Here is a 61,481-nt window from a genome sequence, read left to right on the forward strand (position 1 = left end):
AGACCCCATTTAAATTAGTGAATAATTTTGAGAACACATTTATTGAACATTAAAGTGTTTGCATTCATTTTCTTACCAACTTATTAACATTTTTGTAAAAAAAAAAACTCTCACAAATTTATAAGCTTTCATTATAATTTATCTATTCTTTTCAAAGTCTTTTGTGAAGTTTTAATTATTGAGCTGAAATATTAAAAAAAGAGTTTTTTAAGTGTTTTGTAATAACTTACTAGTGTAGCAATTGGTATTGTTGAATCAAGACTATTGTAATCTTGAAAGCTATACTGTGGTAACAAGTATTCATTAAAACTTGTATTTTTAATTGAAAATTCTAAGAGTAATATTGAGAACTTGAAGTAAGCTAAATGGTTGGATTAAATCAAGATAAATCAATTGTGTCAAACTTTTCTTCTTAAACCTCATAAAATTTTCATTTTCTATCTTGCATTCTTAAATGCATTCTCTTTAGTTATGTAAAGTCTAGAAAAAATTTATGAATACCCAATTCATCCTCTTTTAGGTGCCATGCTTTTTCAACAAGGATAAAATAATCAACTCACACAATTTAAAAAAGTTAATTAATATAATAATTATATCTAAAATTAAAAAAATTGAATAAATTATCTCTATAACTAACAAAACAAATTTGACTCAGGAAAATAAATATTAACTTTATAACAGTTAACTTAAAAATATATACTAATAAATATTTTTTAAAATTTATATTTTTACTTAAAAAAAAAAGAACATATATGATAGTTTATCTTATATAAAAAAAATGGAGGGAGTCACTATTTTCCTTATATGTATAAATAATTAAGAACGCCTTACTCCTACAATATAAAACGTTGAGGATTTGGTATTTGGCATGTTTAATGCAGACTTTTATTGAAATTAATTAAAAAAAATCCTTAGCCACCAATGTTTTTAAACATTTACAGTTGTGGATAAGAGTTGACCCAGTCTAACCATTATAAAATTGAGGCTTAAAGGCTCAAGTGCATAAATCCTTTTAACATAACATTAGCACATTTTTTCAAGCTTAATTCTTATTGACAGGCTCAAGGTCGAGCCTAAAAACCCACATAAATTTTTTTTATTTTTTAAATCAAATTTTTTAATTATATTAATAGATATTTATATTACAAAGTATCTTAATTAAATATTTAAAATGAAAATATTCTCTAGTGCTTATTATTATTAATCTTCATTTAAAATAAGGTTGCACAAAGGATCGAACAATATTAGACATTGACTTAACTCAAAGTTTAGTCTCTTTCATAGAAATACTTGGTTAGACAATTTGTTTGATTTGGTTCAAATGTAACCTAAAAATTAATAGGATCAAACTTGGCTTATAGAATTAGGAGACTGATCTTGATGGTCCAAAACTCACTTAGTTTTCTTTTTCTTTTTCCTTTGTGAAAGATAACAATTCATTTTAATATGATAAGCTCAGTTAAGATAATAAAAATACTTATAATCATAATAAATTCACAACAATCTCCAACAACAGCAAGAAAATATTTTAGTTACAATTCAAGTGATTTAAGTTAATAACCTTGACAACAACAACAACAACATTTAACAAAACTTTATCAATATGTCTAATCTATATTATAGCAACAATTTAACATCAAACTAAATTAAAATTATACTAAATAAAAGGGTGAATGAGAAAAAAAAAAGAAAACATTGTGTTCAAACTTCAAATGATTCAAATATGTTAAAAATAATTATAATTATATTAAAATAATTTTATAAGGCTAGACTAGGCTAAGTGATTTGAAAGTTTAGTCTTTTATTTGGTTCAACCAGAGGAGTTAATTTAATCTTTTTGGTCTCTTTGGTCATTCAAACCAAGTTTTTTGCCAAATTATATTTTTCTGAATTGGATTGAGTGGGACAAAATAACTAAACTTTTGCATAACCCTAATTTAAAAATAAAGCATTTAACCCTTAAGAGAGAGGTCTATTAGAAGGAGGCGGTGTTATTTCAAAAATCTCACTAACTTCATATTTATCATCTAAAATAAATATTCAACAAATTATGTTATGGTTATATATTAATTCAAAACTTTGAGTAAATTAGATAAATAATGTAAAAAAGTTATAACAGCTTAAGGGCTAGCCCAAATCCAAACTCATTTTTGTAAAGCTTATAGAAGCAAAGCTAAAGAGCCCTTTTATATTAAGATCTCTAATTTTTTTAAAAACCCAACCTTAAAAAATATAGAATATAAAAGGATAACCCACCAGCTTCGTCCTTATTAATGTCTCTACTAGGGATAAAAATCTTCAATTGAGGATTATATCTTTGTTAAGAAAAAAGAAAATTAATTTAGAAGTCTTTCTAGTTTTCTTCAATTTTTAATTGACTCTTTGTAGTTTATTTTATTTTAACCAAACTCTTATAATTTAATGAATTAAATTTGTTATTCCCTTGCGATTAAAATTCTTGAATTTATTTTGTTAAAAGATTATATAATTTTAGAATTAATTATGTAATTTTTATATCTCAATATATATAAATAATTATTTTATGTTTTTAAATAAATTATATGTATAATTTTTATAAAAAATTAATAAAAATGTAAACATTTTATTAAATCAAATTTTCTTCCTGTTTTTTTACTAAAAGTATTAAATCATTTTTCCTATAAATTTTAAAAGTGTTTTTATTTTAAAAAATATGATCATTTATTAATAATTTCAACCTTAAAATATTAATATATTTAATCTATCAAATTACAAAACTTAATTAAAATAAAATAAATCACGACTTACAAGAACTAAAAGGGTGTGCGGATTAATTTTCATTAAAAAAATATCACTTTTTCCTTCATTCACTTCTCTCATTGTTATCCTACCAGCAACTCTGCAGCATTCTTCTAGGGAATAGTGTTGAAGGCCATGCCGTAGCAGGTAAAATTAATGGAAGAAAATAATGACACGGGAGTCCCTAGCGGGCAAATAATTGTAAGAAAGATTTTTTGGAGGCATTCATATGAAATGAGGATCTTACTGAAGACATCAATGAAAGGTTTAATGGAAGTTCTGGATAACCGCATTTTTTATTTTTTGACATGTAATTGATAAATTTATTTTAAAAATATCTTTAATAAGTAAACCACCAAACTTTCCACTTTTAAATGAGATACCTATTAAATAAAAATAAATTTAGAAAGGTTATGTTAATTTAAAAATAATTCAATTAAAAATGCCTAAAAATTTCCATCAAGGAGTTTTTTTTTTTTTGAGAGTGTCTTTTAAAATAAAACTTACTTCTTCCGTTCAAAAATATAACACATTTTTAATTAAATTTCACCTTTAATAAAGTAGTTACCTACTTTTTAACTATCACTATCTTTTCATATTTACCCCTATTAAACACCTTATAATAAATATAAAGTCACTATTAATAGGGACACTTTTAAAAAAATATAATAATTATATTTCAAAAGACTAAAAATGCCTTACATTTCGAAAGACATTTTTTAATAGAGGGAGTATTAAATTTTCATGAAACTTTCACTTTTAAATGAGATACCTTATTAAATAAAAATAAATTTAAAATTATGATGTTAGTTTAAAAATAATTAACTAATTTATTAAAGATAATTCAATTAAAAATGCTTAAAAATTTTCAGCAAGGGAGTAAGTTTTTTTTAGAGTATATTTTAAAATATTACTCAAGAAATATTCTAATACTAAATTGAGAGAGTATGGTATACTCTCTTAGTCCTATTTCTAAAGCCAAGAAAGTATTTATTTTAATTTTATTTATAAGATACATCAATAATTATTATATTTATATTTATTTTTTTATTCTTATTAAACATGAAAAAGATTATTGAATGTTAAATTATTTGATTTTTAAAGTACGTATACTATATTTAATAAAAATAAAATTTAAAACTTCTTAAATTTTTAGATGAAATTAGTAAAAATTTTAAAAAAATTATGGGATAAAAATGTTAGAAATAACTCAAAATATTATTATTTGCCTCAAAAAATGAGCGAAATACAGTATTGTATAAAAAATCTGACTCAAAACATCCTGCCTCAAATTCTGCGTCAACAATTATCATATCATCTGTGACTCGTATCCAAACCCGTCCGTGTCCACGACATCCATGTACGCCAGAGTCGGACATCATTATCATTATCATTATCATTATCATTATTGTTGTTTTTGCGGTTAGTGCCAGATATTATTTGTTCTCCTTGTTTTACCATTTTCTTTTTCACCTGCTCCATCAGTCCATCCTCATTTAGTGTGTATTGGTTTTTTTTTTTTTTAAGTTAGTTTATGAAAAGTTCATTGAATAAAAATTAATCTGATGAGTGTAATAAAATTTTTATTTAGATATATTTTTTAAAAAATTAATTTGATAAATTAAAATTTTTTTAAATTATAAAGTTATCAATTATGGTCAACTCAACTTTTGAAGGGTCATAGCTTAAATGGGTTGATCCTAATAAATTTAATCATATTTTAGGGCTTTGTTTTATAAGGCCTGGCTTTAACCCTTACAGCTAAAAGGCCTTAGTTTTTTTTTAATTTGAAATTGTAAAAAATACATTTATAATTTTAAAAAAGTTATTACACATAAGATGAAATTTAGAAAAATAAATTTAAATTAATTCACACCAAAAAAATATGAAAAATTTAAAAATTAAAATCTAATATCAAATAGCAATATCAAAATTAACACCAATAAAAATTAAACTTGACTAATATTATCAGCTAAATTTTAACGAATGAATGGTAGAAGGACAAATGAGTCTAAAATATTCATTCCTTTTAGTTACATATTTAATCTTTTTTTAGATTAAATTTTTTGAAAAATAACATAAGAGCTTAAGGGCCAGCCTTTTTAAGCCCAAATTATTATTTTTGGCTCCAAAGTAATGGCTCAACTTTGATTATTTTTTAGCTTAAAAGGGCTGACTCGACATGCTCGATCCTAATTGATAGTTCTATATTATGATAGTGAAATGTGTTTTTAAATGTATAATTATTATAAAAAATATTAATTTATGATTATTTATAATTTTATTATACAAATATAATATATTTGAAATGCTAAAAAATATGATAAAAATTTTAAACAACATAAGATTTGATTTTTTTAAATAATAAAATTAAAAAATAATAAATTTTTGATATGATAAAAATATTATATAATAAATAATACAATATATATTAATATTTAAAATTAACATGATTCAAAATAATATATATATATATATATATATATTTAAAAAAGGTTAACCAACTCCGCAAACTTTTGTTGTTTAATAAAAATTTTAAATAACTTAAAATTTAATATATTAAATAACAAAAGTATAAATTACTCCCTCTGTTAGAAAATATAAAGCATTTGTAATCAAATCTCACTCCCAATAAAGTAGTTATATATTTTTAAACTAATCCTATTTTTTTATATTTACTCCTATTAAAGACCCTATAATAAATATAAAATTATTATTAATAAGGACACTTTTGAAAAAAAAATGTAATGATTACAACTCAAAAGACTAAAAATATTTTATATTTTTTAACATCCAACTCTTCAAAAAATGCCTTACGTTTTTGAATGGAGGGAGTATAAAATTTGACATATTGGACAAAAATTATATAAAATAGTTGAATATACATCAATTTTAAAAATTAAGATAATTGATTATTCAATTTATAATTTTTAAAAACTTGATTTCTAATTATTATTATTATTTAAATGATGATTATATTTTTTAATGAATTAACAATAATTTTTAAATAAAAGAATAATAGATTAAAAGAATAGCATGATTCAATAACATTTCACTTTTCAAATCATTTCTCAAGTTATTTTAGCCAAATCTACTTCCAACAATATTCTAGATCCACTCTCACAATATACTTTTATCCCATAATTTTTTTTGAATAACTTTTAACTTTTGAAAAGTGGAAAAATAGCTTTCCAAACATTAAAATCAGGTTATCCAAACATATCATTATTTTACCTAGAGTTAGGAAAATAGGTGGCTCGACCCTTATGAGGGCTAGGCTCTTAAGCCTGATTCTCCATCTGCAACCCTATTTTTGAGGCCTGGCCCTTATTTGAAGAGCCCAGGTCAGGCCCTCAAGCCTTATTCTAAAAAAATAAAAAATAAAATTAACCACTATAAATTAATTAAAATATTTTAAAATTTAAAAAAATTAAAATCCTCATAATCTTTTAAAAATTAAATAACACACATTTAGAAATTTAAATTAATTATACCATTCATCAATAAAAACTCAAATCATCCTTATCTTCATCATCTACAAATAAAATATTAGAATTCTCAGAAGTAGGTCTACTTGTTGAAGGTACAGGAGATTCAATGTCAATATACTCTTCAACCACTTCTTCCTCACTTATAATAAATATTAACAAAATTATATCATTATTAAATATATATACTCACATATATCACAAGATAAAATCTTTAGACATATCACAAGAACAAGAGACGTAAGGCGAAGGGGCGACGGCGAGGATGTGAGGTTGAGGGAGAAGCAATCACAGGTTCAAGGTGAGGAGTGATCAAGGTTCATGCAAGGTTCAGGAATCAGGATTAGGGAGGGATTTAGGCGACAAGTCCGTGACTTCAAAGTTCAAGTGTGTGTTCAGTGTTCTATTGAAAAAATAATAACAAGACATAAAGGGTCGCTCGGGTTCAAGTCTTTTTTTACAAGACTTATTAGAGCTAGGCCCTCAAACCCAGTTACTTTTAAAAAAATAATTTTTAAAGTTTAAACCCTTATTTAACCAGAGCGTCAAAGCTCGATCCTCATTCTCAACTCTAATTTTACCCCTTCATCATTGTAATAGTGTCTTTTTTTAAATACTTCCTCCTATACCTTTTATGAGAAAGTTTAACCTAATTACACGAATTAAGGCATGTAATTGACCTTTAATAAAAGTTATTTGTTTCAAAAAAAATTAAAGTGACATTTCAAGAATATCTTCAATAAAAGTTAATCTCTAATCCCCAATTTTTTTCTCTTAATATAATCAACAAGAGATAGTTAAATTTTCAAGAGCATATGTAAACATCACTCATTAGTGTTCACTAAATTTTTAAATTAAGGACTAAAGATATGTTTTTTAGAAAGTCTCTTATAATAAGAAAAATATTATATTATTTTTGATTCCAAAGTATAAGTCAAGTTTAGGTGCTGGCTGGTGTATTAATTAGTTTTTTTTCTTCCCTATTCTGCCTTTGATTTCAGATGAGAATTAAATGCACTTATTAGAGATGGTGGTGGAAAAGAATGTAATTTTTTTGACAAATTAAGTACTATAATCCAAAACAAAACTATTTAACGCACAATATAGGGTATTTGTATCTATTTCAAGGTATATCAGTTGAAACTTTAATTTTAAAAAAATTACATATTTTTAATTATACCCTAGTTAAATATCTTATATAAGTATTTTAAGAATAACAATTAAAAGTCTAATACACCATTTTCAAAAAGAGTAATAAATAATGTGGGGATATAGTTGAAAAAAATAATTATAAAAATTATCAAATATCCAATATTTTGGATCAAGTATGATTATAAGAAGAACTCATATATTGGGATTCGGATAGAATATATTTGACACAAAGGGAATATTTCTTTTGTTGGTACATGTGATTTTTTTATTATTTAAAGATGGCTTATATTCTACACTACTGAAAGAGTATATATTATTTGCATATTTAATTTAACTAACTAGATTATATTGAGAGTTATTTATTAAAAAAAAAATCTTGCTACATATTTGGATTTCCCTTTTACAAACTTTTAAGTTAACAAATTAACTTCAATCGAAGTTTGCAAAACAAATCAGACAACTTGCACTAATTCAAATGATAAAAATGGGATTAGATATAGGTAGCCCTCCTATTTCCACATAACAAACAAAAATAAGTCTCACTCTTCTTGACTTATTTATGGTAATTTATATATATTTAATGTATACAATTGTTTTGATTATTTTTATTAATATTTTCAGAAGAACTACTTGTCACTTTGCTAGCTTCACATCATCATTTAGTTGAAATTAACCCCCCTCCAAAAAAAAAAAAACATATAACCTATCGTCCCACTCAACTAGAGTAAATTAGACTGAATTAATAATCTAACTTTACACTGACCATTAATAAAGTACTAACATTATCTCTATAAATATAGCACTACAGCTAAGTCTTGTTTGTTCTTCATACGAAGCCTTTGACTGTGATTGGCCTGTCGCAGATCCTGGAAGCTGTGAATTAATGACATTATGTAAAGCGTGCCACAAACTTAAGGTGGATACCATATAAGCAACTTCATTTTATATGGAAGTTGGTTCATTTATGCTCTACCATGTGGAGACATCCTTCGACACCTCATCTCAATGTGAATTCATATTGTATTTTTTTTTTTGCTCAAATTTAGAATCGTTGAATCATATTTTTAATAAATGTATTAATTGAACTTATATCATTCTGGTTTGATACTCTGTCAATTCAATTCTCGCAATTGGGGAGAATAGGATTTTGATGGAACCTTGTTGTTCAACACATAAAACTACAGAAATAGCAATAATAAATTAGCCCAACAGATGAAGGGAAATGCTTAGGTTTGATATTGATGATTCCAAAAGATTAAATCAGTGTTACAAAGACACTTCATTGATTCAGAACAAACCATATTCCCTACAACAACCAAAATATTCAAATGGAACAATAACACTGTAATGCTATTAATCATGCTCTCTAGTTTTTAAGAGCTAGTCTCTCTTCTCATTCTCAATACAAAATAAGACTTACCTCTTTCAAAGACACTAACAATTATTATAATCTCAAAAGTATCTTGCACAGTCTTTAATATTATTTTCTGTCAAGACAAACCTAAAATTCCCCCAAGCCAACACTGCGTCTGTATAGCTTTCTTCTTAAGAGTAAGAATAGGAAAGTCAACATTTAACCCCTCCTAAAGGTGCTGTGCCTTTTTCTTGTATTTTTCTATTTCTCTTCTTATAGGTTTGTAGCTTCTTATTTCTCCCCTTTGTTCGTGAAGCAAAAAGATTCCATGAGATTTCTAGCTGGATCATATCTACCTCCTCACATTTATATTCTGATAGCTTTGATGATTTTCTATTAAGTATCACGCTGCACCATTTGATTTGTACAAAAAGGAACACTGCTTTTTTTTCATGGTAAGATTCAATAGCCAAATGAATTTATTGAGGAATTTCATGATCACTGTCATTATGTTTTGGAGGTATGTCAATGGCCTCATACTCATATGGGTACCGATAATCACATCACCCGCATTGAACATACCAACATTTTTCTGTTTCACTTTAATGGCATATATATATATATATATATGTTTGAAGAAATTTAAATGTGGACCAAGTATATTCTGTCTTTGTCTCTTTACACTAAACTCAGTTCACATGCACAACTTTCTTCGGAAAAGATCTTTGACCATGACCACTGATCCAAGTTCTTTCTTTCAACTTGCTTTGGTTTAGAGTTGCTTTACGATGGATCAAGAATTTTTTGCTTGCCGATACCCTTCATACATCTAGAATCTCTATTCTTTGTCAACAAGAAAATTTTCCATTACCTTTATTCTAAATATCACTTAGCAGGCTCTATACAGGATGTTCATAAAATAGCAAATCATTTCTCTTTTGTAACCTTTAGTAATGCTCAAGAATAGTTCTTTCTTAAATTCCCCCCCTACCTTGACCCTTGATAAACTTTATGTATTATAACTTTTACATTTTAATTAATTGATCTTTTATTTATTAAAAAAAAAAAACTGGAGGTGGATATTGAGTTCCAATCACTTTGTGCAAATAGATCTTATTGTATCACCAAGTTTCAAGTAATATCAAAGTCATGTTCGTATATTCGATTCAACATATATAATTCGCAGTAGGTATGCACGCAGTAAGATGAATTGTTTATGTGATCAATTTTTTGTCTTGGCATTAATGCAAGATCCAACAAAAGATCAGAGTCAAATCTAAGCCAGAGTTACACTCTTACTAATAGTTATAATTTTTTATCTAATGGTAAGCATTACATCAAAAATCGAGTCCATTAACGAATTAACAATTCCAACACAATTTATTAAGTCAACAAGTATAGAATTCTATCCATGTACCAACACAAAGCAATGCCATAGGAAGCAGAGCAGGTAATTGACTTTTTTCTTTTTTCTTTTACCCATTATTATGATGTTACCCCGAGTGTTATGTTTCATCATCAGCTGAAAATCAACAATAAAACGGTCCTCAGGCCAAAAGCTCAAAACGCTAAAGAAAACTTGCTCTAATATTGCATAGTCATTAGCATGTAAAACATACTGTAAAATTTGTTCTTGAAATTGTTCAGACACAATGTAAATAGTAATAATTTTTGTATATACAAGCAAAAACTATGTAACAGCCCCCCACGGCTGGTGGAATATATAGCCTCAACTTTCAAAGTAGAGGTTTCTCTGGATTTTTTTTTTTTTACCATCTTCTGAATTTTGAATGAAGGCATGGAAATATGTTTTTATATAAATCTCAAGCTGCTGGCATAAGAAATGCATACATCAAGAGCAAACAATGGCAGCTTTTTTTCATGGATAAAAAACCTTTTTTTTTTTTACAAGAATTGAAATTAAGATATGTTATCATAGTGAAAAATCAATGGAACAAATTAATATTTACAAAGCAGATGATACATTTGAGTCGGCAAGTCTTACAATTTAAGATATGTATTAGGGTCATTAGCTGATAAAACAACCTGTGAAATCTGTTTTGGAAATTTTAGAGATACAATATGAATATATTATATAGAGGCAAAATATTAATTGCTAATAGTATTCCTTGCGGGATAGTTTGATGTGAAGTAAGGGTTCTATAGAAATGTCATAAAAAACATTTCACTCGTCTGGTGTATATGACTAACAATCTGCCGCATCAAGTATTTATATGATGGAGATAGAAGTTTTTTTCCGTTATATGATAGCATTTTTTCATGACAGGGAAAAAAAGGTAGCAGTGTTTTTATTTTTAAGTCTTGCATCTGTAATCATTAGCCAGTAAAACAACCTGTGAAATTTGTCGTTGAAATTTTAGAGACATGGTATAAATATGTACATTTAAACAAGCAGACTATTATTGCTAATTTTACTAGTATAATACCTGGAGGGATAGTGTGAGGAATATGAAGGGTTCTGTAGAAATGTTTCAATACTTCTGCCGGATTAGGTTCAAGTCTCCCCTTCTTCTCTCTTTCTGGGCAAGCATATTTCTTCTCAAATAATTTATCTTCTTATAATTTTCTTATCAGTCATTAAACTTGACATGATCTTAAATTCTTAATGGATTGCTTAGGGCAAACTATCTGCATTTTAGTAGAATTGGACACCAGAAGATTTATTGAATTTTCATGAGGCTAAAGTAGTACCATGCACATCAAATTGTTGTTATATTTATGGATAGAAACCTTGCCCTCGCATTGTGATGGACACTGGATATATTTTCTTACTTTAGAAACTGACATGTGAAAGATTTAAAACTCAATAATAAACAAAAGCTCAACATTTCTATTTCTATTTATCCTGCAGTAAGAATTGGGTTGGGGAGAGTTGCATCACTGATCAGTTGACACTGGTAAGACTAAAGCATGCAGCAGCATTCTTCAATTCATTCTCAGCAACATGTTCAGCGCATTTTGGCGTATCTTTAAGCGATTCTTCAGAACTGTAGGCAGATATGCACAGAATCAAATGAGATCATTACTTTGTTTCAGAATTTGTTTTATCACAATATGCAAAAGGCATCATTACATTAGTCAGATGTTTAAGAAAATTATCTTTATGTGTTTATACCTTGACTCGTAAGCCTCCTTAGAATAAACGTAAGATTGTCTATCATCAATAGTATCAAAAAACGGATGCATCTCATCATAATCTTCGGCTACTTCTCCTTGTTGAATGACTAGTGGCTGCTGTGACGCATCCAACTGAGACTGTTGTTGTATTGCCATGGAGCTGCTATTGTTATCCTCATATGGATGCTCAGCCCACAAATGATTTGGGACACTACCCTTGGTATCAATGTAAAGGGAATTATTGTAAGCCTCATTATTGCTATGCGAGAAAGAATGTTGCAGCTGCTGAGACGTGGGCAAAGACGCAGCCACTATATTGCTGTAATCTTGTGGATGAGGAATTTGATCAAACAGTTGGAGGCGATTAGAACAAGGCGCCATGCCCAACTCTAGTTGAGAATGAGAAGCCACATGATCCTCTGGTAGATGATCAAGATGATTCTGGAAATGCTGCCTGCAAATCTCAAGCTGCTGATGAACAACATGAAGCTCCTCTTCCATCTGCCATATCTGGTAACGGAGCCTGCAAATTTCCTCCCAGCAGCCATGAACAGGGTACTTATCCCTAATATTTGCCTGGCAAATGATGGAATCCATGGCCACTTTCTTCTGGGCAGGATCCAATTTCTTCAACGTCTTTTTAATATTGCTCACTCCAAATAGCTTGTGCACATTCTGAAACACCTTGGGTTGGTCTGCTGGGAAATAGGGAGCGAGGAGGCATTCAGACGTGCACTTTCTTCTCTGGTATTTGCAAGCTGCACAAGCCTGGGCTGTGCCACCCTTAACGGTCATATTTCCACCACATTCAAATGTGTCAATTTCAAATTCTCAATGAATCTCTCTGATTGATGAAGCAGCCCCAGAATAAAGAAAGCAGATATTTGGGTAAGATGGGAGGAAGAGGAAGGAAAAGGAGGGAGTAAGAAAGGAAGAATTTTGATGTGAAAGAGAAGCTGGTGGTAATATGCGGATCTGTTGGGTGTGGAAAAGACTCAGTAAAAGACCAAAAAGAAGAGGGAGAGCGAAATGCTTGGGGATAGTCCTATTCATGGCCGCTTTATACTGTGGCCTCTTTTTATGCAACGTGGTTACATCTCATTGCTATGGAAATCTTCTGACATGTTAGTGCCTGTTCCTTCCACTCGTGCAAAACTCGGCAACATTTTTCTTTCCAAGCTTTCTTTTTTTAAAAAACAAAATTTAAACCAATTATATTTTAATAACAGGTAAAACACACACACACACACACACAAATCCTGTCTCATCCACATAGAATAATCTGGGTTTGATTCATAGCCTGGGTTTGTTTTACTGTTACTTAAAATTACCAAATCAGCGAATATATCCAACACCAACAGTTATGCATGCATCTATCTACATGCAATAGTTCTTCCACACTACACGTCCCGGGCAACATATCATGAAAGAAATGCAACTGAGGGAAATTGAAGCATTCAATACCTACGATTTTATTTTTCTTTCATTTCGATTGTCATTTTGGATGAATCAAAGACCTTAAGAGGTTTCCATCTTTAGAACAAATGGAGTTCAAATGTGTGGTTACAAATGCATCAACTTTACGATGGGAAGCAGATGCATGGATGTGGACTAAAACAATTACAATACATGCATACCTACATGCATGTATGTATTTATGCATCCAGAACAGATATTTAACCTAACATTGAGTAAACCGGTTACAGGCCAGCCCGCAAGCTAAGCTTCGCAAGTTGACATTTTTGCAGGTTAGGTTGGGCCAACCCACTAGATAAAATGAGTTAAGAAACTCAATCCAATTCATTTTCTAATAAGCAAACTAACCTGCGGGCTAACCTGCAAAAATTTATTAAATTTTTTTAACAATTTAAAATTTATATAATATAAATATATTTATTTATTTCACATTTCAAAGCAAATTAGCAATTAAAGAACTTTTAAATAAATAAAATAAACATAGAATTCAACCAAAAAAATTTATTTTGTTAAATTTTTACTAGTAATCATCTTTTCGCCTAGGTGTGTTATTTTTCTCACTGAGAAAGAAAATTTGAATATAAAACTATATTATTTTTTTCAATGAATTCATATTTATGATTTTAATTAATAGATCTTATGATATTAACAAATAATATATATTTAAAATATTTCTATGAAAACTAGTAAATCATCAACTTACAAACTATAACAAAAATTTTATTTACAAATTGTAAAAATAATTTACACTATATTTCAAATGAAAAAAAAACATATTTGAAATTCATAAAGTATATATTTAAAAAATATTATCATTATTGTAAATTTATAAAAAGATATAATGTGATTTAAAAATAAAAATTATTTTAAAAAAATTATTTCAATTAACAAAAATTAATTATAAAAAAATTAATTAATACTCACTCTATTTTAAATTATAAAATATTTTTAGACGAAATCTTACATACCAATAAATCTCATTAAATACACTTAACATCCTTATATTTTTAAAATAAAAATATAAACTTTTCAAAATACTCATCATTTAATATATCAAAAAGAGAAAGAATGGAAATTAATTATAGGAGAAAAAGAATAGTATTGAAATTAGTACATTTAATGAAATATTAATCTATATAAAGTGTCTTATATTTTAAGATTAAAAAATTCCTTCAAAATTGTCCTATAATTTGGGATAGAGGTAGTAAAACTTAATAATGTTTAGATTATATTTTTTTGAAATTAATTTTGACAATTAAATATGTTTGGATAATTTTTCTAAATTAATTATAAAGTGAGAGAAAAATGAAAAATATTCAAATGTTAAGAATTAATTCTCAAATTAAGAAAAAAATAGTTTCTCTAAAATGAAATTTCACAAGCCAAATAGAGTTTCGTAAAATTAAGAGTGTTTAAATAAATATTTACTAGAAATGGGAATTCAAGTGAGCCCAACCTTTAAGGACTCAAACCTTAAAGCCTGGTTATTTAAAATTTAATATGATTTTAAGGCCAAGCCCTTATTTAAAGGGCTTAGGAATAGACCTGTAAGTTTATTTTCAAAAAAAATTTAATATTTTAATTTAAATAAAATATTTTAAAATTTAACATAAAATAAATTAAAATCTTACATAAAATTCAATAAATATTTAAAAGTTTAAATTTAAGATGAAGATTAAAATTTTTATTAATATAAATCTAAATCATTCTCTTCATCGTCTAAAAATAGAATATTAGATCCCTCATATACAAGTCTGCTTATTAAAGATGAAGATGGAGGTTCAATGTTAATTATCTTTGCAAATTTTTCTTCATCACCTACAATAAATATTAATTTAATTGTGTTATTATCAATCAAATATATATATTATATTCCTCATATATTGGGCATGAGCCATGAGGAAGAGATAAGAAACAAGAGGCATGAAGTTGGGTGGTTGACTGGCCGAGGGCATGAAGGAAAGAGGAGCAAGAGGCTATTGCTTAATTTGAGTTTTTTAATCTTTAGAAAGTCAAGTGAGTTTAGGATTTAGCAGGGTCCTTTCTTCAAACTCTAGCATTCCAAAAAAATTTAAAATAATTGATAATAAAATAATAAGGTTTGAATGACTGCTCAAACTCGAACCTTGTAAACCAAGCCTTCAAACTTGATTATTTAAAAAAAAGTAATTTTTAAAGTTTGAATCTTTATTTAAATAGAGCTTTTAAGTTTAACCTTTATTATTGACTTTAATTTTCACAAAATTAAAATTTTGACCCCAAAATTGATTCCTAATGAGAATCCAAAAAAAACCCACAATAGTGACAAATTTGGGCCAAGACCCCATTTTCTTCCTAAAAGGAACAATCATTTTTTAATTGTTAGTATAAAAACTTTAGCTCATAAGTTGGATTTCAAATGTTTACCTGATCAATATAGATGTCATAATTTAAAAAACACCTGCAAGAGTACCTATAAGTTCCCTATCAATAAAATATTTGTATAAATGAGATTCAAATCTGAATGTTGTGTAGGGTATGAATCACATCCTTAATTCCATACTAAATGGATCGCCTTAAAATGGATGATAAAAAGTAAAACTAACGTCAAATTTAAATATGTAAGGAAACCGCTCTTTATTCGGGGAGGGGGTCTGTCCATCCCTCGAAAGATTTAGCCCACCTTAACTGTGAGCAATAATAGTGTAGCCAATATTAGGCATAAAAGTGTAGTAAATGGGATATGAAGATAATGGGCAACATATAGTCATATGCCCCGTTATAATTAGTAAATTCGTTAGCACGAGAGGAGAGAGAGATGCCATTATTTTCATGCAACACAACAAAAATTTCTTGATCTAATAAAATAGGAAAGATTGTAACGTCTGAACAAATAAGAATTTGCCACATTATGAAAATATTGAATCAGAAAGATTTTCTTAAAAAAAAAAAACCTTGTATACTTAACCTTAATTATTTTACCTTAAATACTTAAGCTGTTTATTTTCAATTAAATTAAAACATATATCATTTATAAATTATATTTTCTATCACAAATTCTTATTAATACATTAAAATATACAATTTAATTGAATAGCAATATATTAAATACATAAAACTAAGTATTTAAATTTTGTCCTTTACTTTTTACTATCTAAAATTCATAAGCTTTCAAAACAATCTATTAACGAAATTGCCTCGAAATTTTATTGAACCAGCCCTTCCTATTCGATACAAAATTTCGTGATAAAATAATTTATATACCCCAAACACAACCTTTTTTACAAAACATCTCTAGTTCTCCGAATTCTCATATCATATATAGGCATACTCCCCGCGTGAACATTACGGACGAACTTAGATAAATGCAGACTAACTCCATACTCACTCGGCCAACAAAATTTATAAGCTTAAGGATCAGATGATAGTTTCTATTTCTAGAACAGGTACTACAGCAAATGCATCCTTTCCACATAAGAATGGACCAACCACTTACTAAGAGGCTCCCCACAACCCACAAAACACCCTGAATTTCCTTTTTCGATGAAGAATGGAAAGCTAAATATATGCAATAGTTCTTGCACTGCCTGTCTCACCAGAGAAGATCCAGTGACTCGGCTCCTGCGACCCCATCCGGTGACAATGTCAATCCGGCTAGGACTAGTCCCGTACGTCAGCATCTGTCGCCGAAACGAAGCAAGTGTCCTGGACAATGCTGTCACAGCAGTTCCATCAGACATGACATGGAGATTTATAAGCCAGTAACAAGAACTTTTCTCCTTGACAGCGTCTGGGTACACATTCTTCTGTGCAGCCACCTCCCAAATGGAACCAGCCTCCTCTTTAAGCCCGGACTTGTGAAGAAAATTCACCACTGCATCTACAAGTCCCCTTTTGCTCTCTCTATCCTCAGCATGCACCAGATCCAAGAATTTGCTAGCATGATCCCGTACATTTTGACCGTCAGGTCCTGCTGCTGGCATGGACAGTAAGAATGCATGCGCAGGATGGCCAGTAACTGCCAAAAGCTCACAACGAAACCCCATATCATATGATGAACGTGCTTCTGTGCAACAACTGAGGAGCAGGGTATATGTCTGTAAAGAGGGCCGTAGGCCGCGGGCAACCATGCTTTGCAGAAGATTATATGCATCTGGTAACCGATGCACCCTCAGGAATGCACTGAGAAGGGAATTACAAGTCGGTACATTTGGCTGCAAACCTGCATTCACCATCTCCTGATACCACGCCCAAGCCTTCTCAACATTACCAGCCTTTCCCCACAAATCTACTAAAAGACCATAAACAGGCTCATCTGGCACCCAATTTTTCCATTTCATCTCAGCAAAAATCACTTCAGCATCCTCTAGATATCCACAGTGGCCAAGCGCCTCCATGACTATGCTGTAAGTCACTTTATCAGGTTCATATCCTGCATTTTTCATGTCATGAAATAATTGTAATGCTATCTGATAGTTCCTAGCTTTAGCTTGCAAAGCAATCATTATATTGTAGGTTACCAGATTAGGAACACAACCCTGATCAACCATCTCACAAAATAGTCTATGGGCAGCAGTTAAATTGCCTGATTTCCCAAGGCAATTAATCATGACACTATAAGTAAAGGTGTCAGGTGAAAGACCAACTTGTTGCATCCTTTCATACATGGCCATGGCAACTTCAAGATATCCTGCTTTTGCATGGATATCAATAAGCGTGCAGTAAGTGACACGGTCAGGTTCACATTTCTCCTCCTGCATTTGATTGAACACATTGAGTGCTTCCTTCAAGCAGTTTGCACGACCATAGTTGTGTATCATTCGATTATAAGTTACAACATTGGGCTTGCATCCATCACTGACCATCTGTTCTAGTAATCTGTTTATCATGCCAAACTGTCTAGCTCGGCCTAGGATGCCAACCATAGTGGTATAAGTATGATCATCATGCTTGAACCCTGGTTGTCTCTTTAACCAATAAAAAAAGCCAAGAGCAACAGAGTAGTCTTGAAGTTGCTTCAGGATTTGGTTGGCTTGATATGCATCCAATGAACAATTTATGTTACATAGAGCCTTCTCTGTAGCAGGACTCCACTTTAGCTTCTGCAGTATATCTAAAACCACTTCTACAACACGTCCTGTGTATGCAAAATGCCGACTTGTTTGACCAATTCCAGCTGGCATTCTCAAATTCTCAGGGTGTCTGTTGAAACCTTTACTGATGGATTGTCCAGTCTGTGGATCTGACGTTTGTGTGTTGGAAACAGAACTTTTCACGAGTCGATTTGGAAGCATTCTTGTTCTCTGCGGTACATCTCCCTGGTCATGACTATATACAGCAGGTTTTGAAGCCACAGCTGATTTCCGTGTCCCTGAAGAAGGAAAACGCTTTATGCCTTTAGATAAATTTGATTTATCACCATGCCCCTTTGAACCATGATGATTACTTGTACGGCTTGACCCTAAATCAGAAGAAACAGAAGGCTTCGGATAAGCACTAGAAAAGGCCTCCCTTTTAATGTGTTTCCCATTTGAAGATCTGATGTCAGGTAGGCTCCTGTTGGTATCGACCATACAGTTTTTAGAGTTGTTTAATATTCCTGTCCCATGACTCCCATCCAATAAAGGAAGTCTATAATTAGCTATGTCAGAAAGAAAGTTAACAGCAGCAATGCCTGCCCTGAAAACCTGGTCAGCATTAAAAGACGATGTGTGTGCAGCATGTGCCTGAACACCATCAATGCCACATACATATGTTACGGAATCTGATTTCTGTGATGGGCTTGGAATGGAAACAGGTTTTTGTATGCAACCTGGTTGATGAACACCCTCAACACCATGAGAACCTAAACCATTTACTGAGTCTCCTGAAACCAATGTTCTTCCTACTCCAGACACCGTTTTGGGTACCAAGGCGGATGGCTTCTGTGCAAGTAAACCTTCATTTTTTGTCTGCTGTCTTCTTGACACGAATGTTTCATCCTCTGAGCAGGTGCTAGTACTTCCATCAGCAGCACTGCAACGTGAACCACCTATAAGAAAACTCCGAGCACCACTTGAAAGGGTGCTGATCTGCTTTGCCCGCAACATACTCTGCAAATGAAGTTGAATAGCTCGTAGTTATGAAACAAACTGAAAATGAAGTCAGCAATTCAGCAAGCCAACAACTATAGCATAAGCAGAAAGAGGAAAATTTATCATAAACAGAAGCAAGGAAACAACATATTAACCACTTCCAAGTGCCACTTGCCTACCACTAAAATTTTGAACCTGAATTCTTTCCATTAGACAGTTGTAGTTGTATATAAGGACAAAGTACAGAATGTAGGCACAAACACCGCCTGAGGCCTGGCCAACCTAATACAAACTGTTAGAATCTGTAAATTATATTTACACTTACTGTACAAACAAAACCAGCTGCATTAAAGTAGAAACTAAGGATATGGTTGGTTGAAGTGAATATAGGGTATTCATACAATGTCCACGTTTGACTCTCCATTTTCAACATACTCATTTTCACTCCGTCAAATCATGCCCTGTATACAACCAAAATAATAAGCAGATTTAAGGACAGTGGTGTCACAGTCCCATATTTCAAACACAAGGACGAGCAACAACGGAGCAGAAAGGCCATTTGGCAATGGTTATAATCATTTCAGTCGCAAACCAGTTATTTAATAGCACTTGTAAGGGAATAGTTTCCTAGGCTTTAGGTTCGGCTAATTCAAACCCAGTGCAAAACAAACACACTCTGTTTCACGGCTTCATAGCTCCTCTCCCCTGCAGGGTCCCTTTGATTCGCTTTGCTCACTGTCCTTTATAGTCCAAACTAGATCTAGGAAACTAGTACTTACCGTCTGTTAGTGTTGACAGACAGATTATTATGCCTGGTCCCAGAATTTTATCGTTAGAAACAAGAGCGCGAAAATAAAAAGTAAAAACAGAGAGAAAAACATAGCGACCAAAATAGAAAGCAAGAAAAATTCCAAGAAGCACGACCTATTTAGCATTTACCGTCTAGAGCACCTAAATTACAAAAATATCATAGAATTGCTAGAGTCCCGTATGATATGAAAATTCTTTGACAGCCAAAGAACCAATAAACTGTCGACTAACCCACCAAAGCAATGTAGCTGCTAAAGTAAGAAATGACCAGTAAACATGAAAAGCATTGAGAGAGTTACCTAAATGGGTGATCAGCAGGTTTCTGGGAATATAGCCGAGCAGACAGCGCTAGCAGTGAGAAAGGCGGGGGAGAGAGAGGAAGAAAGTGGAAAGGTTGGACGGCGAAAGTCCGCCGTCGAGAATGTGAGGGTTTCTCCAAGCAACTGGGGAACGCGGCTGTGAGGTGAGAGGTGAGGTGAGCCCTGAGATCACTGGCCTCCGCTTTCAACATTCATTTTTGTAATCAATGATACGTCGTTTTTCTTCTGTACACGTGGCAACTCCTCATGACTCGCACGTGACTTCCACGAAGATCTCGTTGGAACCAATTCCTCCTCTTGTTTTGCCCCTTTGCAGTTTGCAGCCAGCCAGACCGCCACGCGTAGACACACATGTTCACAAACACATTTGTTTTCCTTTTTTTTTTTTTCCTTTGCTTTTCTTTTCTTTCTTTTTTTTTTTTTACCGAAACAAAATAAACTATTTATGATGGGTAGTATTTCAAATTTGGGGGGACTAAAACTGGGCGCATAGTTAATACGCTTTTGTTGAGGCGTGAATTGGAAAAGGGGGGAGGATATTTATATTTGAAGCAGAATAATGGCTATATATTTTTGGAAAAGAAATGAAAGGCATAATTATGAGTGTAACTATTCAGAGAATTATCTGGTCAAAATAAACTATTCAGAGATTTATGATTAGAAATCGTCATCTAAAAACGACGCCTTAGGTTTAGGAGTACCTGTGAGTGTGAACCAGAAAAATCAGCTTGGCTTGTTGCTCAAGGAAAGGCGCTTTGTTTTTTTCTTCACTTCATATTTTTCTTATTATTTTATTTATTCTGCAACCCTGGTCTTTTAAAATAATAGAATATATACACGAACATGAATCTGTAAAACAAAAACAATAAACATCTTCACCTTTTTTTTCGTCTGCAAAATATCCTTGCCTTATTTGGGAATGGAAATCAGTATTATTTAAAGAGCAAAATGAGTTGCTATATCTGAAATATAGCATTAAACCTTTATTTGAGTAAATAATATATATGACGCAAATGCTGCCAGAAAAAATCCCGGTAGTTGCTCCCCCAATTGATGGGGACTATTTTTCAGTGAAATTTACAATAGGATTAGAAGTATAATTTTTGTTCCCTAATTTATTTTTCATGTCAGCCATTTCGAAATTTATCCACGAAAGTTGACCTTTCTTTGAAAAATAAAAACTTTTCTTTGGTGGGACTAAGTTTCTCCACTGCAACAAAAACCTCATAAAATAATAGAAGATAAATGGTAACTTTACTCTATATATTATGAGGATTGGAAATCGAGTTCCTAACCATTTGTGTCATTGTGACAAAAGATACTGTTAAAAGACCATATCACATAATCTCGGCCATTGATTCAAAAGATTGCATAAAAAATTTAAAAATATGTTCAGCCAAAAAAATAAATATATTATTTCAAGTCAAATCATTAAATTAGAAATGTGATGGCTAATAAAGGAAGAAGATGGTCACGGTATAGTGCGGGCCACATTCTAATGGGCCCTAGCAATATTTCTAATAGGCCATTGTTATGGCCCAGAGAAACAATATAGCCCACACTAGGATGATTTTAGAAAAAAGAAATGGCCGATGTGGAGGCTGACAGGCTCTTTCCAGGAGATTTTAGAAACAGGCATAGAATAATGGCCTGTCACCCCAAAAAACGAATGACTTTCGGACAAATATTGCTTCTTTAGTTTTCTTATTTTTTATTTTTTTTTTCCTCGGTGTGTGTCTGTGCGGGCGCATATTGAATAATGAATATCACTGCATGGAGTTTGTCGTATAAATGTTATTTAATATATGATTTAATTGTTGGACCTACTTTATTGGAAATAAGAAAGTTATTATTATTAATACCACGGGAACCTGTTTCTCCATCGTTGGGATATGACTATTTCTCCATAATTATGTTGATGAATTTGAAAATTTGTTCTTGCATTGGGTTTGTTCCATTCCATCATGTCAAATAAAGTTAACGTTGATTTTTATTTAGTCTAAAATATATATTTAATTTTTTTAATTTTATGCTATTTTTTTAATCCCTTAATAAAGTATCTTTTTAATTCTTTTGTCCTAATACTTTTAATTTTATTTTAATAAATTTATACATTAAATTTTAAATATTAGCAAAACATTTTTAAATATTAATATATTAAATTTATTTATTTATTAAATAATAATGATTTACACAAAAAATAATCATTTGAAACTAATAATGTTAGGATTAAAGGATTAAAAAATATTTTATAAAATTAAGAAATTTAATTAAAAATTTATATAAAGTTTGATGATTAAAAATATCTTTTAACCTTTTTATTTATTTACTACTTTCCATTTTTTAAATAAAATATTAATAGAAGATGTTTCACAAAAACAAAGGCTTATCCTAATTATAAGATGTCAAGCGAAAAGATGAAATGATCTTCCAAATAAATTATTTAACTCAAGAAAAAATTTCAATAAATAACAATGTATGATTGGAAAGTTAAGAAATTTTTTAACAATTAATATGCAATATCTCAAGTACTTTAAATTGGACCAGTGAGTTTCACTAGCATTCCAATTATAGTAATTATTAGATTTTATTAACACTAAAATTATTAAGATATTTTTTTTCAACAAAAATTTAAAACAATCCTAATAATGATCATGACATCTCTCATATACACAGTCTAGTGCAAAATTTTGAAATCTGACACTTTTTAGATACTACATGACAAAATTTCTTACCATTAGTCGATTAAATCAAGGATTTTTAACGTATCACGTTGGATACTCCTTGAGTAATTGAATCTATGCGACTTCCTACATAAAAATACCTGTTCAAGTGGGGCCTTGCTTTTCGTTGCAAAGCAACAATGGAACACAATGATGGCGGGAACATGAGGCTTTCGCGGTGGGTGAGTGATCCATAATAATAATAATAATAATAATAATAATAATAATAATAAAGGCGTAACTATAAAGGCAATGCAAATATATGAATCACTCCATAAATATTACAGAAAGATGCTCCACCGCCCCCTCGAATTAGGCTTTTCAATCATTATTCTGGCTTCCTTTTTGGCCATACCAAACTAACATTAACAATCGCATTTTAAAAGCTTGTAACTTGCTTGTTGAATTTCAGACAAGTGATCTCCATTTAACAATTTTTCATACAAATCAGAAAGTCGTCAGCAATAATTTCTGGAACCGCAACTTGCGATTCCTATAATATTGGGGGAAAAAAGTATTATATATTGTGATAACTTGCACCTAATGAAACACATTTCCAGCCAAACTTGCTTAATTATTAATTATTAATTATTGTCTTTATTTTAATGAGCCCATGATTGCTGTGGACATTATGCATGGCCAAGCCAAATCTGAAAATCATCGAAGAAAGTGAAATTACTGCGTGTTTAATTCCACATTTAAAAATTTCACGGTTTTATTAATTCTCAATGTAAAACTAATTAAACATATATACGCTAAATCAAGAGTACGATATCCATGATTATCCCTCGTGTTTGGCAAGAGAGTGGCCCAATGATGTCTAGCGCTGTGATATCTGTTGCTTTTAATTTACCCAAACGTGGGAGCCCCCACTTTAATTATTAATTAATATTCTTAAAACAAATTTCGGTTGCATTCATTTTTTGTTTTAATTTCTGTACATTTTAAAAAATAGTTTGGACTTGGTCAAAAGTGTATAACGAGGAATTAGATGCTCTGGTTGTGAAAGGCATGCAGAATTGCAGATAGTGCCGCAGTGGTTTAAATCCATGCAAACACTAAAAAATAAAAAATAGAAAATAAAAGGCCAACGCCCTGAATATTGCATACATCAATGATGATCAAGAGAAAAGGGCGTGCAATTTTTTTTTTTTTTTGCTAAACTGATTGTTTTTATTGCACAAAGTAAAGAGGTCTAAATTTTAATCATCGCTCATGCTGATCTGCTTTATCAGCTAGCTGTTAGATTCATATATGTTCATCGTATAAATTGATGCCTAGCCAAAATGGGGTTGAATTCAACAAATCAAGATTTGAATTTCCTCTAAACAAAAATATCTATAATAAATATTAGGTTGTGTTTTGAATAGAATTACTTTTAATAGGATAACATAGTTGGCTAATAAAAAATTGATGCTCTTCTTGAATTTTAACATGATTTAAATTTATTTTATTTTATGTCAAGCTGGATTTCGTTCAATTTATCCATGATTTTGATATACGCATATATTTATAATTAACAATTCTAGAATAATAATTGAAAAGGACTTGACAAGTTTAAGTATAAGACGACTAAATTGTCCTTTTTAAAAAAATTGAGGTGAAATGTAGGACAAAGAGACAAGACAAAAATACTTTAATAAAATGTTTAGATTAATAAAAATTTAATTTAAAATCAAATTTTTTATTTAGATATATTAAAATTTATAAATTTAAATTTAATTTAAATCTAAATCTATTTTAAATTATAATTTTTTTATAATTTTAAACTCTCTCTATATCTTAATTATTTGCAATTCTTATTATGAATACTTCAAACATTTTATTCTTTTTGCCTTTTTACTATTGATATATACATATAATTTTCATATTTTTCCATCTCTTGTCAATTAAAAAATAAAAATAATCTTACTGTTTTTAATTTTTTAATTTTTTATTTTAAATCTTAATTCACATATCTTTTTTTATTAGAAAAATTTCAAATTATCTACACATATGATTTTAAATATATGAATTTTAAATGTAAAATTTTGAAATACAAAATTTTAAATTTAAAATCAAAATCCATCAAGTTAAAAGCTACCTAAAAAAATTGCATCAATTCTATTGTCTTTATAAAAGAATTCAATTCAAAAAAAAAATTCTTAAACTTGGATTCTTAAAAATCACAACTCAAATCTACCAAACAAGCCTCGTGAAAGAATCCATTTTCATTTTTGATTCTTTCTTCAAAACTCTTGTATGCCGAACAGGATCATGTGTTGCTGTTAATTCTTATCCTTTCAGTTCTCAAATAAGTACTTAAGATTTTTTTTAATATTATAAAAAAATCACTCCCCATTGTTGCAGTCAATTTATATTATAAAAATGTATAATTATTTGGTACGAATTGGCACAAGTTAGCGTCACTCCCTATCACTCTCATGTCAATTTGGAAGGTCATTGCCGTTGCTTAGCTTCCGTTACAGACTGAAGGGTGAGTTTGGAGAGAAATAAGAGCTCAAACACTTCGTCGCTATCTTTCCGGCGGGGGAAAAGGCTTTATATATAAAATTAAAATAAATAAAAATAACAAAACAAAAAACTGAAAAGAAAAGGAAAAGGGGGCATCATTTTTGTTGACCTTAGCATGCAGGAATCTCATTTTCCCCCCACAGTGGGCCCTCCTTTCTTCTTTCGGCCTCGTTTTTTACAAAAAAGTATTTGTAAATTGAACTACTTTTGGACTTTTACTTTCTTTTTAGATTTATAAAATGTCGCATTTAAGGGCTTAATTTTGATTGTTTTAATAATAATACATTATCTTGTCTTAAGCATGGTATTGTCGAAATAATTTAAAAAATATTTTTATTAATTAATTTCATGTCGCCTGATCATAGCATATACTAGTATATTTAAAAAGTGTGAGAGTGAATGATGCAGAAATTTGCTAAAAAATGATAAATTAGAAAGGTGACAAATTAGAAAGCTGCTTTCGTTATTTATAAATTATAAATAATTCTGCTTTCCTCATATCTTAAGCGAGATACAAAGCCTACATTTTATAAATATTGTTCCTTAGAAAAACTGAATTTTTGTTTTTCAAAATAATTAAAACTTTTAATATTTAAATTACTGAGATTTAAATTTTATCTTGCTCAATTAAATTAACTCAGCAAAATAAAAAAGTAATCTCAAATTAATATGCATGCCAATTATGACACCATCAAGCCCATGTTAGTTTCTCATTCCTTGGTGAACTTTGGGTTGAGATCCACTCTAATAATTGACCCTGTTATCATTTTTTTAATATAAAAAAATCTGGTTTAAACTTTTAGGAGTAGCAAATCATTACTCCTGCTATGTTTTTTAATCATTGATATGAGTATGACTGCACTACAATCCATGATATCGGCCTCATTACGTTTAATTTAAAATTCAATTCACCCACTATTAACTAACTAAAATAATCTTAAAATAGGTCAAACTACATTATCTTGAGCGAATTATAAATAATATGAACACATAACCAATGGATCAGCGAGAGAAATTTTAATATTCACTTATTCATTATTTTGTTAGAGAAAAATAGAGATACATACATTGATTAAAAAAAAACTAACATGTGCGCGCGCTCATGTGCGTGTGGCTATATGCATATACGTATTTGTTGTGCCCAACCACGCAGCAAAATAAAGCGTTCCCCAGGTTCTACCTGGAGCCCCGGACATCGGAGCAAGAGTAATAGGACATGATTGGCCACGATTAAGGTGTACTATATGTTAAAAGACTTCAGATTTTTAAATTATTTTAAATTATTATAAACTTCAAATTTTAAATTAAGAATAGAGTACAACTTCTTATCATAGAGTCCTATGAAATAAGTTTCAATTTAAATTAATTGAATTTAAGTTTTTTTTATTTTGATTTTAATTTTTAAAATTGGATACGTTCAAATTCTAAAATAAATATGAAATAAACAAACATGGAATAAATGTAGACAAAACAAACAACATGTAGTGGTAGTTCTTCCTTACTCTACCTGTGAAAAAATGTTTTTAATATAGGGTAAAAGAGTAAGTTGATTTTTAAACTATAAGTTCAAAAATGTTTGAGATTCTAATCTTATTTTTTGTATAATATTTTTTTCTCAATTTTTTGAAAACAGTTATTTTAATAAAAATTAATTTTGATCATTAATTGATTAAAAAATAAAAAATAACCTAAAAGTTATTATAAAAGTAGCCAATAAAATTTTTTAATCATTTTATATAATTTTTTGGTCTTTTATGATAATTTTTAGTTTTTTTATAAATTTTGAAGTCATTTTCTCATTAATTAATGATTAAAATTAATTTTTATTGATGCTAAGGTCAGATTGTATTATTTTTAGAAGTTAAAGAAAAGTATTATATAAAAAAAAATTTAGGATTCAGACATTAATGAATCAATAATTTAAAAACTAATTTATTTTTTTATCCAATAACCTAATGTAATTTAGAAGTTTGATTTTCCGTATGTACTACACAACCGTGTGGCGAAAAGTCAAAATATTCCTGACGTAAAACCTCAAGCGTTGAACAACTTCAACAGCCGGTGAGGAAAGAGAAAGGGGGGGGGGGGAAGACGGCAAGGCTATAGTGAAAAATAATGAAAAGGGAACTGATTCACGTTAGCAACCAAAAAACTCATACTCAGGAGGGAGATATTTGAGGATTGTAATTTACCAATCGTCTTGTTGAGTAGTTTCCTGATTTTTGTAGCCGTTGCCCTCTTCCAAGGCTTGGTCAAATATGACAGTCCAGTTTTTTACTCTACATGATTTTTATAATGTAGTTAATAATTGGAGATAGGGTGATAAAGTCTTCATAAGAAACGAAGACGAGGACCTTGATCCAAGAAGGGGTATTTTTCCTCTGTTTGGTAGCAAAGAATTGGAGGGAGGGGAGTAAAATTGAAAGTAGAACCATAAATTTATATGTTAACTTCCATTAAATTTGATAGAATTGGGCTCCTTGGATAAACCCATGGAACTACTTCCTACCTCATTTTTGCCCTTGTTTTGTTATATTTACCCTCAACCTCCCCACTCTCCTGTCATGCCCAAGCTCTCATTCCAGATGCCTCCCTTTTCTTCAGGAACACTGATGACTCCCACCTCTGCTCCTGCTCCTAGTCCTAGTCCTTTGGTCCATTCTCTGCAATACCTTCATCTTCGATTTCTTTGTGTCTGATTCCCTTCATCTAGGCTTGATGTTCAAGGAGGAGGACACGTGGAGAGCAGTGGTTGGACAGAAGCTTTCTTCAATATCCTTCTTCAATCTCTCCACCCTTTTACTTCTTCCATATGCTTCACTTCTTCAATTTGTGATTTTCTGGCCTTCAATTTCTTATTTGGAGTTGTACATTTTTTTGTGATTGATTGCTTTTGAGTTTTTGATTGATTTATTTTCTAGGCAATTTCTAACAGTGGTAGTTGTCAAATGAAAATTGTAGCTTGCTGCTCTAATGCTTGAATTTCTTTTATTTAGGGATATTTTAGTCTTCTTAAAATATAAAAAATATTAAATAAATTTTGTTAATTCAATTTTATCTGTATCTCAAACATACTTTTAAATTTCATTTCACTTCTATTCCTCCTTCTCTTTCTATTTGAACTTCCACTAAAATCATTTCACTTTATCAAATGAGGCATTGGCATTTAAATTGTTTGACTCAACTTATTCAAAGAGTTGAATCAATTTATCTTAAAATTGTAAGTTTGAGTTTTGAGACATGCACTCATATTTGATAGAAATGTCAAAGGTATCCTCAAAATACCCACAAAGTCATCGTTAATAATAAGTAATAATGATCTTAGACAATGAGGGTTCAGAATAGTTTGAATGAATGTTGATAATATCTTCATATTTTTTAGGAACCAAAATGATGAATTTTTTTTTAAAAAGAACTTAATCCAATTGAAGTGCAGTTGATGTTAACTTTGGGATGGGAGTGAGAGTTGCAAACAACTACCCTAAAGTTTATGGAGTTTGATGCATTTTAACTTAGAAGTTCCCAAGTTCTGTGGAATTATTCATCTCACTTTTTTTTTTCTTTATTTGAGAGTGAAGCAATCAAAGGAAGTTAATTGATTGGCCGTCAAGTCGTTTTACTGCATCCTCGCCCCCTTTATGAATGAATATCAATATATATTAACAATTATAAAAAAAAATCTCAAAAAAAATTTAATTCTGATCCAAATTTAAATCAAAGCTAATCAAATTATTTAAAAACTGAACCAAATCTATTAGAGAAAAAAAATCTAACAAGTCCCAAACTTTAGCAAATCAATTGGTTTGGTTTGATTTGATTTTTTTAAAAAATCAACCCAAAGAGAATATATGAATCCCTTAGAGTATTTTTTTAGGAATGCTCTTCATATTACACCTTTAATCTTAAAAGATGGTGTATATATATTTATTTATTTAAAAAAGGTTTCCAACTTCTCCACAAAAACAACACATTAAACAAGCATATTATACATGAAGTTCTCAAAAAGTTAATTTCTCCAAAAAAAAAAAACACACACACACACACACACACCTCCCCTCCAAAAGTATGGTTATATGAATCAAGCAACTCCATATTTAATAATTAATCCTTGAATACACACAACCTTTTCCATCCATTTTAAAATAGTCGACATTTAAAATCACATACATTGATGTAAAAATTTATTAAATGCAGCAAACTTTAATGATGGCAAACTAAAATACCCTGATATAAAACTATTATCATATTTGAGCTTCACACATATCATTTTTTTTGTAAAAATAAAAAATGCAACTATTTTACAATAAATTTAAATCTCAGTATGACAACATTTAGAAGGGAGGGAGTAGTAGTACCGGTTCTCACCGCAATCTCTCTGCCCCCCTCGTCGACCAAGTGTTGCTTGACAATTGCATTAAGGATAAAGTTTCATTATCCATTATTCTTTTTGGCCAGCACACTATCCATAAATTAATTGAAGTTATAACTATAATTATAATAATATCAAATGTCAAAGCCCTGCGTAATGATCCAACCCATGAGCTGATTTGGTAAAATAAGTTGCTCTCTGTGATTAACAATATAATGACCACTTAAACACGAAATTTGAATTAAAGTTTATGTAAATGAGCATCTTTTCAAGAATTACTCCAAGTGAATTTAACAATACTTGAAACTCATTCAGTTATATAGCCATGTAAAAAAAATCAAATATTTATAATAGATACTTGTTCCTAAATATTCAATTTTGTAAAAAAAAATTATTTTCAAAACTCAAATTGAAAAATTATTATCAATCATTAATGATAAATACTTGTTCCATTTTTGATTTCCTGTTATTTGAATGGTAAATTTATTTACAGTTATAAATTCATTCAATTGCAAGAATTTTTTCAATTAATTTTGACAATACTTAATTTTGATTCAGTTATATAATCAGATAAAAAAAAGTCAAATATTTATAATAAATACTTTTTCCTAAATATTCAATTTCATAAAAAAATTTATTTCCAAAACTCAAATTCAAAATTATTATTAATCATTAATGATAAATACTTGTTCCACTTTTCATTTCATGTTATTTAAATGGTAAATATCTTTACGTTATAAATTCGTTCTATATATAGGGCGAATACTTGTAACTTGATTGATAAATTTGTGTTATAGTATTAATGATGAATTTAAAGTCCTTCAAAATAATTAATTTTTCAAGTATTAATTTGTAAATTTGTTATTTATCCCATCCATAAAGCACTTAACTATTTTGGCACTTACACATTCACAACAAGTATCCGTATATTCATTACAGCTACAACAATAACGATTATAACTTATTTTCAAAATCTCGCGTTTCCTCTCTCTTCCCCGTCCTCTTTCACACCCCCCCCCCCACGCCCCTCTTCTTATTTTCCCGGAGCACTCACCGGCGGCAACACGACACCTACACTGCAAGTGACCTCTAAACCTTGCTTTGTTGTGAGCTAAAAGCAGAGAGGCTGTTCTGTTGCTGTGAAGCTTCAAGAGAAGCATGGGAAATTGCAACGTTTGCGTGAAAGCAGAAGTGGCAGAAGAACCGTCGAGCAACGACACAAACTACAGGAGGAGGAAGAAATCTAAGGACAGAGGCCAGAATCCATTCGTAGAGGACGCAATTCACTCGCCAGCTCCGATCCGAGTCCTGAAGGACGTGATCCCTCTGAGCCACCGAACTCGAATCAGCGACAAGTACATACTCGGACGCGAGCTGGGTCGCGGCGAGTTCGGGATTACGTACCTTTGCACGGACAGAGAGACGAAGGAAGCACTGGCTTGCAAATCGATTTCGAAACGAAAGCTACGAACAGCGGTGGATATAGAAGACGTGAGGCGCGAGGTTGCTATAATGTCAACGCTTCCTGACCACCCAAACATCGTGAAGCTCAAAGCGACCTACGAGGATAATGAGAATGTACATCTCGTGATGGAGCTCTGTGAGGGCGGTGAGCTCTTTGACCGGATTGTGGCCAGAGGACATTACAGTGAACGAGCCGCTGCAACGGTCGCTAGAACGATAGCTGAAGTCGTGAGGATGTGCCATGCCAACGGAGTCATGCATAGAGATCTCAAGCCTGAGAACTTCCTTTTCGCGAATAAGAAGGAGAATTCGGTCCTTAAGGCCATTGATTTTGGACTCTCTGTGTTTTTCAAGCCTGGTGCGTGGGTCATATATGTTTCTTCGTCATGCTTCCTTTGGTTTTTCCATTAATTTTCGCTCGGACTGTGATTTGAATTCCGTTTTTTCTGTCTCTTTTTCTCCTTTTGGTGTGACGCTATCTAGATTTCTTCCCCTCTTTTAGGAGAAAGATTTTCGGAGATCGTCGGGAGTCCATACTACATGGCGCCGGAGGTTTTGAGGAGAAACTACGGACCGGAGGTTGACATATGGAGCGCCGGCGTCATTCTTTATATATTGTTATGTGGGGTTCCTCCATTTTGGGCAGGTAATGGTTTTGTAATTGATTTTTTTTGAAGTAAGTGATATAATTGGTTACGAGAATTTTTCTGCTTTAGTGAGAGTTGTCGTGTTAATTGCAGAGACCGAACAAGGTGTGGCTCTGGCCATTCTGAGGTGCGTGATTGATTTTAAGAGAGAACCTTGGCCTCAGATATCTGATAGTGCTAAGAGTCTAGTGAGGCAGATGTTGGAGCCAGATCCTAAAAAGCGCTTGACAGCTCAACAGGTGCTCGGTAAGTCGTGTGGTTTTTTCTGGTATGAGAATTGAAAGACTAATGTGGCGATCAACACCTGTGTTTGTAACGAACCGGGATTTTCTTATTTAGTAGGCACAGACCTCTTTGAAACTTGCCATCCCAATATACTAAATAGAGGATCGATTTTGTTTAGCGTTGAAGTTGAGAACAATCAGTATCAGTAAAGCAACTTGCAGTCACTAATCTTAGGAACCACAATAAATGACTTGGGGACATTGGACTCCTCCTTTTGCGTCAGAAGCTTAGTTGTAATACAATTTTCAAAGGGTGGTGGTGGAAAAGTCATAAGCAGGTGTCGTGCACCTTATGGGGTGGATATTCAAAAGAAATCTTAGGATGTGATCAAGAATCCCTGTCTTAAGATGCTCAAATGTTAGCGAAAATTTATTCATGCATGCTATGTACATCGAGGACCATTAACTTCTGGTCATAGTTGGGGTTTACGGAGGTTTATGAGCAGGGTTTTGTCATCATGCATCACAAAAATGACTTTTGTGGAACTAGTATGCCTGGATGGTTGTCTTTTGATAACTAAGTAAGGCCCCGTTATTACTTATTAGCCTTCAAATGATCATATTTAAGCAGTTCACAGCAAGCATGCCATCACATATGACTTTCTTTGTTTAAGAGGAATGTTCTTAGTTTTGCATGTGCCACTTGCCCTAATCCCCCATTTCCTTTAAAACTATGCATATTTTAATTCTTAGGAGGCATACTTCTGCATCACGTCAGCTTAATCAGAAGTGATTCCGAATATTTACTGTCAAGAACCATGTTTGCAGAACATCCCTGGCTACAAAATGCAAAGAAAGCTTCAAATGTTCCCTTGGGAGATATTGTGAGGACAAGGCTTAAGCAGTTCTCCATGATGAATAGATTTAAAAAGAAAGCCCTTTGGGTTAGCACCTACTTTTGATTTCACACAACTACTGATTCTAGTTTTGTCTCTGATGAAATATTGAGGAAGTTAAATAACTGTTGCAGGTAATAGCAGAGTATTTATCCATTGAAGAGGTGGAGATAATCAAAGATATGTTTACATTGATGGATAGTGATGGAGATGGAAAAGTAACATATGAGGAACTGAAGGCCGGGTTGCGAAAGGTTGGTTCACAGCTGGCCGAGCCAGAGATAAAGATGCTGATGGAAGTGGTAAGCTTTCTTGACAAGATACCCATTCATCATAGAAATGCTTCTTCTTATTTCAATTGTTTCATCACCAATGTGTTTGAGTCGTTCTGATAAAGCAGAGAATCCCCTTGGAAGCAGTTTTTTGGACTGCTAGTGCATGATGTCTTTCAAAGAGTCTGCACTGAACAATATTACATGCTTTGTGCACTACTAGCTAATATTTTCTTTCCTTTTAACCTGCTCACATGATTGGCATATGAAATGTAGGTGTCTTGGAAATTTTGGACAACAATGTTCATTGCCACATGTAGTGCATACATCATGCTTACCTTGGATTAATAATGTTTCGAATGTGCTTTTAGATATCTCTCTCTTTAAAGTTCAGTTTCTTAAAAAAAAATAATGATGCAAGGTTCTTTCGGAATGGAATTATCTGAGGCTTAGAGGACATTAGTCTTTTATGCCTTGACAGAGGAACGTGTCACTTTACCGGAAAGGCAGAAATTTGCCACAATTTTTCTCTGAAGCCAATTTAACAACTTCTGCTGAAAATTTCCCTGCTTATATCTGAAGGAGCATAAAATGAGTTGCCATACTTGTTCAAAGCCTAGCCAAGTATATATATATATATATATATATTTTGGGCAGAAAAGTGACAAGTATATTTGATATAATAAAATTTCGTGATTCGTTGATATTTTTTTACCATGGATATGGAATTAATTAGGCTGACGTTGACGGGAACGGAGTACTTGACTATGGAGAATTTGTAGCCGTGACTATTCACCTGCAAAGAATGGAGAATGACGAGCATTTCCGCAAAGCATTCAAGTATTTTGACAAAGATGAGAGTGGGTATATTGAGTTAGGTGAGCTACGAGACGCATTAGCAGATGAATCAGGTGAAACTGAGGCTGATGTCTTGAATGACATCATGCGTGAGGTTGACACTGACAAGGTTTGATTTCCATGCTCCTCTTTCTTTCTTTGCCTCTCCTGATTCTCTTTATTGAGAATCTGGGTAAACTTATTAGAATTGTAAAATATAGCATACAAGTCAAGCACTTGTAGAATGTAAATTTATAAGCATTTCATTGGAAGGTTTTTCACTTAAAAAACTATGCCCAAGGTGTTTATGCATCTACCCATGACCATGCTACTCAATTCCCAAAAGACTTGGGGAATATGACAATTAAAAACCCCATAAAACCATTAATTACAGTTAGAAAATTTGCATAGTTGAAATCTCAATGATGAACCAGGGTCTTTATTTGAAATTTAAAAACATGAGTTTAAAATCAAAAAAATACACTATTAAAATTACTATTATAAATTGAGATTATTGTTAATCTCAGTTGGAAAAACTAAGATCCACACTTGATCCGTAATAATAATTTCAATAGTCTTAACCCATTACATTTGGTATCCTAGTTTTTTCAATTAATATTAACAATAGTCTTAACACATGATAATAATTTTAGTAGTGTCTTTTTTTAAGTAGTTTACCTATATATTGATAAGCATACAAATTCACAAGTAATTGGCTTCATATTTATAAGTGATTTTGGTAGATTTTTAAGTGAATATCATATATTCACAAGTACTTTTCGAAAGTTTCACAAATGAGTTTTAGTTCTATGTTGAAAGACAACTCATTTTTAAGGTGGTTTTTGATTTTCTCAACTAAGCTTAACAATAGTTCTAATTCATAATAATAATTTTAGTAATATTTTTTATATATTTTAAACTCATGTTTTTAATTATAAGTAAGGATTATGGTTTATCATTGGCATTTCAATAATTTAGGATCCCTAATTATGAATAATGGTCTTATAGGGTCATTAATTGTCGTTTTCCCAAAGATTTATGTACCAAACCGATTATAAATAAACAAATAAGTATGAAATTGATATGCTTGTAACCTGCTCATCGATAGGCTAATTGTGCAACATGAATGAAAGGTACAGAGTTTATGAAACATAGGCATAGCAAGCCAAATCATAATCAAATTTTGTGAGCGTATCTGACATGCTCATACATTTGTTGTTTATACAGGATGGCCGCATCAGCTATGAGGAGTTTGTGGCAACGATGAAAACGGGAACTGACTGGAGAAAAGCATCAAGGCAGTATTCAAGGGAGAGATTCAAGAGCCTGAGCCTCAATTTGATGAAGGATGGTTCTCTTCAGCTTCATGATGGATTTAGTGGTCAAGCAGTGGTTGTTTGAGTGAAAAGTTACTGTTCTTTTTCTTTCGCCGACCTTGGTGGTCCCTCGCCACTTTCTATGCTTCAACTTTATGGCTAGCTTGTAAAATTTCTCCGACAAAAAGCAAGGGATTTTAGATTATCTGAGGTGTAAAGCGTGTTTAAAGTAAAGAGGGAGTAAGACGAGGTGAGTTTCCAATGCACTCAAACTTTCTCTGTTACTCTACTTTTTTTCCCCCCGCCGGCGGGGGGGGGGGGGGGGGGGGGGGCTTGTTTCAATGCGCTTCATAGGTTCGACACTTCAGAAAATCCGAACTTGAAAGCAACTAAGCAAGTTCTTTGGGAGGAGCCCATGAATGGTGGGATTGCATGTAAAGGGTTTATATGGCTGGTGACATGCAGGGCCCAAAATTGCCAAATATTCTGTGTATATCTTGTTCTTTCAGTCTATCTTTCGCGTTTGATAATTCCTTTGGTATATGTGTTTTCTTTTTCTTTGTTAGTGTGCGGAAAACCAGAGTGCTCTAATTGTCGATGTCAACAGTCAAATGCTCCTAGAAGTCTTAAAGTTTGACAGAATAATCAGTCTCTCATCCACACGTACTCTTGTCCGGCCCCAATAATTCTCTCTTTTTCCTGTTTTAATATTTTCACTTGTCCAAGGGTAAACAAGTCCGTTGGATTTTTTTTAATAAATAAATGATCAATCTAAATTAGTTAGTAAAAATTGCATCTAATGATCTATGAAGAAAGTTATTCAGAGATAATAATTAATATGAAATGCATTGTTGTTAACATGAATATATACATTTGTTTTTTTCTCAAATAATAACTTATTATTAACCATTGTTTTTTGATGACTTTTTTTTATAAGTTCTTGAATGTGATTTTTCTAATTAAATTAAAACAACAAAAAAACATAGGGCAAGTCCAAAGCTCATAAAGTGAGCCAAAATGAACATGAACAGAGGAAACGGGCTTGTTAATGAAACTGAAGATACAAGTTTTGCACCAAATGCATTATTATTCTCAATCTTATACCATTAAATTATATAAATAATTAAAACTGACAGGTAACATTAAACATGGAGAGAGATATTGAAAGGAGGTATAGAGAGAACCAAGTCTTTCCTTATAAACATCAATTGTATGCATTGAACAAGGAAGGTACAACATGGTGTTTAGCTGTTTATAATGCGTTATTAAGTAAAGTAAAAGGCACTGAAATATCTGGCAAAAAAAAAAAAAAAACGCACTGAAATTGTGAAATTTGAATCTGAGCGGCTGTGCTGGTGGTGAATAAAATATCTTAATAAATAGAATACCAAAAAATATTTAAAATAAATATTTATTCAATTTGAAGTTAGACAAAAGTCTATATACTTTAAAAATAAGATTAAAATGCACAAAATCCTCTTAATTTTGAGATAGTTGTATATAATTATCTTGTTTAAAATTAACTTCCTAACTTTTAATTTTATTTTTCAAAATCCCCTACCATTAACTAATGGTTATGTTATTAATATGGTTATTGCCATATTAGATTAATGCAATACACATGGCATGTGACATAAAAAAATATTTTTATTGTTTTTAACAAGAAATAAAAGAAAAAATATGATTAAAACTAAAATAAAAAAAAAACATACTATCTCTAATTATCAAGGCTTTAAGAGTTTCAATAGCAATCGATACTTTACAAGTAGTTTTTCTTTCTTTCTACTTTTTAAGAAAATCAATACAAATCACTAATATCAATAAATATCTTATTGCATTATTTTTTTTCTTTTCATATGTCACATGTAACTATATTAATAACATAATAGTTAATTAATGGTAAAAAGTTTTGAAAAACAAAATTAAAGATTATGGGATTAATTTTAAATGTTTAAAAGTAATGGACATATATGTAATTGTTTTAAAATTCAGAAAATTTTTATGCATTTTAGCCTGAAAATAAATATAGTATTGATTTCATCCATATTATATTAATTAAATCAATTACCACAATTTCCTTTATTATTAATTTATTATTTATTGATCTGATATCATCTATATTCAATAAAATTTATATCGAGTCATATTATCAATTCATAAATTATATTTTGTGCAATGCCTAAAAATCGGTTTAGTTGATACACAATCAAGATTATTTATTACTCTTTTCTATATACTACATTGGTTCTGAAAATTACTCTCCTTCTTTCAATATAGCCATATGATTGGGAGGATTACACACACATGACTAATCAATTGGGTCAAATCCGAGCATTGCTAGCTTAATTGGAGGCTACTTTTCCAATAGTATCTTAGGAAAAATACAATTATCTATCCTTATAATTTTAACAAATTTTGTTTTTAATTATTATAGCTTTTCTAATTTTTTAGTCTCCATGACTAAAAGTGCTAAAAACAAACTATATGGATTAAAAGTAAAATTTAATAAAATTACAAGAGCCAAAGATTATATTTTGATAATATTTTATTTAAAAGTTGATGCTCAAGTGGTCATAAACCTTCAACTAGGTCTAGGACAATTCCTATTGGTGCTTGGAGGAAATTTGCTACACAAATAACACGAGTGTTACCCGACATTTGCTCGTCATAATTTAATATCTCATCCCTTAACTAAGTGAACGAGTGTTTCATCCTTAGTAATTGAAAAGCAGATTAAGGTGGCACTTTATCCTCAAGCCTTGTTTGATACGAAGGAATGAGATGGTGGGACCAGGATTGGAACTAAATAATCTTACTTTTTTATGTTTGGTATGAAGTAATGCACAATCCAATACCAATATCAATCTCGTCTTTTATGGGATTACTTAATACTACCTCCCCCATGGTATTGCAAAAAAAATCTTGCAATTGATTTTTTCAAGACAAAAATGCCCTCCAACCTTACTAATTATTCATCAATCATGCCCTCTTGCTACGCCATTCCCTCCACCATACTGTGCCTTTCCCTCTACCATATTATGCCTCCATCTTCTTCTTTCTCTAGTTTGACCACCCTCTTAGCCAAATCTTCAAGCCTTATTGAACTCAATTCCCTTATCTTTATCTTCAAACCAAGGTGAGCAGTGTCAACATTGGCTGGAGTTTGAGAGTTGACCAGATCTCACCACCATCTTCCTTAGTTCAAGAGCTCAAATCTAATTTAAGTTTGTTGGGTTCAAGAGTCCAAATCTCATGGTCGCTGAAGAACTAGGTCTACTCCATTGCTTCCAAGTCATCGCATGACTTCTAAGTCATTTTCAAACCTAGGCATGCTTCGTCGCTTCAAAGTAGCTAGACGACTTGCAGCATTTGGTCTGTCAAGATTAATGCCAACGAGATGCAAACAGAGCGAGAGCGGAAGAAGGTGATTGCAATAGGGAGAGGGATGGGCTCGTGACAGAGATAATGGGTTTTCAGGCTACAATTTTTTATTGATTATTAGAGCCTTATAGTCTTTTAATAATTTATATTTAATTATAAAATAAGTATTCCAAACAATTATTAATTCATACCAAACATAATTTTAAAACATCAATCCTACTACCACTACCAATCTCAATTCTACTATCAATCTCAATTTCAATCCCTCTAATTTAAAGTCTTTAAGTTAAACAGAGCCTTAAGTGACTAATATGGTGCGGGAGGTTGACCTCCAACTAACCTTTTGAGAAAGAAAAGATATTAAAAATAAAAAACAACACGAGTGTTGATCATGGGCCTATAAAACCAACAAGCATAAAATGTAGCCCAAAATCCAAAATAAATTGATAAAATAAAAGGTATCCCAAATACGGACCCATTGTGTTGAAGTTTTCCTTCCTGGCCTGCTATTTCACGTCGTAGTAGTTCGTAGCACGTTATTCTCACCCCATATGATTAAGCTCCTCCTTCCATCAGCCTCTCATTTTAACAGTCAGATCCACGGCCTTCACCCCCATCCTTCCTTTCCCTCTTCTAACGGTCCCCTTTTCTTCTGCTCAATCTTCGGCCACCGTCTCCGTCGCCGTATTCTCACTTTGTTTCTGGAGCTTTTGCCCGTTTTTGTACCTCAAGCTTAACCGTTGATATTCTTATAGAGGGAGAGAGAGCGAGATACTCGCTTGTCCATCTCCCTAGGCTCGCAGATGGGCGCCGATTACTATAACATACTGAAAGTGAATCGAAATGCGAGTGAGGACGATTTGAAGAAGGCCTACAAGAGGCTAGCGATGATTTGGCACCCAGACAAAAACCCAGTTAACAAGACGGAAGCTGAGGCCAAATTCAAGCAAATTTCCGAAGCCTATGACGTTTTGAGCGATCCCCAGAAGCGTCAGATCTATGATCTCTATGGCGAGGAGGCTCTCAAGTCCGGTCAATTCCCTCCACCTCCGCAATCCTCCTCTTCCACGTCCTCCTCGGCTTCTCGTGCTTACCAGCATTTCCAAAACCAACAACGCCAGCATACGAAGACGTCTTATCGGTTTAATCCCAGGGACGCCAACGACATTTACGCGGAAATTTTTGGGTCGGAGAATGGTGGTGGTGGTGGAGGTGGGAGAAATGGAGCGCATTGGGATGGCTTTTTCAGAACTTCAAATGGTGCGTTTGGAGGAGCGGGGAGGAAGGCTGCGGCGGTGGAGACTCTTTTGCCGTGTAGCTTGGAAGAGCTCTACAAAGGTGTCAAGAAGAAGATGAAGATCTCAAGGAATGTCTGTGACGCTTTTGGGTATGCAACTTGATATCTGTATTATGAATTTAAGATATCGAATCTCTAATCTACTGACACCCTAACCTAACAGCTGATTGTTGCGCTGCTCCTTCAATCGTCAGGTTCTGTCTCGTTAAGTTGTTTCAAGTTGCTGCGTTGCAATTTTTAGGAATTATTGTGTTCCGTTTTTAACCAATAGATATCTAGATCGAGTTTGGGGGGTTTTCTGCGGACAATGGTTCTCGTTCTTTCAAGCTTCAGCTTGGGGTGACCTATCTGGTTTCGAACTTGCTAGGAACCTTAGGTTCCGATCCGAAAGGCTCAAACTTGATTCTTATAGTCTGGTGATGCTTTTAAATGGAACGACTCCGTCCGTCCCTTACTCTAGCACCCTGATTAGGCAATTCAAATGACTGATGAACAGGGGAATACAAATATTGCTCCTGTGTTCATCAAAGCTGTCAGATGTGCTGATCTCCTTGCTGCCTTGGCTAATAAAATGTTATGTAATGTAAACAGAGGAATCTAGTCTCATCGCGCCAGTAGAGTGTTAACCTTTAAGTGGTATCCTCTGCTTCTGGCTGACCCTTTTCCTCTCCGGTTTGAATTTGCTCGACTTAGGGACAGTTTGTTTAAGATTAAAAAAAAATTGATTTTAGTTAGGCTAAGCATGAGAAAGTTGTTGTGAGTGTGAGAGAGTTGTTTGGAGAATTTAAGCTAAACATATGATGTGTGTTGAAAAAATTCTTATTTTGATAAGCTTTATTTAAAAAAAAAAGAAGAAGTTAAAGATAGATTTTTTCCCCCCAACAAAAGCTTTATGATTAGCTTAGTTTCTCCCAACAACTCTAGTGTTAAACTTAACTAAAATCACTTTATTCTTTGATTATTAACAAACTAGACCTTGAATGTGACTATTTTTGCTCCAAATTTTCGTTGTTACGAAGCAACTTAAAAGGTTGATAATTTTAAAAGTTAAGTTTTGGCCTGACTGAATTTGACTTCTTGCACTAAAGTTGTAGTTGTTTTGAAGCAACTTTAAAATTGATCATTCTTGGGGTCTAGCCCTTAGTTGGCTAGGTTTTATTTATAACCTGCTGAAAATTATTTTTCTTGTCCTCTGACTACACCAAACAATCTCCCAGGTTTATCTTTTTACCTGTTGACTGATAACTAACTCTATTTGAATGTGTAGAAATTTTGGGTTCCTTTCTTCCGAAAAAAAGGCAAGAGAGGATATAAAATGAAAAGAAAAGGAGAAGAAATTTTGGAGTCCTTAATTACTGTTAAATACGGTTCCAGTAACTGTGGAGTTGGTAATGATGGACCTTCCTTGAAGAACAGTTAGTCCATACAAGACTTGCAAAATCACTGCTAATTCACCCGAAATTTTTTAAAATGTTAAAGTACTAGATAATTTAAAGTAACTTGAACGAAAAGGAGAATATAAAATATGTCAATTTTGTTGTGAATTGATGGCATCATGATTTCTTAAAAAAGCAATTTCAAACCTGAGAAATTTTGCCTGGTACGTTAAAGCATTTCTTTTCTTAAAGAGCACATGATTTCATTGAATGCATTTAATTCTGTCTGTGACATGCATAATTAAAAGTAAAGAAAATAGATGGAAAACGATGGGTAGATATAATATTCAACTGTATTGTATCCTAGAACACTGTTATGTACTTTGTTGAAAAATTAAAAAACATGCAGTAGGAGAATTTTTTCTTTTCGTGGCAGGAGAGAGGAATATGTGAAATCCATGACCTTTGTAGTGAAGAATGGAATGGGGTGGTAATTCAACCCTGACACGTTATATCTGACCTCAACCTTTGATTGGTGTTTATTCTGGGCGAGTTATCAGTTTAATGTCATTGACTTGGTGTCCTGCATTCTTAACTCTGGGTTGGACACAGTTGCTACGGTTCCTAGTGCCTCTGTAAAGGCACAATAAAACTTCTGTGAAGATGTGGAATCTTAGGATATAAATATCTAGTTCAAGCAAGTTGAACATGATCTTATTCTTTCCAATAAAATATTATCTCGATTTGTGGTTGAGTTTTACAGTTTTCAAATTTGGAATTAGTGATGTTTTGGTCTTTCTGGTGCTTAACATACTTTCATATTTCAGTGGTATTAATCTTGGTATTAATCTACAGCATGGTGAAATGTTGGGCAATTTATGTTGAGGAAGGCTCTTCTACTCTGGTAACCAACTTGCTTAAGTCGCTTTTCTAGGAGACTAGAACAAAATTAGCATCGATCGTATGCTTCAGTTTTGTGTATATAGAATATTCAACATGTAGAACTACACAATGAACTGGGGAATTAAGGTTCTCTTTGGAGTTTTTTTCCCTTTTTTTTTTTGTGGTTGGTGTGATAATATATACACCATGGCTTCTGATAGTATCCCGGATCTTGGATCAATGATTAAGTTAATAAAAGTAGGAGGCTTCCTATCTATATGTCTAAGTGGCAGTTACGCAGACAGCTTAAATGGTTAAAATACATCCCAGAGACCCTGTCAAGGAGGCATTGATCCAGATGTGCACCATACTCAGAACTGCACTGGCATGGGGATGTGCGGGTTTTCAATTAATAGGAGATAGGGTGAGAAAGATAAGTTATATTTCACATACACACACATACAGAAAATATTTGAGAATAAGATATAAGTAACCCTATGAGCGGTAGTCATTATCTGTCTGGGACAACTCGTGCGACACTGTTGTCCCTAGAGTAGATGCTCTGTAGTTTTTCAGGCTTTGTCCCTGTGATTGTTAGGGAAAATTAATGGAATTAAATTCAAACAGTTAAAATATTGCACGTTACTGGAAAATTTTGCATGACAAGTTGATATTATCCGGTACCTTTAATGCCAAAACTATTTATGATTAAAGTGCAATCCAGAGTGAGATGCTGACAATTTCTTGACTGAGATAGGAATTAGGAACCCGTCTTATTTAGTGCATAAGACGTGGCAAGTGAGATCAGGTGGGCAACAACTTTTGATTTGTGGCCTAAAAATCTTGTTATGTCCGGCATGATGGAAGTGTTTATCTTTGTTCCCAATAATTTGTGTCTAAAATATGACGAGTTCTCTTATTGGCAAGGTGAGTGTGTGATTGATTTGTTAATTTTATTGCCCTTCTCTACATTGATTTTTGTTCCTTGGGCCCCATGTGTCAGAACTCAGAAAGTACTCACTCATGTTGCTCCAAAAAAATTTTTAGCTGCCCTCGCATGTTGTGATTTGATCAGACCTCCATTATAAATATAAAATGGTATGTCTATTTGCTGACTATGTCTGATGTGGGTGTTTTTTCCTTTACAGGAAGTTTCGGAATGTGGAGGAGATATTGTCTATTGAGGTGAAACCTGGTTGGAAGAGAGGAACGAAGATTACTTTCCCTGAGAAAGGTAACCAGGAGCCCGGTGTCATTGCAGCAGATCTTATATTCGTGGTGGATGAGAAACCACATGCTGTTTATAGGAGGGATGGTAATGATCTGGTGATCAACCAAGAGATCACTCTTCTAGAGTCCCTTACAGGCAAAACCCTAGACCTCACTACCTTAGATGAAAGGAGTCTCATGATCCCAGTGACTGATATCGTCAAACCTGGTACTGAGGTCGTTGTCCCTAACGAGGGAATGCCCATTTCAAAAGAGCCCGGCAAGAAGGGCAATTTGAGGATTAAGTTTGAGGTTAAGTACCCTTCGAGGCTAACTCCAGAGCAGAAATCTGAGCTGATAAGAGTTTTGGGTGGGAATGGAATGACAAATGTTTGAGTTGGGTGGGTGTATGTACGTTGTAAATATACCACGTGCATGCTGTTGATGAATGTGAATACCAGGAACATTCTGCAGGTGAAAGAGTTAAAAAGCTGGGCATAAGGAGGATTCGTAGTTAGAAAGTTTGGATTTTTATGCAGGTTAGGGAACATAGCTAACGTTTGGAAATGGGTGGGATTTTTAACCTAATTGAGTAGGTGGTGGATAATCTCCAGTGAGTTTCCACCATTTTGCATAAGGTCTTTTATTTTGGCCTTTTGGCTTGATATTAATATACGTATTTATAATCGCTAGTCTTCATAGAGGAGTATGTCCTTGGTCATGTTCATATCATGGAAAATGTATATATACGTCATTTTACATTGAGGTTTAATGAATGGTTGTTACTTAACATACGAAATGGAACCAGGGCCTTTATTTTTGCTGCTAAGAACCTGATGTTGGTGGTAGTTGTTAAATGAATCCAATACTGTAGTGCCTCAAGCTCAAATCACAGAAGCTGAAATAAGAACTGCTTGAGGTGGTGGGGAGGCCAAAGCGTAAGCAGTGGGAGCAAGGGGAGAGGTAGAGAGAAATTAATGGATGTACTAACTGGTGGGGGTGCACACTGGCCGGGCAATACCCAACTCGAAGCCCAGCCTGATGAGCCTGATTGGCTCAGGCTAGGCAGTGCATGCTGGGCTGTTTGCACAGCCTAACCAGAAGGGCTCATCTCTTTGGTGTGGATGGCTTATCCTTTCGATCTCTCTACACCGCTTGAGGTCTATCCATGTGATAGTATCAAGACGTACAAGGTAAAATACTGCCGTTTCAAATATGAATAGAGCACTATTCTAGTATTTATCTCACATAGATCAATAGAATTGATTAAATTGTTTTATAAATTTGTAACAAAGCATGTATCTTTCAAGTTTGTCTTTAAATAAGGTTATGATTTAGGAGAGAGGCTAAAAAAAACAAAAACAGTATTTCATGATTAAAAATGACTTATATTTTTGGCCTGTCTGTTCGGGAGACTTGAAAAGAGGAGGCTGTGAATCGCAAAATTCAACACAATGCAGTAGTCATCTGAAATCTGAAAGTTATGAAAATAAATATATTTATATTCAATGGATTCACTCTTTTTTTTTTTTTTTTGGGCCAAAAGATTGAAAATTGATATAGCAGATGGAATTCCGAATCACTTTCTGATAAGAAATTATGCAGCCAGCTAAAGTTGTTGAAATATATCAAGAGACTGTCAAGATGGCGTTGATTCAGATGCGCATCATACTCAGTAATCTCTCTCTCTCACTCAGAATTTTAAAAGGAGAATCTCAACTAGCGCCCTTAGAAACAAATTAATCATATCCAAGGCTCAAAAAATTCTAACATACTTTTGCAGGCCCAATGGTTCAAATTGAAATTAATTTTGTTGGCCTAATTATTAAAATGCCCTTATCTTTTTTTTAAAAAAAAAAAGTGTCCTGTTGTTAGCTATCAAAGCTTCGACTCCAACTGTTACTGCCACCAATACAGTGGTCAACGATGAGTCAAATGTGCCAAGTGCTAAGGGTAGATTTGGACCCTTAACCCCTTAATTCTCCAAAATTAAGGGAACCATTTAGTGACGGAATGTGAGATAATAGTTGATTAAGATAATTAAAATTTATTTAAGATAGTATGATTATCTATTAGGGATATTTGAATAATAATTTTATCCATTAAAATTTATTATTTATTTTATTGTTATCTAGGATTTTATCTATTAGAATTAGAATTTATTATTTATTTTATTATTACCTTGAATATCAGCATTTTTAAGATTAGATTTAGATTTAAAATTTAGGATTTAAATTTAAATTATTATTATTATTTTATTATTTTTAGAACTCTATAAATAGAGCTAGGTTTTTTATTTATATTTAATTTTTGAGTATTATTAAATAAAAATTTTTAAAAGTTTCAGCCTTCCTTCTCCTCCTTTCTCTTTATCTCTCTGCCCCCTCACCCTTCTCATTTTACATTAATTTGGTAATGATAGAATATGGAGTAATAGTTAATTAAGATAATTAAAATTTATTTAAAATATTAAGATTATCCTTGAGGAATATTTGAATAAAGATTTTATCCATTAAAATCAAAATTTATTATCTATTTTTATTGTTATCTAGGATTTCATTAATTAGAATTAAGATTTATTATTTATTTTATTATCATCTTAAATATCAGTATTTTTAAGATTAGATTTTGGTTTAGGATTTGCAATTTAAATTTAAATTTTTATTATTTTATTATTTTTATAACCTTAGAAATAGAGTTAAGTTTTTCAATTATATTTATTTTTGACATTTAAATTAGAGTTATACAATTTTTTTCTTCCTCTCTTCTTTCTTTTCCCCTCTCCTCTTTCCTGTTTTACATCACTGAGCCAATAGTAACTTTTGTTAAATCATAAACATCTTGTTATACATATTTGAACAATTACTTGAAGACTTCGGCAGCTGGCAACAAGTCACTTTTGAAAAAAATAAAATAAAAAGCAAGGACACTTTGGTAATTGGACCAGCAAAATTGATTGCAATTTGGGCCTGTAGAAGTATTTCAGAATTTTGGGGGCCCTGCATGCAATTAAGTTGTTTTTGAGGGGCCTAGTTGGGATTATCCCTATTTTAAAACCAGGCCATGTGGGTAATTGGCGTTGCTGTAGAGTATTAAAAGTAGTATCCTTCAAGACTCAGCCCAGAGCATAAATCTGAGCCGACAGGAGTCTCCAATGTCTGAGTTTAGCATCGTGGATGTGGTTGTCGCATTTAATTATAATGCTTGCAGTTTTGCTTGCTGGAAATTTCTAAAATGTTGCTCTGTCATTAAGGATGCCCCTCGTGATCAGAATCATGTTGCGGATGGGTTGGCGAAAAAAAGGAATTGATGGATCTGAGCTTTTTGATTCTGTCCCTCACAGTTCTTGAAGGACAATGTGCATAGGGAGGTTATGGATTGTTTTTATTTTGCACCCTTTGCTGGCAGTTGAACCTTGAGATTACGAGTGCGCTTGATTTGTGATGAAGAAATGGAATGTGGCAATGAATTATTAGCCCGTGGAGGAAGAGGAGCGGACCCAGCAACATTCCTAGCCTAGGCTCTAGAGGCTGGCCTCTTTTTTTGGTCCAATGACTCAAAATTCTGAGAGGTGGGCCAACCAACTCCTAAAATGGGCCCACCTCCAAGTCAGCCATCTCTCTCCAACTCAGAAATTTAAGATGCATTCGTACAACCCTTGTCCTTCCTGTCACCAATGCCCGACTAAAATATTAGGCGCGCGCACAAGCACGAAACTCACATCCGTTCACACCAGACATACCAGAGCTCATGTTTCGTTTCATTGTTTGTTAAACAAAGTTTCATTGGGTTGGTAAACATCCCTGTTTAGATTCAAACTTCAAATTGGGAACAAAAGTTTTCTTAAACAAAACTTGCTTAAAATACAAGTAAATTTATACTGGTACGTAATTTTATTTTTATATTAAAATATTTTCACACGGCAAGATTTGTTCTGCAGGAATGAGCAGCATGCAAAGAACATTAGAACCAAGAACATTATAAAATGGGCCGTGAAGGTACGAATGCAACTTCGTGAGGATCCCAAATAGGGATGGAAAAGGAGGCCGGATCTTAACAGATTTAAGTCTAAAAAGGTTGAGCTTAAAAAAGCCCTATTTTCTTTAAGGTACCAAATTAAAGGGCCTGACCTTTAAGGTAGTGGGCTTAGGGCTGGTCTTGCGGCCTTCAAACCCTATATTTTTTTATTTTTTATTAAATTTTTATCAAATTAAATAGTAATACTCCATTTTATTATATAATTCAAAAATCTCATATCAATATATAAATTAAGAGTACAACCATATTAATAAATAAAATGATAGGAATCAAAATAAAACAACTAAATAAACTATAAACACAAACAAAGTGATAACATTAGAATGATCAAATGAGACGAACCATAGACACAAGAAAGACTAAGAGCAAAATTGAGAATAAGGAAGGAACAAGGAAAAGCAAATCAAACTATAATTCTATTCAAGTAAGAGGAGGACTTGAGAGATGCTTTCGTTTAAGCCTTTGAGGTTGGCGAAGCACTATCACAAACGAAAGAGCACAATAAAATATGGTTGCAGATAGAGGAGCACTATTAGGATTTGGGAGATGCTATCAAAAAGAGAAATGATAAGAGACAAGCACAACTCACATGAACAAGAGATAAATCGTAGAGGGACAGAATCAATAAAATGTAATTTGAAAAGTTAAATTGGGAATTTAGGATTAGTTGTTATTTTTTTAATATTTTTTCTTCCTTGTAGATACGGGCTAACATGTATAGATACATCATGCTTAAACTTTTTTTTTTTTTCAAGTTCAATTGTCTATCAAAAGTTAATCATTTAAATAAAAAAACATTTGAATACCAAAAAAAAAAGTCATGAGAGTTTAAATCAGTTAGCCCTCGACCCTTTAGAGCCAGTCCGTTTATTTTCGAGCCCATTAGAATCAGCTCGTTTAAACCTAAATTACATTTGAAGGGTCTTAATTACAAACCCAGCCTTTCAATTAAACAAATTTAAATGGGCCAACTTAACAGACTAAGCACGTATTTTCGACTCTAATCCCAGATTAGATGGAGCATCTTTTTTCTTTTTTTAAACTATTTATAAACTATTCCAATACTTTTATCAAAAGCGCCAAGTTTTTGGTTCCAACTTTCGTGAAGACCGTGAATATTATGGCACATAAAGTGTATGCGACTCCTGTCAATTATATTTTTAATATATATAATCTGTAAAACTGTCACACAGTTGCTTGTTGGGTGGAAAACAAACTATCACAAAACTAAAATTATGATAAATCAATCAAAATTCAAAGTACTCATCCAATCTAATATATAAGTCGCTTTTTATAAACATAATTTGATCTAATTTATAAATTATTTATTGATGAGATTATTTTATTTTAAATTAACACTTTCAAATTACCCTTAAAAAGTAAAATAGAGAAAGATATAAAAAATAATATTATATGATTAACTTACTTTTTGTTTTTTACTTAAGGGTTATGTTTGAAATTTTACTTACTTTTATTTCTCGTATTTTTACTGTACTGATATTAATGAGATTGATAGAAATAATTTATAAATAAAATAAAAAAAATATCATTTGGAAATTAGAAATACAGTTGGTTCAAAGGTCATGTTATTTTTCTGATTTTTTTTTTGGCGGGATCCACGGTTGATGCAAAGAGGGACTGGAAGAGGGTGTCTCCATTTTCCTTCCTCCCATTTCTCTCCTACTATCCTTGAATTAAAACTTTTCAATGGTTTAAATTTAATTTGTTATAAGATTATTATTTTAATTGTATATAAAATATATAAATAAAATTTTATAGCTTAAAATGATTTAGATTAAACTTTAATAATTTAAATTTATTTATATATTTTTTTATAAAATAAAATAATAATTTTATCAAAGTTTCAATCTGAACTATTAAAATTTTAATTTAAGAGTGATGAGAGAAGAATGGAAGAAAGGAAAATGGAGAAACCCTCGCCCGGAGAGGGACGGATCTAAGCCATACTTTTTGCCTCCATTTAAAAATTATCAAAACTTTTTATAAAATTTACGAAAAATGATTCTGGCCCTTTATGTTTATGTTATTTGAATTATTTCTTGCGCTTAACGTCAAATTTGTTTTTGGCCCCTTAATTTGCTCGAAATTGCGTCTTGGCAAATTAGTGCATTATCATTTATATTTTATACATAGAATGAATATATGATAAAAAAAAATAATATAAAACCAGAGTGTCATGAATCATGGATAATTTGATATGTGTTAAATTTCACTGGAAATAGGAGGCTCATAATTTAGATGAAGACATTACCTACGTGTTCTAAATTTATTCGTTTGGAATGATGAGGCTGAGGTGCGAGAATGGAGAGGAGTAAAAAAGCACAAACTAGTGGGGTCACAGAAATCAAAGGGACAACTAATTCTGTCTCACTTGCCATACCCAGGAATTACGTAGTCTTTTTCATGCCACGGCTCTCAAGGAAATGTGCTGCTTTAATTTCGTTACTTTTTTTGTAAAATTTAAAGTTTAGGTGTGTTAGGCTTAAAAACCCATCAAGATTCGGGCTACTTGCAGAGCCAGACAGGGGCGCAAATGCACTCTCACCGTGAAAAAATTACAAGTAGGTCGCATAAATTTTGCTACTTTACATTTATATTTTTTTACCCCTAAGGCAAATAACAAAAATATAAGTTCAAAAACTTATTAGATATGTGTAAAACTTTAATCATTACAATAATATGTGAAAAGTATATTTACATAAAAAATCATATCAACCTGTTCAATATAATTTTTTTTAAAAAAATAATAATTAAGCTATTTACATTATTACAGGTTTAGTATAGGTGCAATTATTATTTTTAAAACAATATTAATTTTTAAATTAAATTATCATACGCCTTTAGTTTAAGGTTGACTTGGCTCCACCACCACCAATCAAAGCATACTTTAAGGTTTAAATAACATTTATAGATGTACTTACAAAGTATTCACTAATATCTTTATATTAATAGTAAAATTTGAACCTATAACTTTTTAAATTACTAGTTAAATCTTTGTTGGTCAATATAGTAGACCAACATTTGCCAGTTTTACTAGTTTAGTTTCGACCCTAAAGGTACTGCATATGTACATTGGAAGCAACTAAAAATGGAGCAAGGATTAATGTTTGATATTTACTTGTTTAGTTTGGAAGTGCTTTTGTGAGAAAAGTTGATAGTAAGTAGGTGGAACAATATGCTTGGGTCCTTTTAATGGGAATAATGTGCGTTTTTTTTTAATTAACACATAAAAGCATATGAGAATCATATCATATCATAATATTAGAAAGCCTTCTGCTTTGTGTGTGGATATCCACCCATGCCCCTTCTTTTCTTTTCTTTCCTCTTTTTGCCTTCCCACTTTTCCTTTATGCACCCATGGTGCTATCCAACCTTAGCCTTTACAAACTTTAATTAAATTAAACCTTTCATATGAAGTGAATAGTCCACCAACAGCAACAATCATGTAACTCAACTAATAAATGATTGTATTAGTTTAACTAGTGGTTTTGAAAACTCAAGTCTTGAGTGTGTAGTTTTATTAAATACCTGTTGTGAGAGTTTTGCCACTAACATGGTCTTACCGAACTCGATTCACAAATAATACAATAGGTAATTGTATAAAAAATTGAATACTTCCTTTGTTAAAAAATATAAAGCATTTTTAACTAAATCTCACCTTTCAATAAAGTAGTTACCTACTTTTCAATTAACCCTATATTTTTATATTTACCTCTATTAAATACCTTACAATAAATATAAAGTTATTATCAATAGACGCACTTTTGAAAAAAAGATAATAATTATACTTCAAAAAATTAAAAATACCTTACATTTTTAAACATCCAACTCTTCAAAAAATGCCTTACATTTTTTAATGAAGGAAGTACTCATTTGTATAATTTAATGATTTTGGAAAAATAATGCCCAGTCATTCCTCAGTGCATGTTGTTTATTACTTGAAACCCACCCATTGCAATATTTGCATTCTAAATATTTTGTTAATATATCCATTCATATGTTATCCTGGCAGTAGGCATGTCTATGTGTTAAAATTGTAATAAATTATTATTTGCTATTTTTTTATTAAGTTGGGCGTCCTTAATAATCTATCTGTCTCTTCTTCTTCTTCTTTTTTGGTGGGTAACTTCAATTCCAATTTGCATTTAAAGAGGTAATCTCCATCGTTGGTGCAGTCAGTTATTTTTCTATGTTTATTCTGTTTCATGGCCTTGTGACTAGTGGGGAACCTTTTTTTTTTTTTTTTTTTTGCTTTTTCTTCTTCCACCTCTGAATACAGAGTCATACAGCGCGCGCACAAAATCAAAATACGTATAACAACAGCATAAAAAAAGATGAAAGGGCCAAAATGCCTCGTTCAAAAAATAGATTGAAATATTTATTGTTTTTTTTAATTTTTTTATGAGTTTATGATTAATTCTCCAACGATTAGAAAATTTCATCTATTTTTCTTGAAGTTGAGAATACACGGATTTCATGAATTGTTAATTCTTTAAATTCCTTTCAATTATGGATTTGATCCTTATGATTTAAAAGGAAAACATTGTTAAAATTTACTGACATAGATTACAAAATATTGAAGGCAGCTATACAAATTAATGAAAAGAAATATACTTATTTAAATAAAAAAAACAGACTTTGAAATTTTGAGAAATAAGAAAATAAAACACATTATAAGAGATTATATAGATAAAAATTAATTGATTTGAAGGTTAATTTGTTCTCATTCAATTACATGTGTATGTTAAATCATTAATATATTTTACACCCTAGTGGAAGTAGCAATTTATTTGGGAAGGGTTTACCCTATGCCTTCAGTATCTACTCTTGGCAGAGTCTAATTTGTGTGCTATAAAAAAATTAATATACTTTATACAGTAGATAATTTTAAAAAATCAATTTTTATTTTAAAAATTAAAAAACTCATGTGAAATTTAAGAAAACACAAAAAATCAAATTGATAAAAACTAAATTTAATATACCATATTGATAATCAAGAAAAACCTGAATATAGAAAGTTTGGAAAAATTGCTGGCAAAAAATTGATTAGAAATTTAATTGTTTATAAGGCGTTAGGAGTGTTTTTGAAATGAGGTTCTTGGCTGTCATTAACTTCTTTAGCTTAAATAACATAAATGCTCTAAATGATTAATAAAAAGTAAAAATTGAATAATGTTCTTCATTATTAATATGTCACATGAGATTTTTCATTTTCAACACTTTTGGCGTCAATACATCATACAAGGTCCTTTGGAGTCAATATCTCAATAAATTATTTTATATTTATTTTTAAATAAAATGCCCTATTAAATAAAGATAAATATGTAAATATAATATTATTTTAAAGACAATTAACTAATTTGTTGTGAGTTGATATTCAATGAAAAAATGTTTTACATTTTTTAATTGAGGGAGCACATTCTTTGTTTTACATAGATTAAATAAATAAAAAGGGAGAATAATAAATAAAATCCTCTAAAATAAAAAATAATAATAATTTAGTCTCACAAAATGTGACAATGCTTTCTAAGTTTTAAGATATCTAATTGTTATTAAATTTTTTTTATGACATGATATGGGGTTTTTGCATGTGTAACTACCACCACATGTAGTGAGTTAATACTTTTGAATAGGTAAGATTGAACACCAAGCCACTCGCAGTGTCAGTGAATATCATATGGTTTTTACACTACTCCACACCTAAAGTAAACCTCCTACCCTCACATGCACAATATGGTTCATAATATTTTATGTTCACATTATGACAGGAGCAGTAGTCATTCTCAATTATCACAAGATAAGATCATGGTCTTTATTTCAATAACACACAAGCATGTGCTCAACCCACAAATCCACATGTGTATACATATAAAAGCACACGCACGCACACACGTACACTCGTACACAATAATTAATAAAAACTCATTCATGAATTAGCAAGTCAACAAATAGAACGGGTTATTTGGTTATCTTAATTTTTTTATTATCGAAAAGAATTACCCATGGAATATCAAGGAATCTCAAGCCTCCACAAGCTCGCAAACATTTTAAATAACTATAATCTACACAATTAAATGTTAATAATTAATTATTTAATTTGTTCTAACATAAGCATCACTTAACTCAAATTAGCTACCCATAATCGTAAACCTTTACTGTTAACTAATACGATGACCTAACAATGTTTTACTGACATCATTGAGCTTTTTTAAACACAAATAACGTTAGATTATGCCTCTTATTGCTCTCAAAGTCCCAAATTTAGCTAAGGCTTCATTCAAGCCCTAGAGCCAAATCTCAAAACATTATAAAATTACTAAACCTAGGTATATAAAATTAAATTACCTCCCATTAACCCTAAGAAACTTAATGGATTTGGATTAAACCTCACAAGAGACGAAATTATCATCTTTTAACAATCAAGCACCATGAAAATTCACATAAAAGGGAGGAGAATTGGCTAGAAAGCTTACCTGAATGCTATTCAAGGTCAAATAACCTTCAAGAAACCCCCAAGCAGCTCTCAAGCTGCGCCCTCAATATGGCTTTTTGAACCTGCACTCTATTTTTTTGTTTTTCAAATGCAACTCGCATTAGTTTTGTTGTAAAAAAAGTGCATGCATTGCAATGCAACATACATGCATCGCGATGTGAGATACACTATATTGTCGATCTGAAGGCTGAGCCCAATGCCCTTCTAGACTAACCCTAAGATTGTCCAAAATATTCAACAAATCTATTAGTGATTTGGAGACACAATTAATTCAATTGACACTAAATTTTTTTAATTTACCCTCAATAATTGATAAAATTTTAAATTAAAAAATTTGGAATTTTGTTACTAATTCAGTTTGATCCAAAACTTACTAATGAGGAGATGAGTGTTTTAATGAGGGGATGAGTGTTTTAATGGTGAGGATTGTTTTGAAGTTTCAAAAAAAGTTAGTTAAATATTAATTAAATTTAATTACTATATTCCAGACACTCACTAAAATAAATGACGTGAGAGAGGTGATTACGGCACAGTACGGAATGTACGAAGCGTGGAAAGAGGGGAGGAAGGGGACAAAGGTCACGTGAGGCCCAGCCTCATAAAGTGCCTTTTTCTTTTCATTCCCCAATGCTCCCCCTCCCACGTGCCCTCCCTTGTCCCTTCTCTTCCTCTGCCCGTAACCCTTAACAAATGCAAATGTGAACACATGCTTCTCCCCAATCGATTTCAGCTTTATCAAGACGTGATTATTATATAATTAAAATATTTAATATAGATATATATATATATATATATGTAAGTATGTATGACCTTTTCATTTTGTCATTCTTAATTATGTGATGATTCAAATGGTAATAAATAAATAAATGATAAAATTTAAAAAAGTACTAATTACCTTATCTTTGTTTTATATTAAAAATCTAAAAAAGCTCTCAAAATTTGTCTTAAATTAAAGACCAGAAAAAACATATCAAATGTTGTATAACATGACATATTAAGTATCATAATTTTTGTTCACAACACATGTATGAAATTATATACTACATGTTTCAATATTTTGGCGGACGAGTGCAAGTATATTGACTTTTAGATAAACAATAAAAAGACATTTACAATAATCGATTGAAATGTTAATCTTTTTCTGACATTTTCAAGTATACAGAGATGATTTGATTAAAAAAATATATAATAACATAGGTAACATCGAACAACTTTAACATTTACTTGATTTGTACGTAACATCGAATAACTTTAGGCTTTCACCGTATTTCTAAGACGCAAATCAATGGTGACACCCGTACACATGGAAGAGACAATTGTACGGTTTACTGGCATGGAACTTCAATCTTGATTTAAAAACAAAAAATAGTTGACAGTTTTTTCTTTTTTTCTTTTTTCCATGTATGATAAGTGATAACTGATATGGAGTTAAAAAAATAAATTAAATATAATAAACAATAGACGATGACATGTCAATATTAAAGAAAAAAATATTTGTTCAAATATGAATGTTTATATTTAAAAAATTGACTCCGTACATACTAAAAGCCAGTGAATTATTCATCACCGAAAAGCAATATGTGAAGTATTAAATATTAAATATAATACTATTTAAAAGAATGTAAAAAATTATTCAATCATTGTTTTTTTAAAAATTTTTAGGCTAAAATTTCAACAAATATCTAATGTCTGTTGCGTTGCCCATTTGGTGGTCACCAAAAAATTACAAAGATGGCTTCACTCATTTCCCCCCATGTTACGTCTTCCATCTACCGTTCAATATATTTTTGTTATTGGACTAAATCTATATCTCTCATGGATACATTTGTCATTAGATTTTCAATTAAATTATTTTTTTACCAATATTATAAATATGAGAATTTATTTTTTTACTTAATATTTTGGAACAAAAATATGCAGAAGAGATCGAATAGCTGATTTTTTTTTTTAAAAAAAGCTGTAATAGCGTTTAAAACTTTATTTAATATAAGTGATCAATAAAGCCACGCTGCCTTTGCCTAGTATTGAGGTTCAACCGGGGCCATTTATTTTTGGACACAAACTAAGGCCACGAGGATTTGATTTTTATAATTTAAAAAAAAAAGGAGAGAAAGAAAAGGTTGAAAGAGTGACGGCCTATGTGGGACAGTGGCCAGTGGGAGGGAAAGGGATGGACGTGAAAATAAAAAAGTGAAAATGACTGATAACAAAATGTTGACTCAATTGTTAAATATTTAGTAACTCATAATTTATTAAGATTGTAAAATTAAATTTTATTATTGATGTAAGAATTTTGTTAATAAATAATTTATAAATATTTTTATAAATATTTATTAAATTTTAAAATAAGTTTTGATTTGGATAAGTCAACTTATTTAAATTTGTTTTTATGGAAAAAAAAAACAAAGCAAAAATGAGGGAATCAAAATGTAGATATTGGAAAGACAAAAAGGCAATCTTCAAGAAAGCCGAGACAAAGTGACAAACGAAAGTGACTCGCTCCCTCACTTTCATGACTTTCTCATACCCCAAATTAGAATTTCTTTCACTTCTGCTCGATGAGTTTTTTTTTTTTTTTTTTAACACTGCAAACGCATCCTCCATGAGTTTTGTCCCCTATCGAAACGATGAAACTAAATAAGAGTCTAAATTAATTGGGATCAAGAACGTGATTCTTTTGAATGAAAGTTTTTATTGGAAAAAAAAAAAAAAAACAGGGCCAAGTGCAAGTATTTATAAGCTGAGTGTCTCGATACAATCGTCACAAGATTTTCTTGGATGCTCTTTTAGAATACTAAATTGATGTGTTTACTCTTAAAAAAGATCATTTGCTAGAAATTTTGACACTATAATGGCTAATAAAAACAATTTACATTGAATAAATAATTACGAACAACTTAAAAACATACAACACACTCATATATTTTCTCTGCATTAAAATACTTCTTTTTTTACATGTTGTCTCTACATCTAGACTTTTTTTAGTAAATATGATATAAAAGATATGACCCTCTGGAGGGAAAAGGATATGACCGTGAAGTATATGTAATGATCTCTCCCGTATGACTTGTTTGGTGGGTAGAAAGTGGAAGTTAGGTAAAGAATTAGAAATGAATTGTGTGCATCTAGTTTTCATATGCACCATCCGATCAAGATTTTAAAGGATTCATGAAAATAGGTGGAATCATGTTTGGTTCAAGGACAATTAAATCCCTCTTGGCATAATGCTAAACACCGGAACATACCGACTAATTTAGCATGCATGTGACACTCTTTTTGTTATGCTCTACAACTGGTTTTCACTCATGTCTTTTTATTATTTATCTCCAATGAACATATGGGATTTGAAAAAAAAAAAACAATTTGATCTGATATGAGCGTCAAATTAATGGATTTTTTAGGAGCTGTGTGTGTAGGGAACAACATAAAGGGAAAATGTGACTGGGGATTTGGCTTATGGTCCTGCGGCCACTCTCTTGTGCGCAATAATTGCATTTTGCCAACAATGCATGCAATAATTTATTTAGACTCCGTTTGGCTTTTTATAAGGAAATAAAGCACTCCATTTGTTACAAAATAGAAAGTATTTTTTAAGGAATTAGATAATAAAAATATAATGTATTTTAAATCTTTTAAGATGTAATTATTATCTTTTTTAAAAGTGTTCCTATTAAATAAATTATTTTATATTTATTTTGGAGTGAAACACTTTATTAAATAAGATAAATATAAAAAATAAGGTTAGTTTAAAGATAAATAATTACCTTATTGGAGTAAAATTTAATTAAAAATACCTTATATTTTTAAATAAAGTGAGTATTTTTTACTTACTAAATCAAAATTTATAATATTCTTATATTTTTGTATTATTTTTAAATAAAAATTGCAAATTGTAACATTTTAGGCGGTTGCCAAGCACCCGGCACCTCCTTTGTGTGTTCCTTAAATCCGAGGTTGCGGATTTTATCTCATTTTAGGTAAAGGATAACAAAAAAAAAACTTTTTATTTATATTTAGAGATATAAAAATTCTTTATTCGTAAAATATTCACCAAAAATTGAGCATGTTAGTATGAAAATTTTCAGAAACTATCACTAAATCAACCGAAAGTGTAATTATAATATTTTAAAGTTTAGTAAAATCTTCTAAAAATTTGAAATAAACCCTATAAAAATAATACTCTCTCTGTTCCAAAATTATAAGACAATTTTAAAGGTATTTTATTATTTTAAAATATAAGATAATAAAGGACTTTCCAAATTGGACATCCCTGAACACATAAAAGATTTCTGCCCTATAGCGCTTTGCAATGTAAGCTACAAAATCATCTCAAAGGTGGTTGCTAATAGAGTGAAAAGTGTCATGAACAAATTGGCAAGACAACATCAATGCAACTTTATAACAAGACCATAAGAAAGTGATAATATTATTATTACACAAGAAATAATCCACTCCATGAAGATGAAAAAAAGAAAAAAAGGATTTCTAGCCGTAAAAATGGATTTGAAAAAAGCATATGGCAAAATGGAATGGGAATTTATAGAGGAAGTACTAAAGGAAATTGGTTTGTATGAGAGCTTAAGCAAGTGAATTCAAAAATGCATATCCACTACAAAGCCAAAGGTTTTATGGAATAGAAAGACGACGGAGGAATTCAGACCAACTAGAGGTTTGAGACAATGGGATTTCCTTTCCCCTTATATCTTCATCATTTGTATGAAGAAGTTCAGTCATATCATTAAAGATGCGATAATGGGAAAGAAGTGGAGACCAATATATCTAACTAAGTAAGAACAGACCATTAATCTGGGCAAGCATTTACACATTCCTCTCATACATAAGAGAACTTTTGGCAGCCTTTTTAATCCTCTCTATGACAAGAGTTGGGCGGAAAGGAAAATTCTTTCGCATGACAGGTCAAACAACCCTTATAAAAGCAATCATTTCTACCTTCCAAGCTATTACATACAGACCATGACTATGCCAATAACATTGTTGAAAGAAATTGAAAAGGTTAGTAGAAATTTCCTTTAGGAAAATGAGGAGAATCAAAGGAAACTTTAGTTGGTATATTGGAAAGAGGTTACTAAAAGCAAAACAGAAGGTGGTTTAGGTATAAAAGACCTTCGATTACAAAATCAAGCATTCATAATGAAGTTATGTTGGAATTTAATCAAAAAGAATGAAGCCCTATGTGTACAAGTTCTTAGAGCAAAGTATAAGCGTGGATTAGATCTCATACTTGAGGTCAACATGAAAAGAAATGCCTCCCTGACTTGGCACAATATTGCCAATGCCTGGAATGAACTCAAAGATGGCTTGGGTAGAAGAATCACTACTAACCAATAGACTTACTTCTAAAAGGACATTTGGTCTAGCTTAGGAAAATCGTTGATTGAGATTAATAGTGAAAATATGCTTATTTGTGACATTAAGGAAAAGGTGTCGGAGTACATCCTCCCAAATGGGACGTGGTATACTTGGAATTTGAGGATTTGGTTTGATTTGTATACTGTTGATCATTTAACTCGCACTATAATTTATTTTGAGAGGAGTAAAATAGACCCCATCATTTAGAATCCATCCTCTAATGAAAACTTTATTGTTAATTTTGCCTATTGTTTCTTATCTATAGGTGCATAAAGCAATAGCAACACATTGTGGAAAAGCATTTAGAGAGTACAAATTCTAGAGAAAATGAAGTACTTTCCATGGCTCGTTGCTCATATTCATGTCTACATAATAGAACTAAGAAGGCTTAAAGGAATTCAAGAAGAGGACAAATACATTTTTTGATGTCAAAGAGAAGAAAATTTAATGCATTTACTTTGAGATTGTAGTAATGCTAGATAAGTGGTTTGAGCTTGTCTCAAGGAAATTTTGGGATAAGTTTTGTAATATAGAAAGTTAGGATTGGATAAAAGGGAACATTAGAAAGGAGTTGGATAGTAATATTTTTAAAAACATCCCTTAGAGTGACTTTTTTTAATATGTTTGTTGGGATATTTGGGTTAATAGATGTAAGAGAATGTTTGGTGAGGAGGAGGAGCTGATTTATATTAACCCCTTCAATATTTACTTTTAGGCTCTACGGGACTTTCGGATTCAACAGACCATGCAGATGCACAAGAGAGCAAGTCCCTTACCAGTCCAGAGCCACCATATTGATATAGATACTTTCACCTTGGAGATTGATGAATCAATCAAGTAGGATAAAGGCAATGCAATTGGAGGCATCATTAGATAACAAAATGATGGATGGATGGATCTCAGGATTTGGTCCGAAGCAAAATCATTACCACCCACAATTATTGAGATAGCCACGGTTTACAATATTGTTGGAAGTTGGGAATTAGAAAGGTCAACTTTATCTCTAATTGTGTAACTACTATCAACTTGATATTGAGAGACTCCAATCGAAACCATCCCTTTTGAGACAATGTTCAAGAAGTTAGATTGATCTTAGTTAGAGATTGGTCTATTAATCTTAATTTTATCCCTAAAAACTTTGCTAGAAATGTTGATGTTTTAGCTAAGTTTGCAAATACTTCGTTATTAGAGAGTCATTTCTCTAACCATCTTCCATCTTTTATCACACAAGGGGAGGAAGGGATGAGAAATGACCAAGTTGATATACCCTAAGCACTGATCTTGTGATTTTAATGAAGCATTATCCACTAAAAAGATAAAAGATAATTTGATAGAAAAAAAGCTTTATTAATGAGGATTTTCTAACATTATTCTTTAAGTAGAAAGATAATTAAAATGACAGTAATAATTAAATGTATAGACTTAAAGTTATATCAAATAAAAAATATTTTTAAAAATTTATATTTTTATTTTAAAAAATAAATTTGTAAAGTGTTATTATTAAGTTTTTATCAAAGTTATCATTGAGTTTTATTAATGTGTATCTGTAATTTTTTTAAATATCTTATAATTTTAACAAATAA

At 31.5% G+C, this 61,481-nt stretch overlaps 4 protein-coding genes across 6 annotated transcripts; 2 read left to right on the forward strand and 2 right to left on the reverse strand.

The window, feature by feature from the left end:
* Positions 1 to 11,522: 11,522 nt before the first annotated feature.
* LOC129307951 (LOB domain-containing protein 27-like) lies at positions 11,523 to 12,797 on the reverse strand. Its single transcript, XM_054948904.1, has 2 exons — positions 11,909 to 12,797; positions 11,523 to 11,780 (listed from the first exon to the last, which is right to left on the reverse strand). The coding sequence occupies exons 1-2, from the start codon at positions 12,703 to 12,705 to the stop codon at positions 11,678 to 11,680; spliced, it is 900 nt and encodes a 299-aa protein (XP_054804879.1). The 5' UTR covers positions 12,706 to 12,797; the 3' UTR covers positions 11,523 to 11,677.
* Positions 12,798 to 16,749: 3,952 nt separating this feature from the next.
* On the reverse strand, positions 16,750 to 20,730 carry LOC129309596 (pentatricopeptide repeat-containing protein At1g18900-like). 3 transcript variants are annotated; one of them, XM_054951221.1, is made up of 3 exons: positions 20,549 to 20,730; positions 19,765 to 19,900; positions 16,750 to 19,457 (listed from the first exon to the last, which is right to left on the reverse strand). In XM_054951221.1, the coding sequence occupies exons 2-3, from the start codon at positions 19,876 to 19,878 to the stop codon at positions 16,815 to 16,817; spliced, it is 2,757 nt and encodes a 918-aa protein (XP_054807196.1). In that variant the 5' UTR covers positions 19,879 to 19,900; positions 20,549 to 20,730; the 3' UTR covers positions 16,750 to 16,814. The 3 variants fall into 3 exon arrangements, with proteins under 3 accessions (XP_054807196.1, XP_054807197.1, XP_054807198.1); XM_054951222.1 differs by lacking the exon at positions 19,765 to 19,900; XM_054951223.1 differs by lacking the exons at positions 19,765 to 19,900; positions 20,549 to 20,730 and adding an exon at positions 19,619 to 19,638.
* Positions 20,731 to 31,150: 10,420 nt separating this feature from the next.
* On the forward strand, positions 31,151 to 36,493 carry LOC129310128 (calcium-dependent protein kinase 10-like). Its single transcript, XM_054951991.1, has 7 exons — positions 31,151 to 31,997; positions 32,142 to 32,285; positions 32,380 to 32,532; positions 33,339 to 33,454; positions 33,541 to 33,708; positions 34,415 to 34,645; positions 35,743 to 36,493. The coding sequence occupies exons 1-7, from the start codon at positions 31,334 to 31,336 to the stop codon at positions 35,914 to 35,916; spliced, it is 1,650 nt and encodes a 549-aa protein (XP_054807966.1). The 5' UTR covers positions 31,151 to 31,333; the 3' UTR covers positions 35,917 to 36,493.
* A 3,250-nt stretch (positions 36,494 to 39,743) lies between these two features.
* On the forward strand, positions 39,744 to 44,766 carry LOC129309929 (uncharacterized). The gene is made up of 2 exons (XM_054951702.1): positions 39,744 to 40,599; positions 43,916 to 44,766. Exons 1-2 carry the CDS (start codon positions 40,016 to 40,018, stop codon positions 44,370 to 44,372), a joined length of 1,041 nt encoding a protein of 346 aa, XP_054807677.1. The 5' UTR covers positions 39,744 to 40,015; the 3' UTR covers positions 44,373 to 44,766.
* Positions 44,767 to 61,481: the final 16,715 nt, after the last annotated feature.

The sequence above is a fragment of the Prosopis cineraria genome, unplaced genomic scaffold (genome assembly GCF_029017545.1).
Source record: "Prosopis cineraria cultivar Desert tree isolate PC_DT_omini unplaced genomic scaffold, ASM2901754v1 PC4, whole genome shotgun sequence".
NCBI classification, from domain to species: Eukaryota; Viridiplantae; Streptophyta; class Magnoliopsida; order Fabales; family Fabaceae; genus Prosopis; species Prosopis cineraria.

Bases quoted from the DNA above. Each gene is read 5' to 3' on its own strand.
- LOC129307951 (XM_054948904.1), bottom strand. From the start codon at position 12,705: ATGACCGTTAAGGGTGGCACAGCCCAGGCTTGTGCAGCTTGCAAATAC. The intron at 11,781-11,908 runs GTATAAACACAT...ATCTGCCTACAG, and splicing joins AAGGAGGCTTACGAGTCAAG to TTCTGAAGAATCGCTTAAAG.
- LOC129309596 (XM_054951221.1), bottom strand. From the start codon at position 19,878: ATGAGTATGTTGAAAATGGAGAGTCAAACGTGGACATTGTATGAATAC. The intron at 19,458-19,764 runs GTAAGTGTAAAT...CTTCATTTGCAG, and splicing joins CAGCTGGTTTTGTTTGTACA to AGTATGTTGCGGGCAAAGCA.
- LOC129310128 (XM_054951991.1), top strand. From the start codon at position 31,334: ATGGGAAATTGCAACGTTTGCGTGAAAGCAGAAGTGGCAGAAGAACCG. The intron at 32,533-33,338 runs GTAAGTCGTGTG...CCATGTTTGCAG, and splicing joins GACAGCTCAACAGGTGCTCG to AACATCCCTGGCTACAAAAT. The intron at 33,709-34,414 runs GTAAGCTTTCTT...GGAATTAATTAG, and splicing joins TAAAGATGCTGATGGAAGTG to GCTGACGTTGACGGGAACGG.
- LOC129309929 (XM_054951702.1), top strand. From the start codon at position 40,016: ATGGGCGCCGATTACTATAACATACTGAAAGTGAATCGAAATGCGAGT. The intron at 40,600-43,915 runs GTATGCAACTTG...TTTCCTTTACAG, and splicing joins AATGTCTGTGACGCTTTTGG to GAAGTTTCGGAATGTGGAGG.